Raw genomic sequence first — 64,199 nt, 5'->3', positions numbered from 1 at the left:
CGTCACTGATAGATTTCGTGCCGGCGACTGTCGTGTGGGAACAGAGTCATACTAGAACTATTGATACATATTTTTTTTTAATCCTGTCCGGTGACGTGCCGTGACGGTGACTGATGTGTGTGAGTGCACCCTAAACAGTATTACTATGTGACACGCCTTTGTTTGAAGGAAAATGTTTTTCAGGTTAGCAACAGGAGGATTATTTTTTAACTACATACATAGGTATGTAACTTAGATATAAGAAGACTTAAGATCATAATATATAGATGATAAAACTTTCTAAGATTTTATATTCGAAAGTTTGTATGAATTGATGTATGTTTATCACTCAATTTTGCTAAAACCGCAGGTTACTTTTAAGCAATCTAAAACAAAAATACAAAACCAATTCCAAATACGTGAAAATGAAATTCGTGAAATATTCTTCATTCACTGTACATGAACACGCGGTAAATTCATACTCAATTTCTTTAAAAAAAGTTTTCGTAATACATAATACCACAGACTAATAATAATATACTACGTATACAAATAATACAGCAGAAATTGAACACGTGTGCGTGACCCTATCATAAAAGTTAAAAAATAATATACAATGTAACTATAAAGTTTAAGCAATTATATTTACATAATATACAAGTTCTTTATTAAAATGTTAATTCAAAATAATTACGGTCTAGTTCATATTTTATGCAATATTACACTGGGTCAGTTATACTGTGACACACTTGCATAATTATTGCGGTAGAAACGTGAATTGGTTTGATTTTTTTAAAAGCTTTAACCTATATGCTTACTGTAATTATTTAAATTATTTTTAACAAAATCTAAACCGCCTTTAAATCGTAAGAACTGGATTAATTTTAAATGGGGCTAACTGGAAGGCACTAGCTTTCAAATAAAAAAGAATCTTCAAAATCTGTGCACCCATCGAAAGTTCTGAAAAAAATAGTCGAATTGATAACAACCTCTTTTCTTTGAAGTCGCTATAAATTCCTACTTGTGGATCAAGCTACAAAGATAAGAAGAGGTGACAGTAACACATTAATAAGTATTGTACAATCATTGGTCCTTCGAGACATTTTCGTACCTACTTCGTTTGTTTTTATTATGATAGCCATACGTAACATAAATCAGTTTATATATACAATTTTCACTACTGCCTAGTTACTTCCTATGAAACTGTTTCATATTATTTTATCTAAGAAAATACAGTAAGCACATCAAAATACGACCACTTATAAACGGTGTCACTAACCCAGCCAAAATATAAAACTCCAGAGACTTGCAATAATATAAAATTATATTTATGACCGTGCCATTGGTGCCAATTGGCTAACAGACTGTATAGAGAACTCACAACTCCATATACACAAAAATCCAGTCAAAACAAACGTGACAGAAGCGATTGAGACCGCTACAACAACCTCGTTTAAGGTCAAAGTACCTTCCATTATATATAATATGAGAAATCAATACTATAGTGTTTCTATGTAATGTAACAATTCTTGACAATTGTATCGCAATTCGGCTCGTTCTGGAAGTTAGGAATTCAACACGCCTATATAATTTTGAATAGCACCTGAATACGTAGATTATTATGTCAAATATATATCACCTTTATGATGCATCTCAGTTATCAGAATGTAATGTAACAAGAAATTGACCACAATAATTTATAATTTTCTAGCTGTATCCCGCTGTTTCCACCCGCGTGTAAAAACAAATATTTTTTTTAATCATAGATAGCTAATGTCTAAGTGTGATGTATAAACCAATATCATTGTATTGCATCAAAATTTGCCCAGAAGTTTTTTCGTGAAAGAGTAGAAAGTGTAACAAAACAAAATTACAACGCTAATTAATGCTCTATGATATTTCGCTTTTTACATCATATTTATAATATTTAATTATAACCTTTATTATAACATTGTTTACTCATATATACATATAACCTTGAACATTCAATTACTTCATTTCAAAGGTGATATTTGTCTCGAGAGGTTAACCTCAATTGCTTTTTATCACTGAGATAACTTACATGGGTGACGTAATGCGCGATTGTTTATATTCCCCTGATTACGGTAATCATATAATGCTGTATACATTTAGAGGTGTTGTTTAAAATAAAATTAATGTGTTTTTGGTTTAGGCTCATGGCCTGGGATCTAATGCCCGAATATCATCGAGAAAATCTCTTTTTCGTAGAATAGACTTCTCTACGAAGAGTTTTTATTTACATATCATGCTAGTCTAGAATTGATCACTAACTAACTTCGCCATTTGTACATATTTTTCTTTTTCTGTGTATCTGTACATTTCGTATTATCTATCTATCTACGTTTAAAGAAATTCACACACACACCCGCACTATATATTTACACGCTCTATACGTGTGTGTGTGTGTGTGTATGTCGTAAGGAGAGCGGTTCGAACCCGACACCCGCGAGACTCGCAACCCGACACGCGCCGCACCACTGCGCCTGCGCCTGCGTCTCGACTCTTGGTTCAAATCTTTATTCATATGTCGTGTATAAGATATTAAATAGTAAATACATAACATAAAGATGTTTGTTGCGTTTAATTGAGGCGAAAAATAGGAGCATGATAACACATTATTACATAAATAATAAATACAATTTAAAGCCATGGATTCACTTTTGAGTTTATGAAAGTACATAATATGTAAGACATGTACAGACTAATCATATCTTTTATCTTAAACAAACAATCTAATCAAATCCTTATCTCAAATATTATGTACCATAATTTATTCAAAAACTAAATACGGCAATGGCCAATGACACATGACAACAAATTCTACAAGTATATTTTTATCCGACTTCGTAAGTAGTTACTTACGTATATTTTTTTAGATCCTAAATCGATGGAAGGTTCTCAATTCTATTAACAAAATAAATGAAATATTACAATTCCACTTCCATATATGGATTTTGCATAGAAATTCAATAAGACACATTTCTAATTAATTTTTATTAACTAACTGTAGATTTTGTTGGCTAATAGTGCACTTAAACACATCAATAAACATATATTCGCATTTATTATACAAGTAAGAATTATCCTATCGTAATTTTGTTATTTTACTCCTGGTTCCCAACCAGCCCAATTATTATTTAATTATCCCACATAACAACCACTATATCACCTCTTAAAACCGTACCTGAAGTTAAAACATTAAAACACAGAGTTTGCTGAACTCACGTCTATTTTAAAAGGCGGTAGGGCGCTATTACCACAACTTTGTGTATACATATTTTCTATGCCACAATACCTACCACGTGGCACGTGAGCAAGTCATTTCGCACCCCACTATAGTTTGTTTGCGACGTCCGCGTCCCTTATAGTCCGTATATATTCTTTATGGTACAAATGGCGCTCTCCCTTGTTAGGATTGACTAGGCTGCTATTGCGAACCTTTGGTATACGTAGTATAATAAATGCGATAGTGTTTTGTTAGTTGTTTCCGTGTCTAATGTCTGATATTATAATAGAATGCTATTTTCTATTGCTACAGCGAGACGTTGCTGCGAATTGAAACTAGAACAACATTTTATAAGATTAGTAATGCTTTTGTTGAATACGTTACGTATTAAGATAAGTGATGCAATGATATCAGTTTTCTATTAAACCATTTCCAAGTCATATTACAATTTAATCGCGACATATAAAAAGTAAAATATAAAATATCCAAAGAATAAGAATTCCAGTTGAGAAAAATAATTTCTTTCTTCCTAACTACTTTTAAGTTACATTTCTTCATTACTCTTAGTTCCAAAGGTTCGTCTCCCCAGCGCTAGAGCTATATCCACAAGTCCTCGTTACGTAGCAAATGCAATGCAGCTCGACCCACAGAAGGGAGGGCCCAATTCCCTCGCCGACCTACTGACGAAGGGAGGGCATAATTGCCTTACATATGCCTTACATTCTGTAGATGACAATGCTCATTTGACAAGATAAAGGTCAGTTATCATGCTGTATAGCATTCACGAAAGACATTCATGTATGAATTTTATAAAAAAACAATCATACAGAAATAATGCGAGTACTTACATAATATTTATGTACTTCTTTTCTATGTACATTGACATACATAATATTTTTGTACATCTATTACATTATTATATTTCACGTTGCAATTTACATTAATATCAAGTACATATCAACATAAATTCACAAAATCAGCAGTAATTTCATTAAAATTGGCTTATAAACAGCGGGTATACGAAAAGAACACTTTGCAAAATAAAGACATACAAAAACACAAGCCAAACATAACCTTGACACTGACTTTGTGACTAATACACAATATCAAATTGTCTGCTAATTAATGCATGTGCGGCTTCGTTTATTGGATATAGAATTAGCAAATGTTTCTTATTTAAATTCAATATTGGCAAAACCGTGTGTGCGTGTGTTCACCTAACAAGATAACCTTCTCTTTATCAAGTTGGAACGATAACAATTTTTTATACAATTTCCGAGTAGCGACGCTAGTATCCAATTTTTTTAGTATCTATAGTAATAGTGTAGAGACTTAAAGTTTATTTAGTTGAACGCGCTAATCCAAGAAGTACTGGTTTGAATTGAAAATTATTGTTGAATTTAATATTCCATTTATTCAGGATTGCTATAACATCACGCTACAACCGAAAAGTCTTGAATCAATTCAAAATGTTGCAAAAGGGGGAAAAGTTTAGAACAGAAGTTGCGTAGATCGGTAAACATATGAACCAAAACTTTCGATATTGCATTTTCTCGCGAACCCCTATAAATATACCCTTCTTAACGCTCTGCGAATTAATCGCGGGTAAATTCATACACGACTATTTGAGATTACTCCTGACTTAGGGTGCTGTTATTACAAACGATAACACAATATAGAGTTTAGGTAACGTGCTTTTATTTAATACAATTATCGGAAAAGGAAATATCCTGCAATATAATTTATCGTTTAAAATATATAGGCTATCGATTTTAATAATTACTGTTGATTAGTAAAAGTATCAAGTATGTATTAATTTCCTATGAAAGAAAGATTCATACTATACTATATAAATTTTTGCAACCCATTTATAAATATTCGGCAAATTCGCATATTAAGAATCTTATTAAAGCTTATCAGTTTCCATATTTACCTCCACCAAAATTATTCAATCGATCACAACTAGAATAAAAAATAGACCCACATACATTTCTGCTAAAAATATAACAAAATCGTTAATAAATAGCAAACATTATGTCATAGACGATAATTGGCATTAAAAAGCATTTTTCCACAGCCTAGTCCAGCGCGATTCCAGTCACGCAAACTAAAGCTCATACTACCCACATTATAACTAAATCAACTATAGGGTATTTCCATAAACTGCATCGTCTGACCCAGTTCACGGTCGTCGCTGCGGCACCACTAGCCGAGGGTATTGCCTTCAGTGCAACGCTCTGGTAAACGCGATGGCGACAAATATATCGATTCTACGAAACCCATTGAAGTTATGGGCGAGACTACAAAGATTCGAACTCAAACATTTCTTTATTCAATAGACTAGACTTCTAGAAGCACTTTTGAATCGTCATAACAGATTTCACATTTACGACCAATTCGAGAAGAACCAATGTAGTAGCAACACATTGCTATGTTGCATTTTTAAAACGCTTTTATTAGCCTCACCTGTATGTTTGTATGCAACCAACTCCTTGATTCGATTTTTGTTTTAATTCAAAGTTTGTACACTTATCAAGGTTTGGTCACAATACAATAATTACATGCTTTTTAAGAAATGTGGTAATTGCTTAGAGCTACTGTATTCTAGATGATAATGCAAGTAGAATAAATGTTTTAAATACGATCTAATTGTTATATGTATTCATTTAAAAAATTTGTTTTTCAAATTAATAACATGCTTATCTATTAAATATGTTTAAGACTTCCATTATAATATTATATACTTATATATTTATTATATACTTTTCAAATATTTAATGTTATACAGTTCACTAGATAAATCTCTAAAGCAAAACTTTTGTTTGTTAGTTACTAATAATATTAGTCATAAATCATATCACTTAACATAATAAACTAAAACCAGAACACCCAATTTATCAATATTCTGTTTTCATTGTATATTATGTACTAGCTTTCCGGCCGCGGCTTCGCCCGCGTTTTCAGAGAAAAACCCGTTCCCGTAGGATTTCCGGGATAAAACCTATCCTATGTCCTTTCTCGGGTATCAAAAATATATCTATAACAAATGTCATGCAAGTTCAGTTCAGTAGTTCAGGTGTGATTGAGTAACAGACAGACAGACAGAGTTACTTTCGCATTTATAATATTAGTATGGATTAAATTTAGATTATGCCATGCTTATAAAGGAGAATGGGCAAATTGGGCCTGAAACTTGGGCTAGGACCAATACACACGAAATATTGTTTTTGTGATATATCATTACACATACCTTACGAAAAAAATAAAATAAAAAAATAAATCAACCGGGTTCTTGTACAGTCAAGGCAAAAAGTTTTATTTATTTGGCTATTATTTTGCGCACAATAACGGTGTTTTTAATTCGAGTGAAGTAAATATAAATCAAAATGTCACTGAAGTGACTGAGTTTAACCACAAAAAACGTCTAACTACGTTGAATTATAATAAACACGGTATAGGTACCTGTTACAAAACATAATATTAGTGTATTTCGTTTATTAGAAGGCTTAAGATTAATACGTATTTGTAAGTGAAAGTGAATTGGAGTAACATAAAGATATTGTCATTGTCTTATAACAGTTATTTATTGCAAAAAATATTATACACAAAGAAATAAAACTTGATGTGACTGTACAAAAACCCGGTTGATTATTTTTTTATATATATTTTTCCCGTTATGTATGTGTTATGATCTTTTATAAAAACAATATCTTATGTGTATTGGTCCAACTCAAGGGTTCAGGCCCAACTTCCATAGTAAAATGCCCATTCTCCTTTAAAATATGTTTATTTTATTCTCATTTGCATTACTTAAATATAACTTTGTCTAATTTAAATGTTAATGTATGAGCTTGTATATTTCTAGCGTTGTATTTTGGTTAATAATAAATTATAATGGTTCTAAATATGCATTAATCAATTGATTATTTGTTTAACTTGCAATTAATAATCATGGTATTAATCTAAAACTTAATTAATATGTGATCCACAAACGTTTGAGCTATAGTTAATTAATAATTCAGAGCAAAATTCCCATGAAACACGATTCCCTGCGGCAGACACAAGAGACCAATAACAATACAATTAATGTGTATAATATTCATAGTACCAAGTTGTCATTTGTTGAATGCTATTATAGGATTTAGAATATGGTTTTTTCTTTAGACTTATAATCATTATAATATTTTTAGTTTAGATTTAATTATAATATCATGCTCTTCTATTGAATTATAATACATATATTGGACTTTAATTACTTATAGAACTATATTAATAATTCTTTAAATAAATAATGTAATAGACTTATTATCAACGAAATGTAATCAAATAATATTCAATTAAAACAGTTTTGTTCTAGTTAATTTACAACCAAATTAGGTACTTAATTATATGAAGTTGCACTTATTTAAGTAGTTTAGTTAGTCATAAAATAATAAAAAATATCGGAATGTAGAGTTATGTCTCTATTATTTAAATATTAACCGTTTAAATAACAAAATTTTATATCTTTAACTTTACATGTATTCCACTTGATACAGAGTAAATAAAAAATTCTTATTGGTAGAAATGCATACTCGTTTTTTATCAATAAAGATAATGAGATCTTTCTTGAAGCCAAGATAGTAAAAATAAATCTTGTTTCCCTGTAGCAACTTCCACTCAAGGACAGTATTATTAGCAGGCATAGATAGGTGATATAATCACCTGCCACACTGCCACTAATCACTTAGCAAGGTAAAACTAATCAACTTAGCTGAAATTTACCAATACGACAATTAGAACGTCGAGGTGACTTAGAATTTAATGGATTAGTATTATTTGTACATTTTCGACGTTAAAAAATAAAACGATTAATTAAATAACACAAATATTGAAATGCATAACTCTTAACAAGTGCTAAATTGAAATTTAACGTCTACTAGTTATTTAAATGTTATTTTATTTTGTTACTAAAGAAAATTTACACAACAGCACGCTCGTGAAAAATCGATATTTTGAACATAAACAGTACTACGATCCGCAGAATTTTTCTTATAGGACGCATATGTTATATGCACCTGACTAATAATAAACATATTTATATTTTCTTTACCTGTACATCGCTTAGAAATTAATAAAACAAATAAAATAGAACGCCAGCCGGCGGACTTACCCATTTTTTAAGTTCCTTTCTTTCGCGTCAGCTCACAAAATTATACGCTTAGAACTATCTCGTCTGCTTCATCACAAATCACTCAAGGTATCACACACACATTTTATCTTAAAACAATAATGGTTGCAGTCACAAAACTTTTTAAATTAACTTTTTAACGTTAGACCCGCAAGCAACACTCCCTCCGTGCCTTTTGTACCGCGACAGCTGTCAGTTACGTCGTTCTCGCGTGCGTTCCGAACTTAGGCGTAATACAAATGCGTTCACAACTTCATAGTTCACTTGCTATCGCTTGCACAATAATTATAATGTACCTACTGCTCATATAGTGAATAGTCTGTGGAATGAAATATTATATTAAATTCAGAATTGCTCATATTGTAAAATTATGTTTAGTTAAATGGAATATTTTACGATAGAAATGCACTTTTCTTTGTTATGCTATTGTTAGAAAAATGAAAATTCTAAACTGAACAGACTTCTCCTTCCAAGGCTTAAAGTTTATAATTATTTCGTTGTTTGCTGCATGTTGAATTTTCATCATTTATTCAAATTTCAAGGAAATTCAAGTAAGAGTATATAGAGACTAGAGTACAAATAAGTTTTAATGCCTGTAGCTAGTAAGCTACCTACCATAAACAAATCGATTCAGCTTTTTGAGTTAAACACGTAACTCTCCCTTATTTTTATCTTCATTGATTTAACGAATAGGTACTTCCCATATTATTAACCGATACATTCCAATCTTCAAGCACCACACAATCACACACAAACAGGGAGTAAAAATAAAAGAAACATGGACGCTTCATAAAATGCGTGCTTTATTGATTTTAACCTGTCGGTAAATGTACATAATTTAAAAATTAAATTGTACGTTTGTTAACAAAATAAACCCCAAACATAACACATCAGCGTGAAAAGAAACCCGCAAGCGTATTTACAATTTTATCGAAAAAATATTACAACTAATAATAATATATTATGAAGCGAATATAAATAAGTGTTATTGACTTTTTCATACTAAAATGGAAAAGTGGATTACCTATCGACCGCAAAACAAAATTAATTCGCCCGTGGCCTTGTATCTTTATAGACAAGCATGTGCGTGAGAAGTGAGAACAATCATTATTATTTCGCAGATTATGTTTTTACATATTATGCATAGCTTTCAATACTTTTACAAGGTTTGTGTTTAGTAAAATTGCGTTTATATACGAACTTTTAAAACACTTTCGTTGTAAGCAGTATTTGTTTCAAGTGTTTAGGTATATTTTACAACCAACAGAAGATAATGTGTGATAAGTGGCTAGCTGTTTCAATTTTTAATTACAATAATCTTCAGCATCTTAATATAATTATACTATAGTTTTAAGCCCATTTTGAAATAGTCGAAATCGGCGGCGGCGGTGAATTAACACAACTTACATATTCAAGTACCTACTGGCTGAACACAAAGGTGTAAATAATAATAATTATTATTTTATAATAAAATTTATCATAAACGTTCTATTAGGTTACCGTGCTTTTAAATAATAACCTAGGTACATAGAGCATTTATATGTGCAATTAAAATTAAGTACCTACACGAATAGTATCACAATACAAAGTGTCTTCCTGTGTGTGTGTACCTATATATAAATCCTTCAAACTGCGCAACACATTTCGATGCTGTTTTTTTTAAACTTAGTCGATGAAGGTTTTATACTATTTCAAGTTAATTTTTTTATAGCGGGCGGAATGGCAGTATATGTATGTATAATTTAGAAGATGCCTTTGCGATGTGATCATAGACCTAAATCCTACATCCTACACTGATACCACACAAATCCTTCACACTAATAGTCCAATAGAAACGTCCTAGATTCAAACAATGACTAATTTGTTAGATTTTCGTAAGCGGTTATCTGTTATGTGTGGACAGAGAGAACTATGGAGTAGTGATTGGTTAAATTTTGTTAAATTGAAAAAGTTGAAATTTCTGACAAAAATTATGGCGACGCCATTATCACTATTCGTTAAGATATATTCTAATTTATCTTTCTGATTACATAAAACAATTAATAATTAATATTAAAGTAGTCGTAAGCATATAATAAAGGACGCAGAATATAATAAAGTAGAAGTTTTATGCAATTAAACAAACCGCATAACAAACTTCAAAAATGGACAAAGAAAACTATGGAATAACCGAATAGTTAGTTATTTTTTTAATTATTTTTTACCTTTAAATAAAAAAAATATGAATAGAAATCTCACGCATCATGCTTGCCTAAATATTCCATTCCCCAGTCTACAAACGATCGATCAATCTAACCTCTATACACCTACGAAATCCGCAAACCAATTTCAATATATTTACATATAACACCGGAATATAATAAATATTAGAAACCTATACTCTCTGTACAATGAACTTTCAATAGACTCTCCTTATCTTTTTAATGCGGCGTTATAATTTTGAGCGGTATTTTATTCAAGAATTATAATAATTGATCACTTTGCAACTAATGACTGGATTGTCATGTCTATTTAACATTGTTTATTCTAAATAATTAAGAATTTCCTAAGCGGCTAGAAGAAAACTATTTTTATTATTGCATTTAATTATTCTAAGATAAAGCCGAGCGTGTGTTATTCGATTCTCATTATCCAATATGTTATCCCTTTCTATCGTCAAAACAAAACATATGTTGGAACGAAATGAGATGCTTTTACTTTGGTTTAATTTCTCGCTCTAACACATGAATGTTTTCAAGTGATAGAAAGGGATAGCTACATGAAAATTTGAACAAATAGACACAGCTCAGCTTTCAACAGATGCAAAATAGTTGCAAAGTGTAAAACACCATAGTGTTGCCATCTTACGCTATCGAGTGTAAAAATAAATATAGAATCGTGAACAATATACTATATTAAGCGTTCACATTTGGAACACGGTGATTTTCGTACTTAGAGTAACATTATTATAATTTATCACCAGATGCTTTTAAAGTCGTCTTCCTATATTGTAAAGCAATCCGTTTTAGTTACGGATAAGTGTCTTCAGGCAGATAAATATCGTAGATGACGTTGAAATTGCCAGTAAAAAAATATTTCTGACTATTTAAGAGAGCGCCATCTAGTTAAAAAATAGGGAAAACTATAGGAAGTGATAAACGTACTGTACCCCGCTTTAAAAATATGTAATAATTTCTCAGTGAAACGTCAAAATCCAACTATACATAAGTAAAACGAATCCTTTTACATTTTAGGAGAAAAACGTAAATGTACTTCTTAACAATATTAGCATTGTGTGCAGAATTACCTGCCATTTATTATCACAATACCTTTAGTTGCCTGGAAGAAATCACCAAAAAGATGAAGCAGCCTTTATATATTGCTATTTTATAAATATCTTCTATAGGTATTTAAGCAATTTATTTATTTTTGCTTGCCTAGACTAACGTTTCATATATGTTATAGTCCTTTACCTCGTCCTTTGTGTCTATGTCTTAAAAATCAAAATTCAAATGAGGGTATTTGAAAATATTTTAATAATATCAATTTATTTTGCCCAAAATGCTAATACCGTCAACCAAGTACGTTATATCAATAAGCGAATACAATAGTATGGTAACGTTAAGCAATGAAAAGGCATTTGTACAGCATCTCTAAACCTTGACTCGTAAACCTCGAATACAGCCTGAATCTATTAATAATAATAATTTGCATTTTTTACAATTATTTATTCAAATTATCGCTTTCTCTATATAAAGCCACCAATACACTAGGCATTTTAACGATAAGGACGCAAATATAGACAATCGTATGCTAGACAGAGATAGCAATATGCAAAGTGCATTAGTGGTACGATCACCAAATTTATAGCGTAAGAGCTTACAATATAATCGAGTACAAAGAAAAATATCTTATAATTTCCCCTTTACAAATCATATCAAATCAAACACGGACATCGAAAGGCACTAACACTATACAACTTAGCCAATAACATTCAGTATCACTTTCTTTTAAATCACTTTAATATATTTTTCTGTGTATTCGATTATATTGTGAAATCATAGTCCATCTCTCTGCCTATATTATTGCTTTAGAATTTTTTTCGTACGTAGCCAATTTTTTTATTAACTTTTATAGTCAATAAATATACTAAAATCTTTTATTTGTTACGTTCAAACTCATAATTGCCTTATTCCTTTCGTTCAAAAGTGCGGCAAATACTTTAAGAGCTAAAGAGACGAAACACTGATTAAAATAATTTGTAAATATTTTTAAGGATCATCATAAAATATGAACATTATGAAGGTATTTTGCTTTAGAGTTCAGACCGAGTTTCCATAGGCTTTTTTTATCTTTTATTTGATTTTAGTATTTTATTCAGAGGAAAAAAACAGTGCTTATTTTATCAATATTAGGGAGATATTACATATTTGACTTGAATTTATATTTTTTTGGTTTTATGGCATTCAAATGCTTTATATATATAAATTTATAAAGAATAGAAAAAATTCGATCACGAGGCGGGACTCGAACCCGCATCCTTCGCGCCATTCCGGGGCGGATGCCTTACCAACTCAGCCACTCGTGACCCGCCAGAGCAATCGAATTTATTCTATTCTTTCAGTTTTATGTGTCTGAAGGGACACACCGCGCGCCATCTATTGAGATGATTAACAACCATTTCAACCAATATGAAGCACTTTTCAGTGAATACAATATTGTAACGATGGAACACGACCTTTTTTGTTGAATTTATATTTTTTTGGTTTTATGGCATTCAAATGCTTTATATATATAAATTTATAAAGAATAGAAAAAATTCGATCACGAGGCGGGACTCGAACCCGCATCCTTCGCGCCATTCCGGGGCGGATGCCTTACCAACTCAGCCACTCGTGACCCGCCAGAGCAATCGAATTTATTCTATTCTTTCAGTTTTATGTGTCTGAAGGGACACACCGCGCGCCATCTATTGAGATGATTAACAACCATTTCAACCAATATGAAGCACTTTTCAGTGAATACAATATTGTAACGATGGAACACGACCTTTTTTGTTGAATTTATATTTTTTTGGTTTTATGGCATTCAAATGCTTTATATATATAAATTTATAAAGAATAGAAAAAATTCGATCACGAGGCGGGACTCGAACCCGCATCCTTCGCGCCATTCCGGGGCGGATGCCTTACCAACTCAGCCACTCGTGACCCGCCAGAGCAATCGAATTTATTCTATTCTTTCAGTTTTATGTGTCTGAAGGGACACACCGCGCGCCATCTATTGAGATGATTAACAACCATTTCAACCAATATGAAGCACTTTTCAGTGAATACAATATTGTAACGATGGAACACGACCTTTTTTGTTGAATTTATATTTTTTTGGTTTTATGGCATTCAAATGCTTTATATATATAAATTTATAAAGAATAGAAAAAATTCGATCACGAGGCGGGACTCGAACCCGCATCCTTCGCGCCATTCCGGGGCGGATGCCTTACCAACTCAGCCACTCGTGACCCGCCAGAGCAATCGAATTTATTCTATTCTTTCAGTTTTATGTGTCTGAAGGGACACACCGCGCGCCATCTATTGAGATGATTAACAACCATTTCAACCAATATGAAGCACTTTTCAGTGAATACAATATTGTAACGATGGAACACGACCTTTTTTGTTGAATTTATATTTTTTTTTTTCTATTCTTTATAAATTTATATATATAAAGCATTTGAATGCCATAAAACCAAAAAAATATAAATTCAACAAAAAAGGTCGTGTTCCATCGTTACAATATTGTATTCACTGAAAAGTGCTTCATATTGGTTGAAATGGTTGTTAATCATCTCAATAGATGGCGCGCGGTGTGTCCCTTGCGCGAAGGATGCGGGTTCGAGTCCCGCCTCGTGATCGAATTTTTTCTATTCTTTATAAATTTATATATATAAAGCATTTGAATGCCATAAAACCAAAAAAATATAAATTCAACAAAAAAGGTCGTGTTCCATCGTTACAATATTGTATTCACTGAAAAGTGCTTCATATTGGTTGAAATGGTTGTTAATCATCTCAATAGATGGCGCGCGGTGTGTCCCTTCAGACACATAAAACTGAAAGAATAGAATAAATTCGATTGCTCTGGCGGGTCACGAGTGGCTGAGTTGGTAAGGCATCCGCCCCGGAATGGCGCGAAGGATGCGGGTTCGAGTCCCGCCTCGTGATCGAATTTTTTCTATTCTTTATAAATTTATATATATAAAGCATTTGAATGCCATAAAACCAAAAAAATATAAATTCAACAAAAAAGGTCGTGTTCCATCGTTACAATATTGTATTCACTGAAAAGTGCTTCATATTGGTTGAAATGGTTGTTAATCATCTCAATAGATGGCGCGCGGTGTGTCCCTTCAGACACATAAAACTGAAAGAATAGAATAAATTCGATTGCTCTGGCGGGTCACGAGTGGCTGAGTTGGTAAGGCATCCGCCCCGGAATGGCGCGAAGGATGCGGGTTCGAGTCCCGCCTCGTGATCGAATTTTTTCTATTCTTTATAAATTTATACATATTTGACTTGCAAAATGAAGTTTATTAGAATGCATTGAAATGTGAACTTTATTACAATGTAATTAAGCTTGAAATAGGTTGTTTAAAGTAATTATTTATTTTCGTTGTGTTTTCAATTGAACTATAAAACTAAAGATCTTATTCTTGGTTTTTAATTTTTAACGGTTCAAAATAAGCGATTTATTCGTTTTAACATGTTGGTGATTACGGTCAGTCAGAAATCACGTATATAGATAACTATCAAGTGTTTGAGTAGATTCCATACGTATACTTGTCAAACAGAAAATAATTAAATTCGTATTACTAATTTTATTTGAGAATTAATAAAATATCAAGATAGGTGAATTGTTATAGAGTTAATTAGTTAAGTTGGGAATTTTTTGTTATGATTAAGCGGTAAAAGGACTCTATCTACCAAAATATGTTTTTTTAGAACAACTTTATTCTTTTATGTTTCTATTGGTAGCTTATTACAATGAAAGTTTAAATGATACCTCAAAACTAAAAAAAGACGTGTGGAACTCGGGGACTACCGCGGTAAATCTATTGCATGCTATGCCTTCAAGCCACACCTCCGCGCCCGTCGGAGTGGGGAGCGTGAGGTTTTTTTCGTTACGGAATTTCTGGATTCAGTCCCCGCGCTCAAGGCCCGCGATAGAAGCTATGCAATAGCTTAAAAAAGTTTTTTTTACACCTTCTAGTTCCTGGACATTACTACACATGGAATCTACTCAACACACCAAAAAAAATATAACAATACATTATTTTTCCAAAATAAGGGTTTTTATTCTTCATCTGTATCCGGATCACTGGAGAACTCAGCCGTGTGCAATCGCGGCGGGAATGGGCCGCGCGTTTGTTGGCTGTAAAATATTACTTTATTTTTAATTTAGAAGAACAAGTCAATAATAAAACGATGGTAAAATTAATGTAATACAGGCATGTAGTACATTTAGTGTCAATACAAAAAAAAAAACTTTTTACGTTTGGAGTATTTTTTACGTAATCAATGTATGAAAAATTGTACGTTTCGTTTGATCTCACAAATTTAGTGTACTAAATTTGTGACACCCTGGATACATATCTAACATTGTCAACATAGTGTTTGCGAGTGCGCTTGCATTCGCGTGAGTTTGTGCTCGTGTGTTCGCTTAGGTGCGTTTTTGTGTGCGTGTATGTGTTCGTTTATGAGGCTTGTGTATATGCTCATTTTGCTCATGTGTGTGCGGTAGAGTGCGTGTGAAAATTGTTAATACAGTGTATAAGCGCGTATATGCCTGCTTGCACGTATGTGTGCGTGCGTATGGGTGTATTTATGTGTATGTATACGACGCGCGTGGGAGCGTATGTGCGCGTATATGTTCACCTGCACGTGTCTATGTGTGTGTGAGTTGCTCGTGTGTGTACACTGTACACATAATGTGTGTGTGAGTTGCTCGTGTGTGTACACTGTACACATAATGTGTGAGTGTAAGTTTCTCGTGTATGTACAGTGTAGACACAATGTGTGTGTGTGTGGGCACACTCACGCGAGCCGGCGGTAGTGGTTGAGCCACTCCTCGCACATCTGCGCGGCGAGCAGCGGGCGCGCGTGCAGCCGCTGGCGCGCGCACAGCACGCCGCCCGCCGTCACGTGTGTGTGTGTGTGTGTGTGTGGGCACACTCACGCGAGCCGGCGGTAGTGGTTGAGCCACTCCTCGCACATCTGCGCGGCGAGCAGCGGGCGCGCGTGCAGCCGCTGGCGCGCGCACAGCACGCCGCCCGCCGTCACGTGTGTGTGTGTGTGTGTGTGTGGGCACACTCACGCGAGCCGGCGGTAGTGGTTGAGCCACTCCTCGCACATCTGCGCGGCGAGCAGCGGGCGCGCGTGCAGCCGCTGGCGCGCGCACAGCACGCCGCCCGCCGTCACGTGTGTGTGTGTGTGTGTGTGTGGGCACACTCACGCGAGCCGGCGGTAGTGGTTGAGCCACTCCTCGCACATCTGCGCGGCGAGCAGCGGGCGCGCGTGCAGCCGCTGGCGCGCGCACAGCACGCCGCCCGCCGTCACGTGTGTGTGTGTGTGTGTGTGTGGGCACACTCACGCGAGCCGGCGGTAGTGGTTGAGCCACTCCTCGCACATCTGCGCGGCGAGCAGCGGGCGCGCGTGCAGCCGCTGGCGCGCGCACAGCACGCCGCCCGCCGTCACGTGTGTGTGTGTGTGTGTGTGTGGGCACACTCACGCGAGCCGGCGGTAGTGGTTGAGCCACTCCTCGCACATCTGCGCGGCGAGCAGCGGGCGCGCGTGCAGCCGCTGGCGCGCGCACAGCACGCCGCCCGCCGTCACGTGTGTGTGTGTGTGTGTGTGTGGGCACACTCACGCGAGCCGGCGGTAGTGGTTGAGCCACTCCTCGCACATCTGCGCGGCGAGCAGCGGGCGCGCGTGCAGCCGCTGGCGCGCGCACAGCACGCCGCCCGCCGTCACGTGTGTGTGTGTGTGTGTGTGTGGGCACACTCACGCGAGCCGGCGGTAGTGGTTGAGCCACTCCTCGCACATCTGCGCGGCGAGCAGCGGGCGCGCGTGCAGCCGCTGGCGCGCGCACAGCACGCCGCCCGCCGTCACGTGTGTGTGTGTGTGTGTGTGTGGGCACACTCACGCGAGCCGGCGGTAGTGGTTGAGCCACTCCTCGCACATCTGCGCGGCGAGCAGCGGGCGCGCGTGCAGCCGCTGGCGCGCGCACAGCACGCCGCCCGCCGTCACGTGTGTGTGTGTGTGTGTGTGTGGGCACACTCACGCGAGCCGGCGGTAGTGGTTGAGCCACTCCTCGCACATCTGCGCGGCGAGCAGCGGGCGCGCGTGCAGCCGCTGGCGCGCGCACAGCACGCCGCCCGCCGTCACGTGTGTGTGTGTGTGTGTGTGTGGGCACACTCACGCGAGCCGGCGGTAGTGGTTGAGCCACTCCTCGCACATCTGCGCGGCGAGCAGCGGGCGCGCGTGCAGCCGCTGGCGCGCGCACAGCACGCCGCCCGCCGTCACGTGTGTGTGTGTGTGTGTGTGTGGGCACACTCACGCGAGCCGGCGGTAGTGGTTGAGCCACTCCTCGCACATCTGCGCGGCGAGCAGCGGGCGCGCGTGCAGCCGCTGGCGCGCGCACAGCACGCCGCCCGCCGTCACGTGTGTGTGTGTGTGTGTGTGTGGGCACACTCACGCGAGCCGGCGGTAGTGGTTGAGCCACTCCTCGCACATCTGCGCGGCGAGCAGCGGGCGCGCGTGCAGCCGCTGGCGCGCGCACAGCACGCCGCCCGCCGTCACGTGTGTGTGTGTGTGTGTGTGTGGGCACACTCACGCGAGCCGGCGGTAGTGGTTGAGCCACTCCTCGCACATCTGCGCGGCGAGCAGCGGGCGCGCGTGCAGCCGCTGGCGCGCGCACAGCACGCCGCCCGCCGTCACGTGTGTGTGTGTGTGTGTGTGTGGGCACACTCACGCGAGCCGGCGGTAGTGGTTGAGCCACTCCTCGCACATCTGCGCGGCGAGCAGCGGGCGCGCGTGCAGCCGCTGGCGCGCGCACAGCACGCCGCCCGCCGTCACGTGTGTGTGTGTGTGTGTGTGTGGGCACACTCACGCGAGCCGGCGGTAGTGGTTGAGCCACTCCTCGCACATCTGCGCGGCGAGCAGCGGGCGCGCGTGCAGCCGCTGGCGCGCGCACAGCACGCCGCCCGCCGTCACGTGTGTGTGTGTGTGTGTGTGTGGGCACACTCACGCGAGCCGGCGGTAGTGGTTGAGCCACTCCTCGCACATCTGCGCGGCGAGCAGCGGGCGCGCGTGCAGCCGCTGGCGCGCGCACAGCACGCCGCCCGCCGTCACGTGTGTGTGTGTGTGTGTGTGTGGGCACACTCACGCGAGCCGGCGGTAGTGGTTGAGCCACTCCTCGCACATCTGCGCGGCGAGCAGCGGGCGCGCGTGCAGCCGCTGGCGCGCGCACAGCACGCCGCCCGCCGTCACGTGTGTGTGTGTGTGTGTGTGTGGGCACACTCACGCGAGCCGGCGGTAGTGGTTGAGCCACTCCTCGCACATCTGCGCGGCGAGCAGCGGGCGCGCGTGCAGCCGCTGGCGCGCGCACAGCACGCCGCCCGCCGTCACGTGTGTGTGTGTGTGTGTGTGTGGGCACACTCACGCGAGCCGGCGGTAGTGGTTGAGCCACTCCTCGCACATCTGCGCGGCGAGCAGCGGGCGCGCGTGCAGCCGCTGGCGCGCGCACAGCACGCCGCCCGCCGTCACGTGTGTGTGTGTGTGTGTGTGTGGGCACACTCACGCGAGCCGGCGGTAGTGGTTGAGCCACTCCTCGCACATCTGCGCGGCGAGCAGCGGGCGCGCGTGCAGCCGCTGGCGCGCGCACAGCACGCCGCCCGCCGTCACGTGTGTGTGTGTGTGTGTGTGTGGGCACACTCACGCGAGCCGGCGGTAGTGGTTGAGCCACTCCTCGCACATCTGCGCGGCGAGCAGCGGGCGCGCGTGCAGCCGCTGGCGCGCGCACAGCACGCCGCCCGCCGTCACGTGTGTGTGTGTGTGTGTGTGTGGGCACACTCACGCGAGCCGGCGGTAGTGGTTGAGCCACTCCTCGCACATCTGCGCGGCGAGCAGCGGGCGCGCGTGCAGCCGCTGGCGCGCGCACAGCACGCCGCCCGCCGTCACGTGTGTGTGTGTGTGTGTGTGTGGGCACACTCACGCGAGCCGGCGGTAGTGGTTGAGCCACTCCTCGCACATCTGCGCGGCGAGCAGCGGGCGCGCGTGCAGCCGCTGGCGCGCGCACAGCACGCCGCCCGCCGTCACGTGTGTGTGTGTGTGTGTGTGTGGGCACACTCACGCGAGCCGGCGGTAGTGGTTGAGCCACTCCTCGCACATCTGCGCGGCGAGCAGCGGGCGCGCGTGCAGCCGCTGGCGCGCGCACAGCACGCCGCCCGCCGTCACGCACGCGCACGTCCAGCGCCGGACCACGCCCTCCTCGTCCGCCATCTAGCGGACAGACGTATAAAATTAAGTTGTGGCCATTTTAATAGGCTGATTTATGCGGACAAACATACGAAATATAGTGTGTGAGTGTCAATAGGCCGGTTTAGACAAAGCGATAATTTATACCGCCAAATCACTCTCTCAAAGCGAACGCATCTACGCTTACAACCCGGCATGATCGCGGTCAAATGCTTGGTCTATTTTGAATAAAAAAAAACAATTGAAACAACTCGGCCAAAGCACGTCCACGTAGAATGAGCAGCATCACGTGGAAAATGCTTTGTGCGATTGCTCGCTCTGTGTGACTTACCCGCCTACTTCATATTTTTTTAATTTGATACCACGTTCCACGGAACGCGTTCCAAATATTATTTTGAACTTATATGAATATTGTGTTAAAATTTTTAGCGCAAAATCGATACCTGCCTTAAAATGTCAGTCTATAGACCAGGGTCGATAATTATTTGAAACAAAAAAAAAATAGAAAAAAAAGGGGAATATGATAAATTCTGTCTATGTAATTAAAGACCTTTACAACTGACCAGTGACTCAGTCTTTGCTCTATAGTCTATACAAACACTTCAATTATTAAAGCCTAATTTTCAATTTTCATAATATAACTTAAATTTAATAAAAAAAAATTGTTAATATACGTTACCTCATCACAAGTAAGAAAGTGGACAGGTAATAATTTTCCTTCAGAATCTGTGAGCGGTAGAAATGTCATGTCCTCGCTATCTTCTTCCGTTGGTTCGCTGTAACAATATATTTTAAAAAAATTATAAAAAAAAATCCACCGTATTTCTAAAATATTAGTTTTTAATTATCTGTATACCTTATTATTTTGATTTTTATTTTTTGTATAAATTATTGTGATTTTGTCTACGAAGTACGAGGTCGACTGAACCTGCAGGTGGATTTTGATTTTGACGTGATAACGTTTTTAAAATCGTTTTAGTCGGGTGACATGTTCAGAAACTTGTGTCACACCAAAACCTCACGAGCGCGATCGCAGGTATAACGAGAGAGAGACGGACCGATCTCCCGTCTCATCTCGAGCGCTGCCACCAATGAGACGTTATCACGTAAACATCTCGATCGTAAACCTACTTTACAAACAACCAATTTTTATTTTTTATTTTTACACATTAAAAAAATTTTCGTAAAATAATAATTCTCGTTTTTCTAGCGTCAACATGTACCTAGTTGATGTATTTTTTCAGACTTTCATGATTATTACATTTTAAGTATTTTTACATAAAACTTCTTTAGGCGCATTGCGAGTAAAATTTCAAGGTCATGGCAATATCGTCACGTCATGGAGTGAGGCGATACCTACCTCTAACTTTGAATCTTGCCAAAGAAGTTTCACTTCTGACGCATGTGCTCGTCACACACAATTTTTTTTCTTTTTTCTTACTTACCGGCAAATATAATCGTGTCTATGCGCGTACGGTTCAAGCGGCACGAGCGCGGAGAAATGTCCGCGCGTGTAGCCGAGACACAGGGGCGATTTTGAACAGAATTCCACATCCCAGAGTAAGGGTAGGTATATACCTGGGAAATATAGTAAAAATATATATACAGGGCACATTGCATGTACATAAAATTATGAACTTGCACAACAGAGTGAATTTAACTGCGAGAATTTAAACAATGTGTCCTATGATCGGAATATCGTGTGTTTGCGAAGCAACTACATACGTACCAACACGGCATGAAATAAGAGTTTTACGTAATATTGCCTCATAATCAATTCATTCTTTGACGTATTATAAATAACTATAATGACAATCGCCTATTAAAATTTAAATCAACAAATGTCCGAGCTGCGTTGTATAAAACATTCATTAAAATAAGCACCTTATTCTTCGACAGTAATAATATTCAAAATCCATTGAAACGCTTGTTAGAAAACTCTGCCTAATAGACGCTCAGGCAGAGTTTTGATCCGACAATTTATACGTCTAGTTTTTTTATTGTACGTCAATGATTGAATATCCGACCTTTTTCACATCTAATCACAATAAACTTTTATGTTAAATATGGTACATTAATAGGTGAAATAAAAATATCTCTATCTCACCCTGAAAACGCGCATATCCGAGTGCTTCACCGCGGAACGAATTCACAACATCGACGCCGTACACAAGCACCGGCCGCCGTAACACGTGCGCGAGCGCAAACACGTGCAACTGTTAAATAAATTTATATAAATAAAGATAAATCGGCGAAATGATTGTACATTATTTCCAAATGGCTGCATAAAATTGGATAAATATTAATATTGTGTTACTGTACACAAGCACCGGCCGCCGTAACACGTGCGCCAGCGCAAATACGTGCAACTGTTAAATAAAACTATATAAATAAAGATAAATCAGCGAAATGACTGTACATTATTTCCAAATGGCTGCATAAAATTGGGTAAATATTATTATGTGTTACTGACAGGTTTGTATACAGTAAAAATATTAAAAAATTGAGCGTGTGTACCGAGCACACGTATCAGAAGTGAAACTTCTTTGGCAAGACTCAAATATAGCAAAATCAATGCCTGACTTGACAGTATTGCCATGACGCGACCTTGAAATTTTTACTCTCAACTCAAACTCAACGCCTAAAGAAGTTTCACTTCAAAAAATATGTTAAGATCCTTCGAGTCGGAATTCATGCCAAATAAAATGTTCTATTTATATTTCTAAACGACATAACTATGATTGTGTACTGTAGTATACCGACAAATGCCTAGAATCCAATAATAATTGTTTCCATATTAAAAATTATTAATTATATATAAATACAAAAAAATATTGTTTCCATTAATAAATCTATCACCTGATGCAAGGCAGTGCCCGGTCGAGCCGCGGCCGCCAACAGCCTGGACCATTCAGCCCGCAGTTGGGCTTCCTCCGGTGCGTACTGTAACTGCGCCGCTTGTAACCGCTCCCACGCTTGGAAGCGACCGTAGAAACTGTACACGAATTTTAAGTATAAATGCATTTGTACAAGTTTCGGATAAATTGAAATTTATTAGCCCACTCTCATAATATTCATTTCAATTTTTTTTTTCAAATTTTCAACTTTCATAATATTTGAATTTGAATTGTCAGAAAAAGATTATTTCTTTTGTCATAACTAAACGCAATCTTTGTGTATGTATCTTGCATACACAAAAATGTGTTACTAATTACATTCAAATTTCAATTGGCTCTCTGATACTAATCTCAACTTGAAATTGAAAATATCTTCTCCATGCATTCTTTCTTTCTTTACTTTTTATGTTTGAGTGAGCGTATGTGTTGCGTCTGCGTATTTTAGTAAAATTGCGTGTATTTCATTGAAATTGCATTGAAATTATTTCAATGCGCGTGTGGGCGTTTGTGTTTGAGTATACATTAAATTATGTGCATATGCCGTCTCTGTATGTCCGTATCTCTTGATGTTTGTGTGTCTGTCTGTGTGTATATCACCTTCTATGTGCATGATGCAGTGTATCAGCGAGCGCAGTCCGTAAAACATTCGCGCGATCGAAAACTCCGTACGCGGCTTGACATAACGCGTCCGGTAAGCAGTCGCCCGCCGAACGATTCCATAGTGCGTATAACCGAGATCCTGTGAATAAAAAACACTTTTAATATAAAAAAAAGAAATCAAAACTTTATTATGCATCAAACAACATCACAATAACCTGTTAGAAGGCAAAAATTTACGCCAAGGGTCCTAAACTTTACAGAAGAAATAAATAAAACAATTTGTTTGATAAAAAAAGGCACAAGTTGCGGACACATTATTAAAGCAATACTACAACATCATCGACGTTCAATAAATAACTAGTCACAATCACGCATAAAACGACGTCTTCGTTGTCCGACGCAAAACTCTGCCTACGCTAGGCAGAGTTTACCAATAAACGATACAATGAAGTTTGAACATTACTGCAATGAAAAAGGTGCCAATTTAAATGAACGTTCGGACATTTTTTGACGACCTTAATTCTTTTATGAATAAAAAAAACTTACCTAAATTAACAGTAAGTTCTATACTCCAATTGATTATTGGTGCGTCCGTTTCGAGCGTCTGCTGCGCCTCCTTGTCTAGCAGCTCAGCGAATAGTTGCTCTTGTATCGCGGCTGGTAGCTCGTCGATTTCTATTTATTTTAAATTATTTTTTATTATAATACACGTGTCGAGTTTGATATTTGTATTTTTTTTTCGGATTAATCATATTACCGCTAATCTCAGAAACTACTGGTCCGATTAAAAATTTTTTTCAGCGTTAGATAGCCCATTCATCGAGGAAGGCTATCCATACTAATATTATAAATGCGAAAGTAACTCTGTCTGTCTGTCTGTTACTCAATCACGCCAAAACTTCTGAACCAATTTGCATGAAATTTGGTATGGAGATATTTTGATACCCGAGAAAGGACATAGGCTACCTTTTATTGCGAAATATGTACCACGGGCGAAACCGGGGCGGACCTCTAGTAGGCTATATATAATTACGCTAAGACCAACAAAACCGGAGCCACGCGGTTGAAAGCAGCTAGTAAATAATAACTCACCAGCCGGTAAAGAGAAAGTGCAGAATTCGTTAACGTATCGACATGGGAAGTTGCCCTTTTTATGTCGTATACAGCTGGCCACGTGTCGTCTTATTGCCGAGGCTAGGTCGGGCGCTGGAAATACAAATTGTGGTTAATATAAATAAATTAATGAAAAAATGTTTGCATGTCCTCGTGTACACACGTAAGAAGTGAAACTACTTTATGACCTTATTTTTCAAAAAATAATCTACTTTATGCAACTTTACAGAAATACGTCGAATCACGCGTGGTAGGGATAAGAAAAAGATGGCGCTTAACGGAAAAATGTCACGCGTAACGAAAAAATGTTACACGAAATTTTTTTCCAACCCCGATAAAGAAGTTTCACTTCAAAAAATACGTGTGGCACTCGACTGTCTGCCGCGGTAAAGATGAACCGAATAAAGATTGAAAAATTGAATAAGATAGACCTTAGATTATTTAAGAACTTGGAGTTTAAAATTATTCAACTCAAAACTCATACGAATTATGACAATAAAGCACTTCTATGTGTCTTGTTATTTAGATTTCTATGGTTAAAGCCGTGAAAAATTACGATCGGAAAAGATTGTTAACAATTCAGTTTTTTTATTCTTTCATTCACATTTATATTAAAACATTTTCATCTTTCTCATAAAAAGTGTCATTAATTTGTATTCTTTGTTATTTTTAACCATGGAAGGCATTAAAAATGAAACTACCTAACAAGAATATAATAATTTCATAATTACATACCTACATAAGAAGGTGACCGTTTCAAGCCGGGACCTCCGCCTGATATCTGTGATAATAACGTTGACAATATTTCTTGCCTTTGAAACCTGTAAGGGAAATGTTTATTTAGTAAATATTTTATAACATTATTAATGCAGTTGGCATTAATAATGATATTACACTTACAATTTTTATCGATATTATACGATCATTGGTTCATGAGAACTTTATATTGTGTGTGATTGTACCTACATAAAAATTTCTGTCTCTAAATATGTACTGTTAAAATCATATTGTTAAAAATATGCTAAGCCGACGGAGGTCACTGGTTGACCCCGCACAGGTTTTTCCTAGTGGGTTAACCAGGGATTTACTACAATTTATATGAGTTGTAAAAAATTGTGAAACAAATAAATAAATTTGAAATTTGAAATTTTGTGTCATGGGAACTCTATATGGCTCTACACACTCGCATGCGTGTGAATCAGAACTCTACTTGAATGTATGTGAGTCATGGGCGATATGCGACTCTACATACTTGCTTGCATGTTTATTATACATAGTAGAGTCATTTTAATAGGCAAAATTCAACAATGTAACCTAAAACTCAAACTCAAACATTTATTTATTCAATTAGACTTCTTTTAGAAGCACTTTCGAATCGTCATTACATGTTTTTAACATTTACGCGGTAAGCGCTCAGGCTGGGGACCCGCCAGCGGCTAAGTATGCGTCTACGCAACGACTGTCACCTTTACCACACCCAAAACATGCTTGCTTGAGCACTGCACTGTCAACTCAACACTGTCAACTCTACACTGTCCACTCCACTCTACATAGAGCTCACCGTATAGCGAGGTGCACGAGCGTGTGTCCCGCGTCGAACGCAGACGCGCGGTTCAGCAGCGCCACTTCGGGAGCTGTGAGCGCTCGGGCTGGGGACCCGCCAGCCGCTAAGTATGCGTCTACGCAACGACTGTCGCCTTCTACCACACCTGAAAACACGTAAAAATTGTCAAAAATATAGATTTTTTCGGGTATTATTAAAAATGAAAAAAACAAGTGAAAGACTCAATTAAAAAAGGGAGAGTGTGCCAAGTATAAGTTTTGTTGATTTTGCTCATGTTTGTTTGCTCAAAATTTTTTTCAAAGCAATACCATCATGTCACGGAATAAGGCGACGATTTTGTTATCTTTGAATCTTGCCAAAGAAGTTTCACTTCTGACACGTGTGCCTCAGCACACACGATCTTTTTTTTATAACTGACCAAGTTACCTATTGTATTATTAATCACAAAATAATTAAAAAATGTACATACATATTTACAATGACTCACCGAGACAAGCCTGCAACCAGATCCAATCGGGATTATTATTCCTACGTTTTGATCGACGCCCGTTCGGCTCCACTTCATGTACAGACGTATTCTGACTATTGCATATGTCATTTATACCTGAAAGAGGTAATTTCATCATAATTGGTTATCATTTTCAATATGTTAAACATAAAAAAATGAAAATGATATTCAGAAAATTCGCACACAAATCATTTCACAACTGGATAGCATTCTTTTAGAAGCCAGTTAAAATTAGTCTTAAATAAAACCATCTCCTAACGTCACAAAAGTATGTTTTTCTAGCTAAGCAGTACTTTAATTACTTTTTCCCTGTATCAAATAATGTATTAAAAACACAAAACATATTTGTTCCCACCTAAAAGACAATAGCATTCTTTAGGACTATACTATATTTAAAAATAACTTATCCATCAAGAATACATCTGTAAATAGACTAATTTAAAATATAAAATAAACTCTAATCACATATAAATAAGGTTCAAAATGACACTCACCAGTGGGGTGCATCAATCTAGGTGTATCATGACCACGAGGTGGCGCGGCACCACACATTGCACATTTCTGCGAACGCGGCCAGTTCTCGTACGTACACGTCTGTTATAATAAATAAGTAATATAACATAAAAAAATTGGTTTTTTGTAAAGTAGGTTTACGATCGAGATGTTTACGTGATAACGTCTTATTGGTGGCAGCGCTCGAGATGAGACGGGAGATCGGTCCGTCTCTCTATCGTTATACCTGCGATCGCGCTCGTGAGGTTTTAGTGTGACACAAGTTTCTGAACATGTCACCCGACTAAAACGATTTTAAAAACGTTATCACATCAAAAAGTAGTGAGGCCTAGCTTTAATAAATGCAGCCTGCTTCTAAATATTCTAATAGTGAAAGATATTATAAATATTCTAATATTCTAATAGTGATAGCAAAAAAAGATAACAAATAAATATAGTGAATCAAAATATTCTACTCAAATTTTTAATTTAATTTTTATTTCACTCATTTCATTTTGATAAACTTTTAGAATTTACAAAACCTCTTTTTATTATTATTTTTTTAACATCTGAAAATTATAAAAAGAATCTACTCACTGCACACGGCCATTTATTAATTGACGAAGCACTCGCATGTCCCTGTGGAGACGATATCCTCAAAGGTTTCAATCTTTCTGCGACCATTTCCGCACCTAAAATTTATCACGTATTTCAATTCGAATTGAATACTAGAAAATTTAAATAGTTCCATTCAAATGAGTTGAACTGATTAACTATTTTGAACACAAAAATAAAACTGTATACATACCGTCAAATAATTATTTATTATAAAATGTCAAATTGAATTTGTCGCTTCATGCATTTCGCTTATTTTTGTAAATATTATAGTCTATAGAATAATATAGATCATACCACATATATCTTGAGTAGGTAATGCACTGGCACCATCTTGCAGTTTGAATATATCCTCACCGAGACAAGGTTTGGCCGCCCGGCACATTGTACACTGAAATAAAAGTTTAATATGTAGATCTTAAACTTTTAAGAAAGTTATAATTAACAATAGCTGAACGATTATTGAAGTGAAACTTCTTTATCAAGGTTGTAAAATAATTTAGTGTAACATTTTTTTGTTACGCGTGACATTTTTCTGTTACGCGCCACCTTTTTCTTATCCCTACCACGCGTGATTCGATGTATTTCTGTAAAGTTGAATTTAGTAAATTATTTTTTGAAAAATAAGATCATAAAGAAGTTTCACTTCTTACGTCTACTAGTACACGCACACATTTTTTTTACATCTTTTCATTTGCTGGATGTCTCTGATGAATAATTTCTTTCAGAATAAAAGAATAATTGAATACAGTAATACCGCAACTTATTGTACCCTGTTCTACGTAATATCGTAGTTAGGCTGTTTTACTTGCTAATCGCAGCACATCATACAAATGGCAAATAATTATTCAATTCACACAAAAATATCATATTTTGAATGTTAACTAAATATTATCTTGAATGGATATGGAATGGAATAAGGATGAAAATACCAAAATGACTAAATTAAATTCTACCTTGCGAGAGAGAGGAAAGTTTTCATAAGTGCATATTTCACACTGCCATTTTGCATTATCTGATGCTACACCTCCTGTCATCTGTAATATTATCAACGTAGAATAAATAAACTATATGTAAGAACTAATAAATACTTTTAGAAATTTAGTCTTATACCTAATAGCAGTTAAACCTAGCTAATATAATAAATACTAAAGTGTGGTCTTCTTTTGCTGCAATGTTGTTGATTTTTTGTTGACAAATAAAGAAATTTTTAGGTTATATCAAAATAAATAATAACCTAACAAAGTATGTATTGCTGGTTCTAAGTCAAAATTTAATTATTTGAGATCTCTTTAAATATGAATAAAGATATACCTGTGCAATATTGGTCTGTGATACATTAGTGGAAGCATCAACGTGAGCCCCACACTCTGCTCCCTGCACACCTCCCTCAGCATTAGACAGCGATGGACTCTTTTTGTTACCATCATTTTGCAACTCTTCACTCATTTTACCATCAATTACAATGAGTGGAAATCAACCGCCCCTCTCTCTATTATGAAGTTGACATCTTACTAGATTCTTATAAGACAAGCATTCGTGATTGCACAGTTGTTACAATTATTTTACAACCCAGTTATTTTAACCTAGAACAAATAATCCATTATAGATTCATAACAAAGCCACACAATTAAGACGAATGAAACAATAATGTCGCAACACTTTCATAACAAATTGACAGATTGACGCTAAAATGCTCGAGCCTTTTTGCAACTGTGAGCTAGTTCAACAACGTAAAACTTGGCATCGTTTGTGGTATTTCAGTGTTATTACACAACTCAAAACTGCATTAAAGCATCGATGCCCTAAGCTTAAGGTCAAGACTAAACGTAGCAAATTAATCGACAAATTCTTACTTACTTCACAATACGAAAATATTGAATGGTCAATTTTTTTCTCCAATTTCACAGCCTTAACTTACGGATGGACGAAAATAATTTCTATTAATCAAACGAAACCAATGGGGACAAATGGGAAAAACATAAGGGAAACAACGGAGATGAAGGCAATTATGTTTATACGGTATTTTCTATTCTATTTTGACTATTAAATTTGTCTCATCTGACATTTAACATTGGACCAATAATAAATAAAACTTTTTAGTGCTCAATGGTTAAATCAATGAGTATTTCAAATTCAACCAACCAGATTGAGTCTTATGCATTATTTCAACCAATAGAAATCAAGATTTTATAATAATGGCGATTATTGTCTATAAATAGACCAAACATTTAGATTAGTCTCTGGACTCTGGTTAACTTGCCAGCTATAGCAGAGCAGAAATTGTTAGAAACTTATTTTACGTTATCACAGAAATTATTTTTACAGCAAAATTGTACTAGAAGTTGTTTTAATTATCTCAAAAGACAAAATAAATATTTTTAGACGGGCCAATTTACAATTCATTTAGACTATGCTATGAGACTGTCTACAGGAGGTCTACAGTAATTTTTTATTGTGTAATTAATTTTTACTAGAAAATTTTACACATCAACAGTGGATTTACTTTTCCCCTCATGCTATGTAAATTTACTTATACTTTTAATTCTTATTTCCATTCTGTAAATGGTACCAAAGCACTATGACTTTATGACACATGATCTTAGGCCGCATTTCCATCTGCAAGAAAACCTCCGCAGAAATGTCCGACAGTCTGTCTGACAGCAACTTGCAAGTCTACTTGCAGGTGGAAACGCGGAATTAGACTTGCAAGCTGCTGTGAGACAGACTGTCGGACATTTCTTTCGGAAGTTTTCTTGCCGATGGACAGGCGGCCTTACACATGATGGACCCTGTGCTTATTTTACAATCCATCAAAATTGAATCATTAAAAGAGAGAGAAGACAGAGAATCAAAATAATCAACCTATACAAGTCCATCTCCATCATATTATTTATTTCATAGAGGTAAAGTTTCTATTTATATTGAGCAAACTTCGGAACTGAACATCGATTCTTTTACCCAAAAAAGCTTCACTATTCAGAGTGATATTATGTAGAGTTTTTTTTTTATTCCGGGTTCTACCGGTTATACTCGGACGAAGACAGCGTATGCAAATTGGTGGATAATCCGTTTAAAAAAAATATTCCGTTGTGATTCCGTTCATCCCGGTCATCCAGTTTTTTTTTATAATAGTAACACTATGTGAAACGCCTGTCAGAAGAAAAAGAGGGTTGCGATTTTAGAAATGGTAACATCGACTTCAGATTTGTGTGCACCGGCATCGCACGTGAACGTGTCGGAAAATCTTAATAAATTAACGAAATCACCATGTCGGACGAATATTTTTACGGTGAGTTATTTAAAGTAATATGTGAATATTCAGATATTTCTATTATTTTGGAACCCAATCGTGTACTTTGTTAAATATCTGTTTCTAAAATTTGCGTCACAATTTGACACCCGGCTCTTCGCCATTTTCATTAGTGCTGTTATTATAATTTTGCTATATTGTGGCTCATAATCTAGCTTTCTTTTACTCGAGAAATAATGTAAGAAGTCTTGGTAAATCTTGAAAAAATTAAAGAATATAATATAATATGTTGCCGCCATTTTTTGTTCTATAATTTTGTTAGGTGTTATCGGCCTTTTCCCATTTATAGTTCAATTGTTAATATATTATACTTTTTAATAGTAACTGCAACATCTATGATAGTGTTTAACTGGGTTCTAGAAATATAATATTGTAAAATAACGTGGTATGCCACTGTAAAGGCGCGTAATTTGAAAACGAGAATGGCGTCCATTCTATGTTCTAGAGCGTCTTCTCCATTAGCAATATTGTCACATAAATAGCTAAACCGATATTTTAGTGCAACTTTTAATGGTTTATTTATTTAATACAGTTCGTATTGAGGTTATATTGACGTTGTACTGTTTTACTAGACTTAACCTGTGTACCACGCTGTTTCAGGCGTCACCCTTTCTTCATCACACCAGTCCGAAACATGGGATCCTGAAGCGAAAGCGGAATACCCGCGCAACAACAAATTGCTCATTCGTACTGCGCTACTCGGACCAGACGCCAAACCCGACGAACTCAATGTTGTGCAGGTAATTGAACAAAGTTAATTATTGTATTGAACATAACCTAAAAACTTATTCCATATTAACATGTGTGTTCAATGTAAAGCATGCCTTTTATATCCTGAATATATCGTTTTTGTAACCTATAGAATTACCATAAGTTCCATGGTTAATAACCTATTTTCATTTATGGTACTTAAAATAGTTTACTCATATGTGCTTATCTTATTTCAGGTTGAAACTATGTGCTTACAAGATGCAATCAAAATCCCTGTGGCCATCCTGAAAGTTGGTGAGACGAGGCAAGCTAGATTGGACATTGAGTTCCCTGACGCACCAGTAACATTCACACTCACACAGGTATAATATTAATCCATACTAATATTATAAATGCGAAAGTAACTCTGTCTGTCTGTTACTCAATCACGCCTAAACTACTGAACCAATTTTCATGAAATTTGCTATGGAGTTATTTTGATACCCGAGAAAGGACATAGGCTACTTTTTATTGCGAAATATGTAACACGGGCGAAGCCGGGGCGGACCTCTAGTAATTAATATTTAATTGTTAAGACATATTATTTCCCAATTATAGTCATAAACATCTTAATTTCTCTAATGAATTCAATTCAAATGATGATAAAACAACCATTGGTTATATTGATGGATAGTGTAGCATCGTTTTGATGTTGCACAGTCCAAGCATGATTTTCTCGAGGCATTTGTCTGATTATACAATAATATATAACCAAAACCCTAAATACTTAGACTTTTTTAATAAGGGTTATTTGTATAGGGATCAGGGCCTGTACATTTGATTGGTCAGCACTTACTCGGTGCTCTCGTTGAGGAGTTTGAAGATATGGAAGAGATGGAAGAAGAAATGCTCGATGAGGAGGAGGGCGATGACTCGCAGTTTAAGGTATGTTTTGGAATTATTTAATTCTATACGTCTATTTTAACAATATACAATTTATTGTAACACAGGTTTGAATTGTTAAGATTGTTTAGGCATTGACAATTAATACCTCTATTTACATTAATTATAAAATACTAGCCGCTCCGCGTGGTTTCACCCCCGTGGCTCCACCCCTATTGATCGTAGCGTGATATATAGCCTATAACCTTCCTCGATAAATAGGCTATCTAACACCGAAAGAATTTTTCAAATCGGACCAGTAGTTCCCGAGATTAGCGCGTTCAAACAAACAAACAAACAAACTCTTCAGCTTTATAATATTAGTATAGATAAAATATTTAATACAACTTTCAATTAAAATTATTAACTTTTTATATAAAATGGTAATTATGATTACAATAAAAAAAGAAGCAAATTAATGACCGTGCATGTAATAGGCTATGAGACTATAACTGTGACTTTTTTTTACATTTAAACTGAATAATTAAAATACATAAATAGCATGTAATAATAAAACGGCCATCAATCATTTTAATCTAGAGTTACCACTCGAAATTACAAATAATAAGCTAAAAGATAATGATTTAATTTCCCATAATTTATGTGAATTGCAATAGGTAGGTATTTTTTAGTTTTTATTATTCAATGTACTGCTTATTATTGGAGTGAAGTTATTAATGAAATTTGCCACTTAGGTGGTATTATTGAAGTGAAACTTCTTTATCGGGGTTGGACAAAAATTTAGTGTAACATTTTTCCGTTACGCGCCATCTTGTTTTTATCCCCCTACCACGCATGATTGACGTATTTCTGTAAAGTTGCATATAGTAAATTATTTTTTTGAAAAATAAGGTCATAAAGAAGTTTCACTTCTTACGTGTGTACACTAGTACACGCACACATTTTTATTTTTATAACAAGTACTCAAGTAGCAACTAAATTTGCAGGAAGATGAGAATAAAAGGAAATCATCAGCCGGCAAGCGCAAGACGAATGAGGTACTGAAAACCTTCAACTAATACACTTATGCAAACAGAAGGAAAAGGGCGTGTGGCCCGTTTCTTCAAAATAATGATAGCGTAAATCCCTTATGCAAACCCTTTATTACATAGATATTACTATAAATATAATAAAAACTGTAAATTTATTACTATGCTGGGTTGCTGTCATGTTTTGCTAAAACTGGGCCTTAAAACTTATTACCAGTTTACCATAAATTGGCTGTTGGTTTTCTGTACTCATTCCTAAATCCCTTTACCTTCTGAAAGCCTTGAATATGAGATCAGTTGTGGTTTTATTGTTGATTGTATGAATCATAACTGATGCTTAGTAGTTGTAGTTTTGATTTGTAATTTCTTCAGCTTATGTTATTGTTATATTAGGAACTAGCTGCTCCGCGCGGTTTCACCCCCGTGGCTTCATTCCTGTCGGTAGTAGCGTGATAGCCTATAACCTTCCTCGATAAATGGGCTATCTAACACCGAAAGAATTTTTCAAATCGGACCAGTAGTTCCCGAGATTAGTGCGTTCAAACAAACAAACGAACTCTTCAGCTTTATAATATTAGTATAGATAATTAGGAATAATACATGGTTTTTTATCTGCAGGATGAAGATGAAGAGGAAGGTGAGCCGAAAGGCAAGAAATCGAAAATGTCAAACAACGCTAAAGGCAAGGCCCCCTCACCCAAGAAGAACGCCAAGAAGTGAATGAACCGCCTGTAACTTCCTATCCTCTTTAGACCACACTGTCTGCCGTTGACGAAAGTTTGTGGACTCCACACATCTTACATTTGAGACTAGGTGTTAATTAAATGTGTTAAAATAATCTCGTGGTATATCCACCTTTGCGACATAGTTTGTAGGTGTGTATTTGTACAATCTTAAGTATTATTGACTTTTATTTTTAATTTGATCTTTGTGACTTTGACAGATCAATGCTGTTGGAAGACTGAATTCATTTATACAAATGGCTGTCAATGTTAGGTAATGTTACCTAGTTTATTGCCATTGTTGGCTGTGCAGTGTGGTAATGAGGGCGTCTTAGTTTTAACAACATAGTGTGGTAATCGAGAATAGGTTTACATTGTATGACTTGTGCGAGAGTGTGTCGTTTGAATGTTTGTGAATGTTACTGGTCATCCATTTAGCCTGTCTATTTTAAGGAGACTTAAATTCCTTTAGTATTGTTATGTACTATAAATTTGACAAATTTTAAAAGTAAACAGTACTTATGATACTGAGGAGGATGATGTCTTGGTGAAATAATGCAGACTATTACTTTTCTACAACCGATGACTTAGTATGACAACATTTTTCTGAACTTAATTTTTTTCATTCCTTACTGTGTTATAGCATTAATAAGTTTAAAATCATACTGATGTATTAAGTTAATTTAAGCATAATCAGTGTACTGCCGGACAACATGTTATTGAATTGCTAATGATTTCTCATTTCAGAATGAAAACTGATAATCTAATATAGTTTGTTTGTACATATACATATTACATAAGAACTGTAATAATAAATAAACGTTTCTAAACAATTTCATTCTTTTATTTTTTTAAGTAAAATGAAAACAGATGAATGTCCCTCCAATGATTTTCTTATTGATGAACCATACACATCCATGGACAAATCTGTCATCACTAAACATACTCCCGTCTAGGGCATGCAGAACCGAGTCCGGTTCCAAGTTTCTGAAACCCGGTTCCAAATCGAGCTCAGAACCGGGTAGAACCGGGTTACCCGGTTCTTTTATAATACTTCGGAAAAAATACGAAATTAAACAAAAGTAACTGTAAAAGTACCTGATGGACCTTTTATTTTACGCGGCTTGTGTCTTATTTTATTAAATTAATAAAGAAACAAAATTTCAATACTTCTCTTTATTTATCAGTCTTATAAAAGTACCTTGTTATCATAATATCACATATAAACTTAAACCTTATTCATTAACTGCAAACTGTAAAGCAAAAAACTGGCCAAGTGCGAGTCGGACTCGCGCTCCGAGGGCTCCGAACAAACCTATTTTTTACTAGCTTCCGCCCGCGACTCCGTCCGCGCGGATGTCGGTCTTCGCGTGGATGGTTTATTTCTCCATTAACTCTGACAATGACATCTTATTAATATCTATTGGACCCAAATACGGCTAGGCCTATAATAATACGCAACGTGTGTACGCGGTTCTACAGAACAACGTCTATGGATAAAACTGAAAAATAAAGATAATTTTTTTTCTACGTATTTTTTCAGGATAAAAAGTATCCTATTTTACGCCCAGGATAATAAGGTATAATTATACCAAGTTTCATCGAAATCGAACCGTTAGTTTTCACGTGATGTCTTCACATACAGACAGACAGACAGACAAAAATTTTTTTAATCACATATTTGGGTTTGATATCGATCCAGTAACACCCCCTGCTATTTATTTTTTCAATATTTTTAATGTACAGAATTGACCCTTCTACAGATTTATTATATCTATAGATAATGTTATAACTGTAAAATTTATGTTTCTAGCAATTTTTCCTTTATCTGTGTTATAAGACGTTACTTTTACCAAATTTAAAGGCTCTGTGTTCATGAAAAGTACCCAGCTGTAGGTTTTGAGTCCCATGCGAATGTCGAAATTTGCGAAAATTTTCAGCATTTACGGCTGTATCTTTTGATGCGTTGGCTTGTAAGTTCGACTTTTTCACATAAAAGGGACCGAGGACTTGAGTATTCGATTAAATTTCAGCTTGATACCAAAAACAAAAACATGACTGGATCATTATATGAAACAGTAAAATCAACAGCTTATCAAATTCACGACAAATCTAATAAAAATATTTCCGTAGCATAATTTATGTCAATTTCGAAGCCTAATTTTTTTTTTGTAATACAACCGTAGGAAACTTATAGCATCTAAGGTTAGACAATCAATCAGAGCCAATCTTGAGGCGTGGCACGAAAATTCGCGATGCACGTGAGTCTGACGTTGCCAGATACAATTAATTTGTTAAAATAATGCAGCAAAATATAAATAATACTTTATATTTTAATATTTTAGTCGGAACCGGGAGAACCGGGTTTCATACTATTTAGACCCGGTTCTCAAGATCATCAAAAAACCCGGGTTTACCCGGGTTTTTCGGAACCGGGTAAACCCGGGTGCATGCCCTACTCCCGTCGTACTGGCACCAGAGAGAAGTCCGGCGGATGTACGCACAATGTATGGTAGCCATGAGTCCAAATACAGCCTTTGCATTCATAGTTTGATACTCCATCTATCTCTATACAAATACAGCTACTTTCTATATTCATCAGGCAACGAAAAGATCGCTGCAACAAATCTTATCTATTTATGAGTAACGGACAGACCGACCGAGATACGTAAACTCATTGATGTTAATCTGTTTTTCGTACTTGCCCGCTAGGCGTATTGTTTCTATAATAATGAAGGCTAGATTGCGAAGCACTTACCTACATCGTGCTATTACCATAACACGCTAGGATGCGTGCAGATATTCATTTTATAATATCAAAAAAAACCTGCACTTATTTTGATTCACGACCATTAAGCAAAAGGCGCTAGTTCAATAATACGATTTCTTGACTTGTTCACTGTCTGTATATGTATCGTTTCAAGCTTAAACCGCTGCACTAATTTTGATCAAATTTGAAACAAAGGAAATTTTGGGAACAGTAAAATAGAGTAAAGAAAACTTTTTGACTGTCACGCAATAACTGTATTACACGCGATCTTAAAACGAGCTGCGGAGTGGGGGCGGAAAGTTAGTTGATATTTTTAAACTATGCCAGAAATTACCAAATAAATATCCTATTATTTTTTATTATATTACTAGCTGCTCCGCGCGGTTTCACCCCCGTGGCTCCACCCCTGTTGGTCGTAGCGTGATGATATAATATAACCTTCCTCGATAAATGGGCTATTTAACACCGAAAGAATTTTTCAAATCGGACCAGTAGTTCCCGAGATTAGCGCGTTCAAACAAACAAACAAACTCTTCAGCTTTATAATATTAGTATAGATTATTTTTGTTCCTTATGGGGATTGATAATAATTCAAATAAAAGAAATTTTAGCTTTCAATATCAAGATCTCATATTTTTTACTTTCAATAATAATCAATGTACAAAACTACAAACTACCAAAGATTACATCACATGAATCAATTTCCATCCTAGATACTAGACTTCCTGAGCCTATAGCTTTTCAAACTGTCCAAAAAATCCATAATAAATTACAAAAAATCCATATAAATTCCAAACAACTTCTATCTTTGAAAATTTGACCAGTAAAATAATTGCAAAATATGTTAGCCCCATTTCTAAGACAACATACTGCAGAAAACTAACACAAGCATATTTTCACAATACTTCATTTCCTATTCAATAAAGCTTGAAGTATTTTATTTCTTTCTCTCTGTATATCATTTGCCTCTTCTACCACTTTCACAAGCCTCTCAAATTTATCATTACCTTTCACTTCATAAGCATCCTTAACTATGCTTCTGATTTCTTTAAGAGTTACATTATCTACATTACAAGTGTGATTACATTCCTTGCCAAATGCCCTTGGTTCATCATAGATTCTTTCAAAATATGAATAATATGGCCATCCATTGTTTCTTCCATTTAAATTCTTTCTTTCTGCCAATCTGATATAAGTCTGTTTTAAATTTCTAAACTTTTTATCACACTCTTCAGGAGATAAACCAAGTTTAGGTCCAATTAATCTCCATAAATTTTTCTTCTTCACAAGTGGGTCCCTAAATTTTTCTTTATTGTCAATGTAGAAATTTAACAACTGGGTTATATAATCTTGTTCAGCAGATTTGTAACCAATTTCTAGATCATTCATAGCTGAATAAGTTTCATTTTCAAATATAGTTGAGAAGTCTTTATAATATCTCCATTTGGTTATTGAACGGCCAGTTTCAACTTTCATCTTTAGCCTAATGTAGGTTTGTTTCAAATTTCTAAACTTCCTGTCACAATTACTGGGACTCTCACCAACTTTTCTAGAGATTTCCCTCCACAGTTCTTTCTTTTGATACTTAGGATTCCTAAACATGTGTGCAATTTCTGAATATGCATTTATAAGTTGTCTTATTTTATTTCTATCCCATGGACCAAGATCTGGGTTGTAATTATAATATATTCTTTCAAAATAATGATGATAGGGCCACTTGATAAGTTTTCCTGTTTCTCTGCTCCTTTCGAGCCAATTGAAATATGTTCTTTTTAAATTTTTGAATTTGTGATAGCAATTATATTCGGTAGTATTTAACTGTGAAGCTATATCTTTCCATACTTCTTTTTGTAAGAAATTAGGATCCCGGAATTTGTTAATATTTTCTATGTACAGTGTTAGCAGTTGTCTGACCTTCCCATCCTCCCAATGTTCCAAAGCTGGGTTCAACAATTTGCAATCTTTGAATAAGTCTTCACAAATGTTGAAATGTACCCATTTTATATCCTTTCCCATTAATTTCTTCTTCATTAATCTTATGTATGTCCGACGTAAATTACGGAACTTTTTATCACAATCTTCAGGTGTAGTTCCAACTAAAATTGCAATTTCATTTAAATCAAATTTGTCCATAGTAACATTGTAACCATTTTCACGGCATAGTGATAACAGTAGCTTAACTTTATTTCTGTCCCAAAAGTTATCAGTTTCTTTTGTTGGATTTATTTCTTTGCAAGAATCTTTAGTAGGTTCCTCTTGGATAGCTGGAATATTATCAACTTGCATAAATTGTCGGTTGTCACCTGTATCCACTATAAATCTCGTTTCTTGACCTGCAACTAAAAAACTGTTAAATCAGAAAATATGTAGGAATCAAATAATTAAAGGCTTTTGGTGATTGTACCTACTTTGAGGGTTTTGAATTGTAAAATTGTTACTGCTGAATATGACATTGCTATGGTCTTCACGTACAACAAACCAGTAACTTTGATTGTGTGAATTATTGACATCCATAGCTGCGTAATTGATATCTCTGATGTAGTTTTGAATATAATTAAATATAGTTTTAAAATTTATTACTTATTTAACTAAGTTATTTATAAAAAATCAGAGGGCCATTCACAAATAATGACAATGATTGTTTATATAATTATATGACAGTTGACACTTGACAGAGCCTTTAAACGACTATGCACTGTCTATGCCGCAGAATACACATATGAATCCGTGTGGTTTCAATGACATGACAATCAATGACATATAAATATATTAGTAATTTATTAAAGGAGAATGGGCAAATTGGGCCTGAAACTTGGGCTAGGACCAATACACACGAAATATTGTTGTTGTGATAGATCATTACACATACCTTACGAAATAAATAAAATAAAAAAATAAATCAACCGGGTTCTTGTACAGTCAAGGCAAAAAGTTTTATTTATTTGGCTATTATTTTTCGCACAATAACGGTGTTTTTAATTCGAGTGAAGTAAATATGAATCAAAATGTCACTGGAGTGTTTAAGTTTAACCACAAAAAACGTCTAACTACGTTGAATTATAATAAAGTGAATAAACACGGTTTATGTACCTGTTACAAAACATAATATTAGTGTATTTCGTTTATTAGAAGGCTTATGATTAGTACGTATTTGTAAGTGAAAGTGAATTGGAGTAACATAAAGATATTGTCATTGTCTTATAACAGTTATTTATTGCAAAAAATATTATACACAAAGAAATAAAACTTGATGTGACTGTACAAAAACCCGGTTGATTATTTTTTTATATATATTTTTCCCGTTATGTATGTGTTATGATCTATTATAAAAACAATATCTCATGTGTATTGGTCCAACTCAAGGGTTCAGGCCCAACTTCCATAGTAAAATGCCCATTCTCCTTTATAATAATTATGTCATATTTATTCTACCCTTGATTCTACCCAATACCCATAAGGTATGGATTCTGAAATAAAGTTATATATTATGTGAAGAAATGGAGAAAATAAAATTGCAGCGTAACGACACACTTATTTATTTTGAAAGTTTTAACAAGAATGATCCACGTTTAACAATGGCAAGCTAATATATAGGCTTATCCCCTCCGCGTGGCTGGCTGGTAGGCATGGCGGTGGCATGGCGGCTGGCAGGAGGGGATGTCAACATGGCGGCTTGGCTTGACGGGGGTGACAGGCGACGTCACGTCCGTTACCACAGAACACATATTACTGTCCGTTAGAGCGTTTTCACATTATCCGATCCGATATCGGATATCGGAAGCCGATAGCCGATATCCGATATCGGAGGGAAGTAAAATGTATGAAATATGTGCCTGTCTTTCACATTGTCCGGTCCGATATCGGATATCGGAGCCGACACCGATATTCCCAGTGGCTATCGGACGATAATGTTCAGTGTTGCCAACTCAATTTTCGAAAAGGCAGTATACCAACAGCAAAAAAGCACTAGTTTGTGTATTTTCAGTCTTATAGGGCGCTCAATCTTTAAAAAAATTCTTTGCTTTTAACCTAAAACCCTTTCTATTAAAAGAAACCTTTTTTTATTAAGAAAACACACATTTAAGTATTTATAGGCATTTAAAATACGATTTATACGGCAGGTATTTTTATTTGCCGTATTAAAATATACGACAATTGGCTGAACTGAAGTAAACAAAAATATATTGCATTCTTAAATTCAAATATCTATCTTCGAAAACATTAGTGTCTATCATCTTTATTTTATCTCATTCTGCCTCGCTCCTCCTTCTACTCGGATGTTGGTTGTGCTGTATATATGTATATTGTATATTTGTATTGTTGTCATTGAGTGCTTTGTTTTTAACCGATCACACCGATTTTATTTTTATTTTGAATTTACAACAAAGAATACAAAGTTTGAAAACTCTTAATTCTAAAATAATTGTTTATGACAATAAAATAATTTATGTATCTTTACTTACAGGAAATTACAACAATCTTAATACAAATATATTTGAACGAGTGACAATATTATTTTAGGATATTACAGTGTAATAAGAAAAAGAAAAGAAAATGTGAACAAAGATTGTATCACGTAATAAATTTATCATAGGTACTACATGAACTTTTATAAATGTATGTAGTGAAAAAATGACTAAATGACTAGTATAGTACGTCTTGCTAAAATACATTTAATAGATTTTGAAAGGTATTTACTAATATGTATTACCATAGACAAATATAAATTATATTCGTCCATGGTATTACTAAAACTATTAACTAATACTAGGTTGTAGTAGGTATTGATATAAATTTATTTAATTTATATTGTGTTAACATAAGTACCTATATTATGTTATACAAATGACCGATATCAAAACTATTTAGTAAATAGCACATCTAAATAAACATTTTACTTTACTTTTTTGAAGTTGTTTTACTTTATCGTAGTTATTTTTAATGTACATGTACAACTATGATTAACATTTGATTTTTTTTAATTACACCTTTTTTTTATCAACTGGCAATTTAGTTTAGTTTTCTCTATAAATTTCTGGCAACACTCATGTTGATATCGGAACGATTTTATCGGACAATGTGAAAGGGCAAATTGTATCCGATATCGGATATCGGCTATCGGCGTCCGATATCCGATATCGGATCGGATAATGTGAAAACGCTCTTACAATTAGTAAATATACTACGTTTTAATGTTTCTAAAATGATATAAGAAAGTACCCCTTAAAAATATGTGATTAGGTTTCAAACTTGTTTTAAATATTCAGGTTCATACAACTGGTATCTTGGCATTTTGTAATATGCCGAGAATTCGTAATCAGAAGTTTTTGGTTTGGATAAGAGGTGGGTTAGGTTAGGTTAGGATTGTGTTTTTTTAACTACACAGAAATAGGAACCCCACGAAGTGGGTCTCCGTCGGCTTGCGACCGTCTTTTTGTAGAATTTTGGAAAAAGTAAATCCTCAGCATTTTACAAAATGCCGAGCATTTGTAAACGGCGAAATAATACAATTTGCCTGTGACATAATCACCACATGATCTGTTAAAACAAGGTTATTCTGTAACCCTATAATCTATATGATGCCTATAGTCCAAGAAGCTTATATCTAATACACTGGAGATTGCACTATGAACATTATACTCTGTCCATTATAATTATTATTTGCTTTTTGACAGCTTCACGCCTATGTTTAATTGAATTGTCTATGTTAAAATGTCATACAAGTAATTATCGTACTTCATGGACAGGTCCCGCCCACTTAGTGATGCCTACACAGAATTATTCAATGATGGGTCGATAGATTAAAATAATCGATAGAAATACTTTGTAAAATATATCCGATACAGAAAAACTTTTCTATTATGTTATATAATTTAAACGTAAAGACAACCAAATTGTAAGATAGAAACCAATAAATAATAAAATATTAGTTTAGTTTAGTTTTAACATACAATGCATAGATATGTGGTCTTATTATTACATATCTTATTAGTACGTTTACGTTGTAATTATTATTTACGTACCTGATTCGATTTATGATAATATTTTGAATTTATAATTGAAATGGTACAACAGTCGATAATCTTTTGAACATCACTTCTGGTATCACCCGTCGAGCTGTCAAAAAGCAATTCTTATAGTGGACAGACTATAACTTGTCACAAGAAAATATAACCTTGAATGACGTCAGTGTTGTTTTTTGTCACTTTCTGTGGGTGACCACACTGGTTTGTATATTCAGGATTTTTCGAAATAAAAAAAACTAAAAATCATGGTCTATAAATAATAACGACATATATTTTTAACAGTATTTATTTTATAATATTACTGGTCAACTTACATGAATAATTATCATCTTTATAGGTACATACCATTTTAATTGGTAGAGAATGATAGTTTTAAATAACGCTTGATAACTTTTGATCTCATACTACGATTTTTTAAATAAAATGAGTGCTACATACATTAAAACATCGTTTTGGTTACTCAAGCTTCAGTCTAAAACTTTTCAATATTCCAAAGGGAGAGTTGCATCGCTAGTGTTGATGTGTGGTAACGATATTACAGTTCTCAGAAATTCGTATGTCTTTCAGGAGCTGTACTTACGGTTTCATGGTGGTTAATTATAATATAATTAAAATTACTTTATCAGTTGAGACGCAGTAACAAGAATGTGGTAAATAAAAAGGTATAGCACTTTTCAAAAGGTATTTTTTTTCTGGACCGTAATCCTCAGGCTTAAAATGCAAACTGCATATTCTGGCATGTTGATAAATTTTACCCGTGATAGGCACTATGGACAGCCATTTATTTCTTTTTATTTCATTTTTGGAAAGCTGAAAATATATTAGTCCGGGATACATCGCCCATTTTTGCAAGTGATTACTATCAAGCTAATTTTTCGTGAGTAGCTTTATTTTGATGAGATGCCCAATAATTTCATGTATGAAACTCTCGATTGTGGTAGCTACCAGAGGAAACAAGGATGCCATCCGAAATTGCTCCGAGATGCCATCAGATTCTGGTAGACCTATATTACAATTCATTGCATGTGGATATTTTATTTTTACATGAAGAGGTTCAAGCCCATTTCCGGTCGAAGAAAATTTTTGATTTCATTTAAGTATTCATAAATATAGTTCCAAAATAAAAATCTTGTATAGAAGCCAGTGCTTTTGATGTGGAACCAGTGTGGAAAGAAACTAATATTATCATCATCATATTTATTATTTTTACTAGCTGTGATTTTTAAAGATTTTTTGGAAAAAAATCGTCCATAGACTATCGAACACTTGTTTTAATTTTTTGACATTGACAAGTCTAAAATAAATTTTCAAACGTTTTTTCAGTTTTGACCTGTGGTTTTGACTTTTGATGCCGACGCCATTATTCATTATTTTTGAGCATTGTGATTTGTGAATATTATTTGTGAGCGATTGTGTTAATAATAAATGTGCCCAATGTGGTTGTATTAATATTTTACATACATTGTGCTTACTAAACCGTGATATAAATCATTATTGGATATAAGTAAGTATAAATTTACTTTAATTAGCGATAGTGCACACGCTTCATTACATTTTCAAAATATGTATTATTCATTTTTATGAATTTATAATTATCATTTCTATAGAACGTGAATCAAAATTACTAGAAATCTGAGAAGTATTTACCGGTCTTTATGATTGTTTTTTCTGGTTAGAAATAATAAAGTTGTTTTATCGGGAGTTATTGGCGGGAAACATTATTTTTGTTTGGTATCCACATTCCACATCCATTTTTGTGTACATGTCATTATATTTATTTTCGATTTTATAAGAAAACAAAGTTGGTTGTTAGACTATTAAGCCTAAGTTAGTGAACTTGTTTTTAAGCTCAGGTAACTGATTTATTAAATCGTGTGACGAGCGTCTAATTTGATATACGCATGTCTTTTTTGTATCCTTACGTTGTTTACTTACAAGTTATAACTAAAGTTCTAATATATTTAATACTTTGTTAATTTTTAGTCAGTGAAATGTTATGCTTCACTATTTTTAAAGTCTATAGAAGCACATCTTTAATTTTTGAGCCTGTGCACAAAAATAAAACATAGCATGTAGGTACGAATATAAACTAGTTTTCATCACACATAAAACATTGCATGAATAAATTCAAACTGGATAGATCAAGACAGTTTCGGGTTTCCTACAAATATCATTTACAATAAAATAAAACCTAATTATGTTTCTATAGATGTCAGGCGGGCGGCTCGTGGTGTTAGACCGCGCGGGTCGCGATGTCAAGCAGTATCCCCTGCCCGAGGGCCTGGCCACCCTGGGCTCAGACCTGGCGTGCGATATACGCGTGATGATGCCAACTGTTAGTCCGCATCACGCTACTGTTGTTGTGCATGCTAACCAGGTATTTTTAAATGTTTAAGTGTGAGATTAATGATAAAAGTACGTGTTGTGTGTATTGTAATGTATTCTACTATGTTTGCTTATCTTTATCAAGTACTAGTTTTCCGCCCGCGTTTTTTAATACTATCTATTAAAAAAAACCGCATCAAAATCCGTTGCGTAGTTTTAAAGATTTAAGCATACATAGGGACATAGGGACAGAGAAAGCGACTTTGTTTTATACTATGTAGTGATGTTTCATGAAGAGTATGTATTAATTATGATTTTGAAGGATATATATATATCCATTTTTATAAATACATACATATATCCTTCAAAATGTATCTGTTCTACATGTATCACACATAAATGGTAGAAGTTCAAAAATAGATTATACATAGTCTCAATTCACCCATTTTGAATAGAATCTTTTATTACAATATGGTTTTGCTTTTCTATAGACCCTTACTATGCTTACTTACCATGTTTAATGAGAAAGTATGTTAGTTCAAAGGTGTCCCATTAATGTTAAACTCATAGTATCTATAGTATAATAAGATTTCTACCCGCGTTGCTCGCATTTTCAAAGAAAACCTAGCATAGTTTCCGTTCCTGTTTGATTTCCGGGATAAAAAAAGTAACTTATGTTTTATTCTGGGTTTTCAGCTACATACCAAATTTCATTGTAATCGGTTTAGTAATATTTGCACCAAAGAGTAACAAACGTCTATCCACACAAATGTTTACATTTATAACACAATTAATATTAGTAGGATCATTGAGATAATATTACTATGTATGGTGGAGACACCACGAACAAAATCTGTGCGCCATTTTTTTGCTCAAACTAAGTTTTAAAAATTATTATCTAGTAAGGTACTTACAGACGAAAGTTATTCCTTTGCACTTTTCCGTATTATTTGTGCAACACACGAAGGCATATTTGATGCGTTTCACTTTAAAACCATTAAAAAGAACATAAGTGATGTAGGCGGTGTCGTCTCCATATGTATATCTCAATGAGTAGGATGGATAATTAATGCTATTCTCGTACACCAGACGGTAGTACAAAGTGTCTCGGAGGGTGAGACACTAGTGAACGGTGCAGCGGTTAGCGTGGCTGCACTGCGGCACGGTGATGTGATCTCGCTCGGTGGGAGACAATTGAGATGGGAGTACGCGGACCCGGTGCGGCGCCGCCCCGGCCCGCATGGGGCACAGCCTGGTGAGTTTATTTATATTAATTATAAACTAGAGGTCCGCCCAGGCTTCGCCCGTGGTACATATTTCGTAATAAAAGGTAGCCTATGTTCTTTCTCAGGGTCTAAAGATTATCTGTGCCAAATTTCATCAAAATCGGTCCAGTAGTTTATGCGTGAAAACCATACATACACACAAACCTTTCCTCTTTATAATATTACTGTATAGATAAATAAATAAAAAAATGTATGCGTGTACTAGAGTACAACGTAAGAAGTGAAACTTCTTTATGACCTTAAAAATGTCACGAGTATAGCGTAACGCAAAAATTTCACGCGTACGGCGTAACGCAAAAATGTTACACTAAATTTTTGTCCAACCCCGATAAAGAAGTTTCACTTCAATCACGGCAATCCACCTTGGCCCTCAAGAACCAACATGCAACAACAGTAAATAGAACACAAGCAAGGCAGCTAAGCCTTTTCAATAGAATAATTAACCTATGCACCATTGAAACATGGTTATGAATGTTTTATAACCGTACTGCTGTTTGTATTCTATTTCCTCTGTCGCAACCTAGCACACCTCCAAAAATTATCTTTACAACAGAATTTTCAATTCATTACTTCGTTTTTAAATCTTAATATATATAAATCTCGTGTCACAATGTTTGTCCTCAATGGACTCCTAAACCACTTAACCGATTATAATAAAATTCGCACACCATGTGCAGTTCGATCCAACTTGAGAGATAGGATAGTTTAAACATGTAGGTACCATGGGCGAAGCCGGGGCGGACCGCTAGTTGGGATATAATCCTGAAGCTTTAATATATTTTTACTATCTATTTTTTCAGTTTAGGATGTATAATTTTTCATACTTTAAAATATCCTCTAAAGATAAACTAAATATTATTTGTATAGCACTATGTCGCGCCGGTCGAGGAAGGTCGAGGCGGGTTCGACTGAGCGAACCGACAGCGACTAATGTGATAGTACACTCTAATAGAGCATCTACGCCCGGTAATTGAATTTTTTTTATAAAATCAAAAATTTATTTAAGGACTGTTTCAATACTAGCTTCTTACTATTTTATGGATAAGCTAAACAGAAGCTGTAAAAGGTTTTAATTAAAGGTTTTACAACTTTTGGTCTTGTTTTGTTTCTATCTGTCAGTTAAAGTGACAAATAAGTTTAAATAAGTAAATATAGTGTTTAAAAATGTTAATGTTTACAGCTTCAACTAGCATGAAGCAAGTGGCCATCGTACAGCCGCAGAGGAGAGAAACTGGCAGTAACAATGGTATTTATATGAATTTTTGTATTATTATTAATCTTACTATGATAATTATTGGTTTAAATATAATTTGTATATTGGTGATTGTGTGTAACTGAGGTTTGAAAATAGTGATATAGTTGATTTTTCTTTATATAATTTTATTTGTTAAGGTGATAAAGCCCCACAAAACTGGACGCCAGTGAATAGTGATCTATCTAGCGCGCATTCCTCGCCAGAACCTACAAGGTAATATGAAATAAAATTAACATTAAATTGTAGTTTATTATAATAAGTTAGTTTGTTTATGACCCTGAATTTAAATGTGGTTTGTTAAAACTTGCACTTAGCAAAGGTTAAGATGGATGATGTAGTATACATATTTTGTTTCACTATAGAATCAATTTGCCATTTTTTCTTGTTCGATCATTGATAAAACCGTATTTTTTGCAGACAATCCACTCGTTCAAGTCCCAAGAGCCCGCAAGCGAGTACAACGAAAGCGTCGCAATGGATAGAGCTGCGCAAGAGCACGCGGGCGTCGCTCACACCGGCGCGAGCTCGCCACTCGCCGGCCGCACTCACACCGACACGAGCACGGGCAACAAACTCGAACTTCAATACCAGTGTTACGCCGAGGCCGCAAAGTTCAAGAGCTTCGATCACACCGAAGCAAAGTTCAAGAGCTTCGATCACACCGAAGCAAAGTTCAAGAGCTTCGATCACACCGAAGCCGCAAAGTGCCAGGGCGTCTATCACACCGGCGCGTACAAGAGCAACGATCACACAGATTGATACAAGCCAAGAGACTGTCACACCGCAGAGTGCAAGGTCGTCGGTCACACAGTCGAACAAACGAGAAACAATAACCCCTCGACGGGGGACACTCACACCGCAAAACCGTTCAGTGAGGACCCGACCATCGCTCATACCGCAGTATCGTTCCGTAAGAAACACCCGGCCGTCTCTCACACCGATACAGAGCAGGTCGTTGCGAGTTACGCGGCCGTCACTCACACCGTCGCGAGCGAATGAACGTAAAGACACATCGTTGAGACTGACTGTGTTAAGGAAGACACACAATCGACCGGTTAAAATTGAAGCTCCTACATCTATAGGTAAGATTTTTTTATTATTATTAATTTTTTAAAGGCTAAAGATAAAGTTTACTCGAAATCACACAAGCATAACAACAATACTATACAAGAAAATGAAAAGATGAATTATAATTAAAAATCGAGAATATCATGGATATGTATAACTGAAAGTAATAATATGTTTGTTATTATCTCAAATTTATAACATACTTTATGTACACCATAATATCGATTCCATTAATAAAAAGACCCTGTTTTCTGTAAAAAAACGATTATAAAATCTATCAATTAATATTGATAGAATATACATAATTTATTCCCACTATAAATTCACACATTTACACTCCTACAGAACAAAACATTTTTTTTACATATAAAAATTATATTAATTACAATTTCCCAAATTTTTGTAAAATATATTAACTGGCAACACCAATTAAAAACAAATGTCACAAAAAAATAAACAACACTTGACAGCTGTCATTTATAAATGACATCACAGTGGAAAAAAATTGGCGCGCCAACTAGACAGTAGATTAGTTGAAAGAAATCTCACAAGCTGAAAGACTGAGGTTATAATAATTTATAAAGCCTAATAAAATATATAAGCTTATATATTGATTTTTAATATGTATGAATAATAGTATTTATAATTATTTAATTTATTGCTATTTTATGCACTTTATATGTCCTCTAGAGTACGTTTTTATATTCATGAGTCATCTACTAATATAAATAACCTTTGGTATATAATTATGAGAATAAGTAATGAAAACAATCGAATATTAACGAAGTTATATGAATTGATACTCTTCATTTTTAAATATGGATATGTTTACAACACTTTCATATTAAAATTAATTTTATTTTGATCCCGCGTATATAAAATAATTCTATGTTGATTAACTAAATTGTTTTGTAAGGTTTTTTGTAAACTTCGTAAGATGACCTACTTTTTAAATAGAAACACGATATTTTTTGTTTTTTTTTTCATAAAAAAATCGTAAAATAATTAAAATTTGGTTATCATGAAATGAACTTGTTTTGGAATAAATTAGCCTTAACATTGTCCTTTGCGCGTTTTTATTTTCCGTTTAAGGCTTTGTCATACAGATCGATTATTTTTTAAAGAATATAAAGAGAAACTTTTTATAACTACATATGGGTGATTATACAAAAATGGGGTAACTTTTGAGGATATTTTGTTTACTATATTTTTTATATCAGATTGTTACAAATTAGGGTGTATATGATAGCTAATCTAATGAATATATTGTTCCAAATCGGGCCAGCCAGTTTTTTAAGTAGATTGTGAGATATTTTAAATTTTCTGAAATTGGCCTCCAGGGGACTGACGAGGCTAAGATGGTACTGATAAAAAACACAATTTTGTAATATTCTTAAAGAAATTGAATGAAAATTACTACAAATCTCTCAGTTTTAAAAATGGCACATGTCTTTTAAGTATTAAAATCACTTAGTTACGTTTAAAAATGGTAATTAATAATATGTGATACTGGGAAAAAACAATGTCTCAAGTTTCAAAACAGCCTTCTGACATTTAACGCTACGTGAATATTCTTACTCTCTTACTTAACTTTTTCTACTTTGACTTAGTTTTACTTGATATTTCAAGTAATTCACAAACAATAGAAACAAAAAAACGGCCAAGTGCGAGTTGGAGTCCTAAACAACCTATTTTTTTTATGTTTGTAACTAAAAATTTACACTTTTAGCAATTTTTCCTTATCTGTGTTATAAAGACGTTGCTATTTACCAAGTAGAAGTAAACTATATAGCAGTTTATAGTAGACTGTATACACGGCAAGCATCCTGTGTGTTTTTTTATTCCCTTGCGAATATTTAATTTTGCGGAAATTTGCAGTATTAACGGATGTAGGTATCTTTTGATTGCGTTGCGTTATAAGTTTGATTTTTTTACAGCCCCAAGGGTTCTTAATCTTGAGTATCCAATATAAATTTCAGATTGATACCTCCACGCGTTCCAAAAAAAACGTTTTAACAGACAAACGGGCAACAAAGTGATCCTATAAGGGTTCTGTTTTTTCCTTTTGAGGTTCGGAGCCCTAAAAATCTACCAATATTTATGTTAAAAGTACTAATTATAGTAAAATTAAAAACCAAAGTCTCGAATGAAAGTCTCATCTGAGTTTTCATAAGAGCCCCTTGACATTTTTATAATGTTATTAAGTATATTAATTAACTTTTATGTTATTTTGAGGTAATTTTACTTCACAGTAATATACGTATACGTATTTATCTGATAAATATAAAAAGCTATGCCCTGAAAGCATCAAAATCAATAATTTAAATAAAATAAGATCTTTTTTAATAAAATTATTAGTAGTTTGTTTCAATAGCTCTTTTCTTTGCTTCTCTTTCTTAAATGTTTCTTCCCTAGTCAAATTCAGGTTCTTTTAGCGTGGCGCATGATGTTTTAAACTGAAATATAAAATAGAAATGCTTATACCAATAGCAATCAAGATAAAAGTTCTCAAAAACGACAGAATCATCAGTACTATGGGGTCGCGTCAGTCCTCTGGCACGATATCTGACAAAGGACTGATGCCAGCGGATTGATGAAAAGGGACTTAATATGAGGTTATAATCACAAATATTTTTTTTTTTTCTAATTTCTAATATCAACAAACTATATTTTTACAAATCATAGTTAACCATTTATAAATGAAAATAAAAATCGGATTAACAATAAAATAACGACTCACCATAGGACTGAAATGTTGACTGGCGCAGCAAGATTTTAGAGGACAAACACAACCCTAGCGCTGGTACAGTTATGACGGCCGTCAAAATATGCGGTGCACAAGTAACTTCATTACCAACATTAATACTTAGACAGGGATTTGACCTCGACTTGGTGATATTTAGCGAGAATTTCGAATTTAAAAAACACACAACGGACTGACTAGTGAAAACGATGACAAAGTTTAATTTTATTTTTTAAATAAAATGGAAAACATTGCGTTATGAAATTTGTAGTATATAATACTATGTACATCAAAGATTGTAGTGTTTTTGTAAGTTTTCTTAAATCGATGATAATGTTTAAACGATAGTCACTTGATTGTTGGTTTTCGGAGTTGTGACATGCCAAAGTACTGACATTTGAGGTATTAATTTTTTTTTTTTATTCATTTGTATTTTAAATAAAGAAGTGAAATTGAGTGACCAAATAAAGGACGCTTCATTGTTTTAAAATAGATTGTTATTTGAATAAAATATAATAAGACTTTGTTTAAATTGGCTGATGACATCGAGTTACCCCATTTTTGTATAATCACCCATATATATTTTATTTTTTAGCAATTTTTATAGGATTTACAATGGATCTTGTAACTTATCTAATACGTAACTGTTTTGTCATCTCAAATTAATATGATTATAAAAATAGGTTTCGATTTAAGAATTTTCATTGTTTTATTGAATTTCCGTAATATAATATTTCTTAAGTCATTTTGTAACATTTTTATCGTCTTTGTTTTTTCATATTGGATTAGTTTAACCCATTAATATGGGTTATAATAATAGTTAATGAGGGCATAATTGCCCTACAAATAAACTTCAATATCATTGTTACATTTTTTCGACGAATATTATGTAATCATATATTACGTAGTGTATGTTCTATGTAGGTGGATTATTCGTAATCGCTACCCATGTTAACAAAACTTTTATAAGTAAGGCCCTTCGCTCATGGAGCTACTCAAAAAGAACTAGTCACAAACTCAAATTACTAACTAGTTGCCTGAGCGTCACAGCCCATACATGTTCTATGGAGATTCGCACACGACGCGACCAGTTACTAACTGGTGAGTAACGCGTTAGCAACCAATCACGCGCGACGCGTCGTGTCGGTCTCCACGCTACTGGTTTCCCGAGTTTCTTTGTTTTTTATGATAAAAATGAACGAGCAAACATTGACAAGTGCCTGAAACCTTAAAACTTGAGTAGCGTTGTATGCGAGATACAATTTGTAACTGGTTTGTAATCGTAATTACTGATTAGTTCAGTCATTTTTGAGTAGCTCCGTGAGCGAAGGGCCTAAAGTGGCGTTTAGTAATATCTCGAAATATCAATCAAAAACATTTTTAATGGAATCAAGGGTCTTTAATAAACGAAAAGAGTTTCTGTTACGATGGTTTTAATAATAATCTTATTTAAGTAGAAAAATTAACTGTAGTATGGACCGTGCCTAAGCGTCGCGACAGACGCCGTTCTCGATAACAATAAATACAAGTTTATTCCGTGAAAAGTAAAAAAAGAAAGCGATGACTAATATAAAACTATTCATGCATCAAGTTTCGGTCATGCACCTCGTTTATTTTGCAATACTCTAAAATTTTCAGTCATCTTTCGTCGATGCTAACACTAACATTAATAAAAGTGCATTTAATTTATAATTTACATGACTATAATTTTCTTATACTTATTTAAAAATAAAATATTATATTTTACAATTTTGTAAGATTAATTAAACCAAGTACTACACATCTATTGCATTATTAGATTTTATTGTATTTATTTATAACTTTTTAAACAATACTTCCAAATTTTTTATTACCTATTATAAATTATTTTATCTGTATTTAACAATTAACACCTTCAACATGATACTCACAATGTTCCGCACGCTAAAACACTACGTTCTCTCATCACTAGATCACACGAAGCAAGCGGCGATTATGCTTATGACCCGTCACACGAAATCTAAAACGCCTAACACGAGTAAAGTGACGATTGTCGAGACGAAACCGACTCCCGTGAAGAAAACACCCCGTAGTAGTAGAGGCAGTAAGATTGGTATCACGCCGAAGAGATCTAGTAGTTATTCGCAGGGCTCAAGGAAAAGCAGTAATCGGAACTCTAGCGTGAGTAATTTTTGTTTTTATTTTGTTTGTGTAATTAATGTTAGTCATTTTTTTTAATGATCGATTCTACGTATTTCGTGATGATTATGTCCTTTTCGTAATTACTGATTAGTTAAAGTTTATAAAACATTGATTTAGGCATAATAGTTTTATTTTTGTGAATTATTTCCATGTGTAAGAGTTATTTTTTGTATTTTCAGGTTTCCGTTTTAGAAATAAACGACTCGGACGTATCCACGCCAAGAAGGAGTTCGTCGCGTCGTTCCAAAGCGTCAATATCTGAGAAATCTCCACTGCTACCGAGCCCAAAGAAATCGGCGCTGAAAAACCCAAAGAACCATCACAGAAAGACTGAATCCATCAAATTTGACTTGAGCAATTTGGAAAACGAGACACGACAGTCCGACATCGTCACGATCGACACGACTAATATGTCGCACGACAGCGTTTCCGATGTTAGTTTGCATTACTCAGATACGAGTATAACATCGCCGTCGCCGTCGCCGCGAAGATCAATCCATTCTAGAAGTAGTCGTATCATTGAGAACGCAGTGGGCAGTCCAATGAACCAATCTATTGAACAGAAGAACGATGAAACAATAACTCCTCAATCGCCGCGCTCAAGAAATTCGTCAAGAAGTTCTCTTATAATGCAGAAAGCGTTAGAACAATCGAATGTGTCGAGATTATCGCGAAGATTCACTAAGACTGTTTCGGAACAGAGTTGGAGTACCACAGTGGCCAATCAGACAAAAACTTTGAGCCCGCGCGGGTCGAATGTTGAATCTTATTCTATAGTGGATTTAGTGTCGGTCGATTCGAATGGAGTTTCCGAATATAATTCTGTAGCATCCACACCAACCTTTGGTACTCCGCGCAGCAGTAGTAGAATTTCCAAATCTATAGACCCCACTATGACGTCTAGCACGCCATATAATAGAGCGCCTCCAACGAAAACGCCTCTATCCGATTCTAAAGTCTCAGTACAATCTGCATCTATGATTACTCCTGAAAATGACGAGAACTTTAGACCGTTTAATAGCACGCGAAAATCTAGAGCATCTCGCAGTCGATCTAGAATTAATGATAGCGATTTATTATTATTGGATGATGATGATTCTCCAAGAACATCTAGAAGGACGTCGAAAACAACGGCTAGTCCTTTCGTGCCTAAAAGTTTGTCCGTCAATATATCGTCGAATCAAGACGGGACAATCACACCAGAAAATGTGCCAAACAATGAGGAATGTACTACTCCTGTATTGAGCATTCAGAGTCTTTTGGATTCCAGTCAAGGATCGATTGCTTCCCAGTCATATAGTAAAAAAGGAATTAAAATCAACGTCAAGAGAAAAACTATTGGCGTAATTCGTTCTAAACGTAAGCAGAGCGATGTGAAATCAAAATCATTTACTATAAGAAGAACTGCAAGAAGAAATCAAGATGAAAGTGGAATAGTTACACCGACAAGTGCCTTCAAGCCTGAACTGGAAGGAGTGAAGAATAAGCATTCAACCGCCAAGAAACCACTATCTAAACGCTCTATAATAGATAATTTGAACGATTCGGACATAGTTAAACAATTATTCAACAGTCCAGTGAAAAGGAAACTGTCACAGAGCATGACAGAGTTTTCGAGACGTCAGTTGTTCGATGATGACTACGATATACCGAGAAAACAGACGAGACAAACCACGGCGTTAACTGGCAGGACTCCAGATAACTCTATCATGAACCAAACACAGAATGTCACAGCCGATGTTTTTGTCAGTCCCCTAACGACACCAAGTAGTAGCCCTAATTTAGAAGGCATCAAGCGATTATTCGCTAAAAATACCCCAGAAAATGACTTGCGTAACGTTCGCGGTGTTAAAGGGTTGTTACGAACACCGCGAAACAGAAGATCTGTTAAGAACGATTTGACAAACGTGACAGGGGTTAAAGCTACATTTGCAAAATCGCCAAGAAATAGCCTGAGCGACGTTAGAATTAAAGAATTATTTATGCAATCACCCAGAAATGACTTACGACGAGTGTCCGCGGTAAAAACTGTGTTCAAATCAACGAGAAAGCAAAGATCGCCAAAGAACACATTAGAAGACGTGGGTGGAGTTAAAAATCTGTTCAAAAGCAGTCCTCGCAACGATTTGCGGAACGCTTCTGGCGTGAAGGATGCTTTACAAATACGTTCACCTAAAAACGACTTAACAGACGTACGGGGTGTTAAAAGAATGTTTAGGCTTGAGAAACAGAAGTATCAGAGCGACGTCAGTGGAATAGAACAATTATTCCATGAAAGTAACTTGGATACTACATTCGATTTGTTAATGGGTAAACCGCCATTACGTACATATAATAAAGCGGCGAGCGGTCAAAAGCCAAAGCCGAAGGCAAATACGCGTAAAGCGAAATCCTTGCACGATTCTATAGAGTTGATTACGACGAATGTTGAAGAATGGTTGGAAAATCAGAAACCTAAACAAGTACAAGTATACAGTGAACACACATTACCGATTAAAAAGCGATCTCTAGTGAATAAGAGTAATAATGAGAGTAAAGCAAGGTTGCCGATAAAGAAAAGGGTCGTGCATTCGACTCCGATGAAGGGACAGAACGCAACTATGAATGCGTCAGAGTTGGGACGCGTTTCTCCGATAGCTCTACTTGCTGACGCTACTGCCGGGTAAGTGAATTCTATAAAATTGATTGCAAAACTTCATAAATAATATAATTCTACTCATCATAGCGTATTAATATATGTAAAATTAAAATAAACTCAATCTCTTTGTAATTAATCAATTGTAACTTTTTCAACTGCATTCTAATTTATCTTAAAACATATTATTATGTAACAGTTATTTTCAAGATGCAACATAAATAATAAAAGCTCTTTTATATGGTTTCTTGTATTTTACAGTACATCCCAAATGGCAGAAGCAACGACAGTAGTGGCTCAACCACAGCCAAAGAAACGAAGAACCAAAGCCAATAATACCAAAATTGCAAGTCCTATAAAGCTCTCTCCTAGAAAAGCTCGCAGCAGTAAATTGCAAGCTTTATCGAAAATTAGAAAAGAACCTAAATCAAAAATAGTCAAGGAAAAAATAACTCAACAAACAAATATTCAAGATACTGAAGTAGAACATGTTCAACCTTCACCAACTAAAGAAACGCCTGAAACAAAATTACCGCCAAGAAGAACGAGAGGCAAAGCTAAATTAACTCCAGTAAAAGCAAAGGCTTCTAAAGCTAGGCAGTCTATCCCAAATACGATAAATCGAAGACAATCACTTGTAATCACTAAAAAAGCACCAATTGCCAAACCAAAAGCACAAACTAGAAACAAGACTAAACAGGATTCAGATGCCGTAGAATCTAAAAATACAAGAAGACAAAAATCTACAATTGCAATAGTTATACCTAAAGCTTCTCCAGAAAGACGCACTAGGCGTAAAGCTGATGAAGTTGTAATCGAAGAAAAACCAAAGAGGGGTCGTAAAGTGGTTGAAATAGTTGAAGAGAAACCAAAACGAGGAAAGAAAGTACAAATTGAAGAACCGAAAGAAGCTAAAAACGCAAAAGCAAATAAAACACAAGAGCTTCCAGAAGTAGAAACCACAAAACGAACTAGACGAGGTGCTAAAGTTGACGAAATAGAAATAATACCGAAACGTGGTAAGAAACAAGCTGAAATTGAAGTTAATAAAACGGCAGAACCTGTAAAACGTGGACGCAAAAATGTACAAATAGAAGCTATTATCGAAGAAAAACCAAAGCGCGGCAGAGCAGCTAATAAATCAAATATAACAGAGAAAAAAATTAATAAAAAGGCAGAAGAAACAGATGTAAACGCAGAAGAAACAGTCGTTGAGCCTAAAAGATCGCGTAGGAATAATACAACCGTAATACCTGCTGTAGAAAATGTTAAGGCTAAAGGGAAAATGTTAGTGAAAAGTCAAAGTGCAGATGAAGTACAACCAAAAAGGACTCGAAGAAATCAAGCTAATAAAAGTCAGGAGAAAATAGAAGAACCGGTGGTAAAGAAAACTACGAGAGGAAAGAAGGTACTAAAATATATACTGTCTTACCACAAAAAACTTAAGACAGGGTTTAACTTTAAGCACGGGTTCTCTTTAATCTGGTTTTGTCGTATTTCACATAGACAACTATTAAAGTGACAGATCACTGGTTAAAAGTTAAACTGTGTTTCAATTGTTTTGTGGTTATAGCAATTGTTTTAAAAATAATTTAGTTTTAACAGAAATTTTATTTTCTTTACCAGTTGTAGCGATATTTTAAGTCCCTTATGGCTATATGTATTTAAATTGATGACAATTTTTGAGTACAGTCGAACATTTTCGAATTAGGTTAACCTGTAATGATAGTTAGTTCTATGTGTAAATAAATAAATAAATTTTTCTTTTATTTTCTTATAAATACTGTAAATTATAATATTTTTCTGTATTCTACAGGCTCAAGCTGAAAGTATTCCACCTACAGAAGGCCGTAAGAGAAAATCAATCGCGTCGCCATCTAAAGGTTCAATATTATTTATTTATATTTATTGAAGTGTAACTTCTTTAAGCGCGTTGAGAGTAAAATTTCAAGGTCGCGTCATGGAATAAGGCGACAATTTTGGTTTTTTGAATCTTGCCGAAGAAGTTTCACTTCTGACACTTGTGCTCACATGCTCTTTTTTATGGATTTACTCAGACTATATTCTATTCTTATAGTGGAGTTAAAAATATTGGCATACTGTTAAGTTTTGGAAAAAGTAATAATTTAATTTAATATTTTATATTTCAAAAACAGGAGGCCAGGCTAAGAAGTTAAAAGTAACAGTGAACAGTCCAGCCAAGAGACGGACAAGAAACAAAGTTGTTCAAGGTATAGTATATTAAATCATCAAAATATACAAGTGATTGAAAATACATTTTTACTTTCTTTTTTACACGCTTTATATTAGCTTCACCTGTTTGTTTGTTTGTAACCGACTTCTTTGGGCGCGATTTTGACCCACTTTAAGCGCGTCACACACGGTGAAGATACTATAATATTTTATCTTAAGATACTGTTATATTTTATATTACAGTATCTTAACGCATCCGGTATCAGCGTTCGGACCATCATTTTTCTTTTTGTCATTGCGTACTAAGACCCCTGTAGAACCGCCATCCTGTTACAAATGACCCACAAAATATCGCGTCACTTGTAACAGGATGGCGGTTCTACAGGGGTCTTAGTACGTAATGACAAAAAGAAAAATGATGGTCCGAACGCTGATACCGGATGCGTTAAGATACTGTAATATAAAATATAACAGTATCTTAAGATAAAATATTATAGTATCTTCACCGTATGTGACGCGCTCAAACGGCCACCGTGTGTTCGTTCAAACTTTGTAGATTTATTGAGGACCGATGACAATACACTAATTTGATAAAATTTTCTATTTTTTAGTTCGGTTTTCTATAAAAAGCGTGTTTTTTAGTTTTTATAAACTATTATTTATTTTATTAATAAATGACATTGTAACTTATCAAATTATTCAAAAATTTAAAGATTTTTTCGTTATTACTTACTTTACAAAAAATGTGTAAAATGTTTTAAAAACTTTATATTTCAGATTCTCAACAGAACACGCGCACTCGCAGACGGGGCGTTTGTTCTTGACCTCGAAAAGTACAAATTTATTATTTAAGGTATTGTATAACATATGTATTTACAATTAATGTGGTTTCTTTATAATAACGATTGTTTTAATAGTTTATTTTTTCGTAACAATAGTGATCATGACCGCGTATTTAGAAAAAATAGAACGAAATTTATTCTTTATATAATTATTAATAAGTAGCGGTCCGCCCCGGCTTCGCCCGTGGAACATGTTTACGTTTTCTCTACATAAGAACCATCCTCGTACTTCAAGGAATATAATAAAAAAAGAATTATCGAAATCGGTTCAGCCGTTCTCGAGTTATGTGCTTACCAACACATTTTGCGATTCATTTTTATATATAAGAAGATACAATTCACAAATTCTGATTAAAGAAAAGAGCGTGTATGCCGAGCACACGTATCAGAAGTGAAACTTCTTCGGCAAATTCAAAGATACCAAAATCGTCGCCTTACTCCATGACGCGAAATTTAAATTTTACTGTCAATGTGCCTTTTTTTTAAGTGGGGAAATCTTCCAAAGATACCCGCGGCCCCCGGGGAAGGAGCCGTGGGTTATGTCGGATTCTTACCAACTAAAACCCCACTGTGTTCCGTCGAGCCGCTTTAATGATGGGGCCGCGGGTATTTGTTAGAATTCTTCCGCGACCAATGTCAATGCGCCTAAAGAAGGTTCACTTCAAAAATAGTCACTTATAAATCTACACTAATATTATAAAGAGGAAAACTTTGTTTGTTTGTTTGTTTAATTGTAATGAATAGGCTCATAAACTACTGGACCGATTTTAAAAATTCTTTCACCATTCGAAAGCTACATTATCCACGAGTAATATAGGCTAGATTTTATCCAGGAAATCCCACGGGCACGGGAACTATGCGGGTTTTTCTTTGAAAACGCGGGCGAAGCCGCAGGCGGAAAGCTAGTATGCTATATGAATAATGATATTAATTATATTTCTTTGTACATATTTCCAGGTGCACATGGATGACCGTGTATGTGTGAAGAGTTAAGACAATTACGTTTTAGTTTTTATTTTATTTAATAGTTGTGTTTTAAGTTCTTTGATGTAACATGCTAAGTACAGTCAGCATACATATCGGTATTGTTTTTATATATACATATGTATTACTTTTCATAATAAGTATTTTACTGTTTCATTCTAATTTTATATTATTAACTACAATATTTTTTCTTTTCATTTCTTTACTAGATATTATTCATTTTATTTTTCTTAAATTATCGATTCGTTTATAATTGAATAAGTAACATTCATAAGAAGACAATTTTATGTTGACTGTACATTATTGCTTTTAATTTTAGAATTATGGAGACATTTTTAGTAATATATTATACCGTATGTTTAGAAATGAAATGAAAGCTTTCAATTTGATTATGTATTCTGTTAAATGGTGCATTTATATTTGATCAATGTAATCAATAAATAAAAATTTAATTGTGTGTGCTATTCTGTAATATAGAAAATTGTGTTTCAAGTTTTAACGTGCTTTTAAATTATGTCTACGAAAATAAAAATGTATGTAAAGGGAAATGAAAATTGTATAATTGTGATTGTAATTTTCGCTGTTATAATACGTAAAACTAAAATATTGCATGGTTCTCTAACTGATTTGCAACTTGATTAAATTCAGAAATTAAGATATATTTGTTGTACACAAAAATAAATAAAAATGTAACGTCTTATGTGCTTTATCATAGAATTTGTGACCTTTATGCAATAATTTTTCTAAATCTCAAGTAGGCTTTTTCTATTAAAATAATTGCTCTAAGTAATTTTGTTACAAAAAGAATGAAACAACATTTCTATAAAGAAACGTTTAGCAATAATTATTAAAGTACAATATTGCATTCATAAAGTATTTTAAATTGTTCGTATACGAAAAAAATTGTATTTTTGTAATTCCCAGTTGCCAATTCTATAGAAAATTATATTTGTATATGTAGGTGCGTGTAGTGATTCAATGTTACTGTACTGTTCTTTGACTATTTTTATAGAAATTGACATGTTAAAATAATGTTTTTAATAATATCTTTGGCAATATAGTTAAATAGTCAATTAGACACATATTTTTAGGTAATTTTTCATCGTACAAAACACTAGAAAAATTTTATTGGTAATCAAAATAATTTTCGGAAACTGTTTAATTTTGCAAAAGACATTGTGGATTGTAGACTAATTTTGAATTTATTTTAAAAAGCTCGAATAAAAACACTTTAAAATCATGACATCTGTGGACTTTTGGGATGTAAAAGAATTGTAACAGTGTGTTAGTTAAAGTAATTCTAGTGAGATAATTGCTATTATAATATTGTTAATTTTGAAATAAATCGATAATTATTACATTTTTGTTTTATTCCTTTTATTCTATATCCCACATATTATTATATGGATCGTCTAATTACGGTCCAAGACTCAAGAGCACAATAATTATTTTAACTATGTTCTGAATTTCTAATGTTTGTTATTGCTAAAGTAATATACATGGTGCAACCCAGGTCCCGGCCTAAGTTTCAAATTTATGATGTGAATCGTCTTTAGAATTAGTACTGGGTAGTGGGTACCATTGCTGGATGGACCGTAAAGAATCAATCTACATCGTCCGATATTAATAACTACGAAACTGAGCTAAAAAACATGTATAAAAACACGAATAAAGCGTTTGAACAATGTTTTTTTAAGAAAAAATTCGATCAAAACCCGACTCGCGATCGCATTTTTTCTATTAAAAATATCTCATGAATTTTGTACATAATAACATTATGTAGTCAGCTTGCTGCTATAAAAATATTTTGAAAAAAGTCAATCTAGTGTTATTTCAATCAAGCGAAAAGCGATTTGCGGGCACGTTCATACATTGTATGAACCATAGGTAGGTATATGAACTTTTTCGGTTACTCGCCGAAATATTCGTGATGAACTGATGAGTGTTGACACGCAACGCATTTCACTGTTCACATATTCGCAAGTACCAAGAAGCTTATATCTAATACACTGGAGATTGCACTATGACCATTAATTGACCATTGCCGGAGACGGGCCGTGTCGGAGCCGGGAAACATATGAAACAAAATCCAACCGCCACCGACATTTCAAAACAGTCCGTTTCATACAAAAATTAAACTTTAATGTTTGATAATGCAGACGAAGGGGCACGGCCTAGTCGCGACATGGTGTAGCGTTAATCATTCCTTATGGCTGGTTCACACTTTGATTAGTGTGAGTGCAGGTGATTAGTGCGAGTGCAGGTGTGTAGTGCGAGTAGTGTCCAATTGACTGCGAGTGCAGGTGATTAGTGCGAGTGCAGGTGTGTAGTGCGAGTAGTGTCCAATTGACTGCGAGTGAAGGTGATTAGTGCGAGTGCAGGCACGCTGCGAGTGAGGGGGAAGGGAGGGCGCGCGGGACGTGGCTACTCGCAGTCCACTCGCAAAAAAATAGAACACGCTTCTATTCACTTTACTACACAGCCTACTAAACACTCGCACTAAACAGTCGCTGTCCACACGTAGTACTACTCATCACCTGCACTCGCACTAATCAAAGTGTGAACCAGCCATTAGTCTAAATCCGCGCAGTGTAGGTATAGGTGACATATTTTAATTAGTATAATATGATGATACCCTTAATATACATGTCTGTGATGATACCTGATGGGAAAAGTTCCTACCAAGTTGATTTGGCTTTTGGAGACGTTTAGTTACAATTTCTAGATGCTTTATGTAACACATTTTGAAATTTACGTTCTTTGATGAAACTAGTTTATGTAGCTAATACCTACTAGACACATACCAGATACCAACACATAATTTTATGAAAAAAATCGGAATGTTCAGACACATCTTTACTAGTCCTTACTAGTTCCTACAATAAAATTAGTTTCCTTAAGTATGGGAGTGAGTCGTAAATGCCATCACGCTCTAGGTTTATCCAATTAAAATTTAAACCTCACTTCCCTTGCAAAAAAACCTGCTCTGTTTATTTTTGTAGGCTTACGTGGCGACATACCTTTAGTCCTTTAATAAGTCCCTTTAGAGATATTCAAAACGGATAGTCGGTGTTCTATTGGAGTAGGTATGTTAGTTTATTAATTCTACGACTTGCCATAACATAAAACGTTACATTAAACAAGTGCAATTGGTAAATGTTAAAAATACTTATGTACCTAATGACGATTCGAAAGTGCTACTAAATAGTAGTCTAATTGAATAAATGAATGTTTGAGTTTGAGTTTGCAGTTTTAAGTGAGCTTAAAACTGTTGCTATTGGGTGAATAGAGTTGTATGAAATAAAACTAAAAATTAATTTAATTGCATATTTATTGTTTGAGATACATTCAGATATTAATACATCAAATATTTTGTAGATTACATACACAATACAGTATAGAGTACAGATTTAATTACGATTTATTAAGATTATATTCGAAAGAAATTGAAAGAATGTTTATTGAGGCTGGGTTGCAACATGTTACTTTAGCAATAACGAATTGTATTTTTAAGTTACGGTAAGGGAAAATGTTAGT

General features: G+C 35.4%; 4 protein-coding genes and 4 non-coding genes across 12 annotated transcripts; 4 read left to right on the top strand and 4 right to left on the bottom strand.

Annotated features, from left to right (window-relative positions):
- Positions 1–12,887: 12,887 nt before the first annotated feature.
- On the bottom strand, positions 12,888–12,963 carry TRNAS-GGA (transfer RNA serine (anticodon GGA)). The gene has a single exon. It is a non-coding gene; the product is annotated as a tRNA-Ser (tRNA).
- A 235-nt stretch (positions 12,964–13,198) lies between these two features.
- Positions 13,199–13,274, bottom strand: TRNAS-GGA (transfer RNA serine (anticodon GGA)). Its single transcript has one exon. It is a non-coding gene; the product is annotated as a tRNA-Ser (tRNA).
- A 1,249-nt stretch (positions 13,275–14,523) lies between these two features.
- On the top strand, positions 14,524–14,599 carry TRNAS-GGA (transfer RNA serine (anticodon GGA)). The gene has a single exon. It is a non-coding gene; the product is annotated as a tRNA-Ser (tRNA).
- Positions 14,600–14,834: 235 nt separating this feature from the next.
- On the top strand, positions 14,835–14,910 carry TRNAS-GGA (transfer RNA serine (anticodon GGA)). The gene has a single exon. It is a non-coding gene; the product is annotated as a tRNA-Ser (tRNA).
- A 474-nt stretch (positions 14,911–15,384) lies between these two features.
- On the bottom strand, positions 15,385–29,946 carry trbd (ubiquitin thioesterase trabid). Its single transcript, XM_090115329.1, has 18 exons — positions 29,559–29,946; positions 29,013–29,284; positions 28,655–28,735; positions 27,996–28,089; positions 27,681–27,775; positions 27,086–27,185; positions 26,571–26,687; positions 26,081–26,228; positions 25,255–25,340; positions 24,499–24,612; positions 23,953–24,081; positions 23,404–23,545; positions 22,769–22,904; positions 22,017–22,125; positions 21,355–21,487; positions 20,589–20,685; positions 19,785–19,933; positions 15,385–15,806 (listed from the first exon to the last, which is right to left on the bottom strand). The coding sequence occupies exons 2-18, from the start codon at positions 29,145–29,147 to the stop codon at positions 15,728–15,730; spliced, it is 1,944 nt and encodes a 647-aa protein (XP_089971455.1). The 5' UTR covers positions 29,148–29,284; positions 29,559–29,946; the 3' UTR covers positions 15,385–15,727.
- Positions 29,947–30,834: 888 nt separating this feature from the next.
- Positions 30,835–35,187, top strand: LOC149898143 (nucleoplasmin-like protein). 2 transcript variants are annotated; one of them, XM_090115326.1, is made up of 6 exons: positions 30,835–30,990; positions 31,612–31,751; positions 31,959–32,084; positions 32,521–32,646; positions 33,591–33,641; positions 34,251–35,187. In XM_090115326.1, exons 1-6 carry the CDS (start codon positions 30,969–30,971, stop codon positions 34,350–34,352), a joined length of 567 nt encoding a protein of 188 aa, XP_089971452.1. In that variant the 5' UTR covers positions 30,835–30,968; the 3' UTR covers positions 34,353–35,187. The 2 variants fall into 2 exon arrangements, with proteins under 2 accessions (XP_089971452.1, XP_089971454.1); XM_090115328.1 differs by lacking the exon at positions 33,591–33,641.
- Positions 35,188–37,797: 2,610 nt separating this feature from the next.
- On the bottom strand, positions 37,798–39,770 carry LOC149898142 (uncharacterized). 3 transcript variants are annotated; one of them, XM_090115590.1, is made up of 2 exons: positions 39,533–39,770; positions 37,798–39,463 (listed from the first exon to the last, which is right to left on the bottom strand). In XM_090115590.1, the coding sequence occupies exons 1-2, from the start codon at positions 39,636–39,638 to the stop codon at positions 38,031–38,033; spliced, it is 1,539 nt and encodes a 512-aa protein (XP_089971716.1). In that variant the 5' UTR covers positions 39,639–39,770; the 3' UTR covers positions 37,798–38,030. The 3 variants fall into 3 exon arrangements, with proteins under 3 accessions (XP_089971716.1, XP_089971717.1, XP_089971718.1); XM_090115591.1 differs by having other exon boundaries at positions 37,798–39,457; XM_090115592.1 differs by having other exon boundaries at positions 37,798–39,471; positions 39,533–39,676.
- A 4,767-nt stretch (positions 39,771–44,537) lies between these two features.
- LOC149898141 (uncharacterized) lies at positions 44,538–62,020 on the top strand. 2 transcript variants are annotated; one of them, XM_090115309.1, is made up of 14 exons: positions 44,538–44,654; positions 45,360–45,527; positions 46,565–46,730; positions 47,629–47,727; positions 47,942–48,007; positions 48,154–48,229; positions 48,434–49,098; positions 53,779–53,987; positions 54,188–56,670; positions 56,905–58,051; positions 58,460–58,526; positions 58,800–58,874; positions 59,614–59,689; positions 60,636–62,020. In XM_090115309.1, exons 2-13 carry the CDS (start codon positions 45,360–45,362, stop codon positions 59,658–59,660), a joined length of 5,268 nt encoding a protein of 1,755 aa, XP_089971435.1. In that variant the 5' UTR covers positions 44,538–44,654; the 3' UTR covers positions 59,661–59,689; positions 60,636–62,020. The 2 variants fall into 2 exon arrangements, with proteins under 2 accessions (XP_089971435.1, XP_089971434.1); XM_090115308.1 differs by having other exon boundaries at positions 58,794–58,874.
- The last annotated feature ends 2,179 nt before the right edge of the window (positions 62,021–64,199 follow it).

The sequence above is a fragment of the Colias eurytheme genome, chromosome 23 (assembly GCF_061535395.1).
Source record: "Colias eurytheme isolate Ceu_HAF_F1 chromosome 23, ilColEury1 Martin Lab GWU primary, whole genome shotgun sequence".
NCBI classification, from domain to species: Eukaryota; Metazoa; Arthropoda; class Insecta; order Lepidoptera; family Pieridae; genus Colias; species Colias eurytheme.
This window is presented reverse-complemented; position numbering and strand designations above follow the sequence as displayed.

What these genes read in the sequence shown, in the direction of transcription:
- LOC149898141 (XM_090115308.1), top strand. Translation starts at nt 45,360, where the DNA reads ATGTCAGGCGGGCGGCTCGTGGTGTTAGACCGCGCGGGTCGCGATGTC. An exon ending in GCAGTAATCGGAACTCTAGC is followed by an intron (nt 53,988 to 54,187) that starts GTGAGTAATTTT and finishes TTGTATTTTCAG; the next exon opens with GTTTCCGTTTTAGAAATAAA. An exon ending in AAACTACGAGAGGAAAGAAG is followed by an intron (nt 58,052 to 58,459) that starts GTACTAAAATAT and finishes TGTATTCTACAG; the next exon opens with GCTCAAGCTGAAAGTATTCC.
- LOC149898143 (XM_090115326.1), top strand. Translation starts at nt 30,969, where the DNA reads ATGTCGGACGAATATTTTTACG. An exon ending in GTCGGACGAATATTTTTACG is followed by an intron (nt 30,991 to 31,611) that starts GTGAGTTATTTA and finishes ACGCTGTTTCAG; the next exon opens with GCGTCACCCTTTCTTCATCA. An exon ending in GCAAGCGCAAGACGAATGAG is followed by an intron (nt 33,642 to 34,250) that starts GTACTGAAAACC and finishes TTTTATCTGCAG; the next exon opens with GATGAAGATGAAGAGGAAGG.
- LOC149898142 (XM_090115590.1), bottom strand. Translation starts at nt 39,638, where the DNA reads ATGGATGTCAATAATTCACACAATCAAAGTTACTGGTTTGTTGTACGT. An exon ending in TACAATTCAAAACCCTCAAA is followed by an intron (nt 39,464 to 39,532) that starts GTAGGTACAATC and finishes ACAGTTTTTTAG; the next exon opens with TTGCAGGTCAAGAAACGAGA.
- trbd (XM_090115329.1), bottom strand. Translation starts at nt 29,147, where the DNA reads ATGAGTGAAGAGTTGCAAAATGATGGTAACAAAAAGAGTCCATCGCTG. An exon ending in ACGGTCACCTTCTTATGTAG is followed by an intron (nt 24,613 to 25,254) that starts GTATGTAATTAT and finishes TTGTATTTCCAG; the next exon opens with CGCCCGACCTAGCCTCGGCA. An exon ending in CACTTTCTCTTTACCGGCTG is followed by an intron (nt 24,082 to 24,498) that starts GTGAGTTATTAT and finishes TAAAATAAATAG; the next exon opens with AAATCGACGAGCTACCAGCC.